A 71,331-nucleotide genomic window follows, 5' to 3' on the forward strand; every position below is an offset into this window, starting at 1 on the left:
GGATGTGTACGGGGGTATGCTTCTGACAGGCAGCATTTCAGAGTCCATGAGGAAAGGCATCATCACTGTCATCTACAAGCAGAAGAGGGAGAGGGGGAAATTTCCTTGCTAAATGTCAACTACAAGATTCTGTCGAAGGCCATCGCCAACAGGCTCGAGTCCGCTCTGGAGCAGGTGATCCACCCGGATCAGACCTGTACTGTACCCGGCAGGAAGGTCTCTGATAGCCTGGTACTGTCTTGGTATACGATCGTCTCCATGTCGGAAAGGGGGTGAACACCTGCCTCATCAGCCTAGACTTGGACAAGGCCTTTGACAGAATATCCCACACATACATGATGGACGTGCTGTCCAAAATGGGCTTTGGGGAGGAAATGTTCAATTGGACCTGACTGCGCAGTCCTAATCAATGAGCGGGAGTCGGAGAGTTTTCTGATCATATTTGGAGTCAGGCAGGGTTGTCTTCCCTCCATGGTCTTGTTCATATGTGGTATCGAGACGTTTGCCCCGTCCGTCAGGAAGGACACAAGTATCAGGGGGATGACGATCCCAGGCAGCGGAGGCTTTCAGATTACGGCCGCCCGTACATGGATGACGTCACTGTCTTTTGCTCCGATCAGCAGTCGGTCCACAGATTGATGGGCGTCTGCGATCGTTTCGAACTGGCCTCGGTGTCCAGAGTGAACTACAGTAAGGGTGAGGCCATGTTCTATGGCAGGTGGGAGACCCGATCCTTTGTCCCCTTCACCGTCAGGTCTGACGAACTGATGGTACTTGCGAGCTGGTTCAGGGGGGCCCAAGCCTCCATCAAGAAATGGGAGGAGCGGTTCGCCAAAGCGAAACAGAAGTTTGGTATGTTGGGGGGACGCTGTCTCTCTCAATAACGGGCAGAAACCTGGTGATAAAGTGTGAGGTACTCGCGGTGTTGCTCTACATGGCCCAGGGCTGGCCCATTCCCCACAACTCCGTCACCACAGTCACCCGAGCTATCTTCCACTTTGTCTGGAGGTCCAAGGTAGAACGTGCCCACAGGGACACCATGTACAAACCTCCAAACAAAGGGGACAGAAGCGTCACCAATGCTGCCCTGATCCTGATGGCCAGCTTTGTGTGTGGCTGCCTCAGGGTGTGTGTAGAGCCCCGGTACACAAACATCAAGTGTCTCTACGTGCTGAGCTGCTACCTGTCCAAAACATTGAGAAAACTGGGTCTGGCCATGCTAGCCGAGGAGACGGATGACGTCCCGTCCAGCTCGACCACCCCACCCTACCTGTCCCAGGTGCAGAAGATCCTGAGGAGAAACCACTTCGACCACAAGGCCGTCAGACAGTGGTCCACGAGGAACGTTCTGGGGGTCCTGCAGGAAAAGGAGAGGATGAATCCGATCGGGCAGTTCCCCGACCAGACGGTCGATGCCATTTGGCAGAACATCTCGTCGCCGGAACTGACCAACAGGCACCAGGATGTGGTCTGGAGGGTGGTGAGATCCGCGCTCCAAGTGTGGGCATTCCAACATGGACAAATTCTCAGCACCACCTCGAGCTGCCTTCAAGGCTGCAACGGGGATGAAACCATCGTCCGTCTCCTGATGGACTGGTCCTTCACGCAGAATATGTGGAGAGAAATGCGCAGGCCTCTTTCCCCATTCACCCCCAACAACTCGGTCACACAGGACGCTGTGCTCTATGGGCTGTTCCCCGGGACGGACACCGAGACAGATATCAACAGCTGCTGGAAGGCCATCAACTTGGTGAAGGAGGCCCTTTGGTCCTCCCGAAACCTTCTGGTCTCCCAGCTCAAGGAGCGGTCCACGAGCGAGTGTTGCCGACTGACACACTCCAAGGTCCAGGGGAATGTGCTGCGGGATGCACTGAGGCACGGTGCGGCCTATGCAAGGGCTCTATGGGGAAAGAGCACCGTGTAAAGCCATCCCACCTTTTATTATACAGAATGTATTTAAAGACATGTACTGTGTATTGTATTGAAATAATGGGATCATAGTGTGTGCGATCTGTTTTGTATTGTTTTGAATTGAAATTGTGACTTTTACCCTGAACTTTATGTATCCTTAAATTTTATGAAATAAAGTATATTTTGAAAATAAAAAAGCATTGCTGCTCAAAGGCACTCCTTTGATCAGCGAGAGACCTGTCCGAAAGACTGACAGAAGTCTTTTTTTGCCTGAAAGTGATGTCCGGTTTGACGTGTTGTTGCTCAAAGGCACTCCCTGCTGGTGAGCAGAGGCAAATGCTCGAGTAAAACAGCTTCAAGGTTTGAGAAAGGAAAAGCGCCAACATTTTAAGCAGCAAACAGTCTGTAAAGTTTAGAGAGCGGCCTTGAGCTCAATACCGCTTAATCCAAAAGCACGTTCGTTATTTTGAGCCAGAATTAAACCAACGATTTAAGAGTGATTTTGCTTTCAAGTTTTAATCTCTACAAGTTTTCCACACGACCAGCTGAGCTCTCGAAGGGAAACAGCAAAGGTCCCTCTTTTTGGTGATTGTTCACCGTGTGCCTTTTGACACTCCCGGACTCGTGGAGACGCGTGGGCATGACCGAGACTGACTCGGTACCTGCTCATACCGCAGCGCTGTGAGAGTGTGAGCTCCGACTTACTCGACACACCTTTGGCCAGTCGAGCAATGGGGAACGTGTCTGACCAAAATTCAGAAGATTGTTGGTTCGATTTCCACCTGGATGGAGAGTTTTTGCAAACTGCCGATTAGTTTATGATTTTACACCTTGCAAACTGTCCTACTTGATAGTGCTGCCTGGATCATTATACATCAAGTGCCTTCTTAGCGCAGTTGGCAGCGCGTCAGTCTCATAATCTGAAGGTCCTGAGTTCAATCCTCAGAGAAGGCATCATTAAGCTTTTTTTTTTCCCATCTTTGCTCAAGACCAAAATCAATATTTTTTTCTTCCTGCAGCACACCAAAAGATTTGCTGCCACTTGACCTCTCTGTACTGTAGCAAGCAGTGAAGCTTAAGAAGTACATGGACCATGGGCTCGCTGAAAACTGACGCCACTTTTGTTTCTGGACAATTGACCCAAGTCAAAAGGTGAGTGGAGAATGCAAGAATCTATCTTGCTATCTCTCACCTGCTCAGCGAGCATTCGACTTGAATCATGGAACGAACACAGCACGGAAGGAGGCCATTCGGCCCATCAAGACCACACCAGCTCTATGCAAGAGCAATCCAGCTGGTCCCACTCCCCCGCCCCATCGTTTTTCCTGATTTCATCTTTGGTGCTTTTGCCAATCACCTTAAATCTATGTCCTCTGGTCCTTCACCCTTCTGCAAATGGGAACGATTTCTCTCTATATACTCTTTCTAAACCCTTCATGGTTTTGAAAATCTCGATCAAATCTCCAGCTTCTCCAGTCTATCCACGTAACTAAAGTCCGTCATCCCTGGAATCATTCTAGTAAATCTCTTCTGCACCCTCTTTAATGCCTTCATATCTTTCCTAAAGTGCGGCGCCCAGAAGTGGACATAATACTCCAGTTGTGGCTGAACCAGTGTTTTCTAAAGGTTCATCATGACTTCCATACTTTAGTACTCTCTGCATCTATTTATGAAGCCCAGGATCCCGTATGCTTTTTTAACCGCTTTCTCAACCTTCCACGCCACTTTCAATGATATGTGCACATATACCCCCAGATCTCTCTGTTCCTGTATCACTGTTAGAATTGTGCCCTCTAGTTTATGTTGCCTCTTCTCGTTCTTCCTACCGAAATGCATCAATTCGCATTTTTCTTCGTTAAGTGTCATTTGCCATGTGTCCGCCCATGCAACCAGTCTGCATATATTCTCTTGAAGTCTATCACTATCCTCCTCACTGTTCATTACCCTTACAAGTTTGGTGTCATCTGCAAATTTGGAAATTGTGCCCTGTACACCCAAATTCAAGTCATTAATATATATAAAGGAAAGCAGTGGTAACAGCACCGACTCCTGGGGAGCACCACTGTCCACCTCCCTCCAGTCCGAAAAACAACCGTTCACCACAACTCTGTTTCTTGTCCCTTAGCCGATTCTGTATCCATGTTGCTACTGCCCCCTTTATTCAATGCCCTTCACAGTAGTTGTTTCGCACTCGCCTCCAAGCAGTTCCACGATCAGCAGAGAAATCTTGCCTTGGGATGGCCCCCTCCCTGACGACAATCAATACTTTGCTCCAATCGGTGGTATCGAGCATAAGCAAGTGAGCAACAGCAGAACGGGAAGCCACAGTAATCATGAATGATGCTGAGAAGAGCCCGAGCCTGCGGAAGGTAGACGAGATCTCAGGAAAGGAACAGTGGCCCCGAGCTTGAGGGAGCAGCGAGAGCCCTGTCTGACTGATCGAAGACATTTTTGCCTGAAATCGGTTTGCGGTGTTGTAGCTCAAAGGCACTCCCTGCTGGTGAGCAGAGGCAAATGCTCGAGCAAGACAGCCGTGTTCTGAAAGACACAGAAAGCTTTCAGGTTTGACAAAGGAAAAGTGGTCTCCTGTGCCTCAGCGCCAACATGTTAAGCCGTAGGCTGCCTGTAAAGTTAAGAGAATGGCCTAGAGCTACTTACTCCAAAAGCACGTTTATTACTTCGAACCAGCAAACTTTGATCTGTTAATTGTACTGGAGACCTCTGCTCTACAAGTTGAGCGATCGAAAGGAAGCAGCTGATGTCTCTCTCTTTGGTGATTGTTCACCGTGCACCTATTGACACGCCCGGACTCGTGGAATCGCGTGGGCATGACCGAGACTGACTCGGTAACTGCTCATTCTCCAGCGCTGTGAGAGTGTGAGTTATTGCATGCTTTTTGAAAACTGGGCCAGTGGAGCAATGGATAACGTGTGGAGGGTCGATACCCGTTTGATTCGAAAGTTTCTGCGAATTTTTTTTGTTACAAAACATATATTACTGCATAAAATTTAAGAATACACAGAGTTAAAACTAAATTTCACAATTTCGAAGCAATACAGTACAATACAGACCGTATCTCACGGTATGAACCGTCCAGTTAAAGGGACCTCATACTGTGATCTCACGGTGTGAACCGACCAGTTAAGGGGGCCTCATCCTGTGATCTCATGCTATGAACCGTCCAGTTAAAGGGGCCTCACCTTGTGATCTCACGGTGTGATGCATCCAGTGAAAGGGGCCTCAAAAATGATCTTTCGCTGCAGAGTCCGCTCCGTGGAGCAGGACGAGAAGTGCTCGCGCTTCTTCTTCCAGAAGCTGCTCAGGGAGACTTCTGTGATCAGCAGCCTGAAGAAGGAAGACCTCACAGACCAACATACTGAGTCCACCCCACCTTGCAATTTGCTCATTTACCTCATGCTCATGCTTTAATATTGCATTTTTTAAATAAAGATTAGAAAGTTATTTGATAAACTTGAGTAATGAAGGAGGAGAGACAGAAAGCGATAGAGAAACAACAACAGAGCAATAAACAGGTGGAACGAGGAACTGATATGGAGAGATAGGGAGATAAAGGTAGATAGATAGATAGCTATATAGATAGATAGATGGATAGATAGAGATAGATCGATCGGTAGATAGATATATGTTTAGATGGATAGAGATATATATAGATAGATAGATGGATAGATGGATGGATAGATAGATGGATAGAGAGATATATAGATAGATATATAGCTAGATATTTAAACAGATGGATGGATAGATAGATGGATAGAGAGATATAGAGATAGAAAGACAGATGGATGGATGGATAGATATATGGATAGAGAGATTTATAGATAGAGAGATAGATGGATAGTGAGATAGATGAATCGATTGATAGATAGATGGAGAGATAGATGGATAGAAAGATAGATAGATGGATAGATAAATATATAGATAGATAGATAGATACATTTAAAGCAGTGGAGAGACAACGATACATAGTTTGAGGTGCTGGATTAGTTTAAGACGCTGTACTAATTTGAGGTACTATATTAGTTTGAGGTACTGTATTCGCTTGAGGTGCTGTATCACTTTGAGGTGTTGTATTGGCTTGAGGTGCTCTATTAGTTTGAGGTGCTGTATTAGTTGAAGTACTTTATTAGTTTGAGATACTGTATTAGATTGCGATGCTGTATTAGTTTGAGGTATTATATTACTTTCAGGTTCTGTATCGGTTTGAAGTACTGCATTAGTTTAAGGTGTTGTATTTGTTTGAGGTACTGTATTAGTTTGAGGTACTTCATTAGTTTCAGATGATGAATTAGCTTGAGGTATTATAGTAGTTTCAGATTCTCTATCCGTTTGAGGTACTGTATCAGTTTGAGATACTGTTTTAGTTTGAGGAGCTCCATCAGTTTGAGGTGTTATATTAGTTTGGGGTATCTGTATTGTAAGGAAAGAGTCAGTCTTTATATTGAAGTAAGATTAACCTTTAGCTTTTGCCTCTTAAGTGAGGAAGTATAAATCTCCGTTGGGACAATGAAACTACAATCATAAGACGGATTTGCTTCATTTTATATGCATGCATATTTTTAATATAGAGACGAGTAGATTCTGAAGTCCAGAAACACTTGGATTGTTGCTGATATCATTATACTCGTAAGTTTAATTATCCTTTTGATATAAACAATTGCCTGACAATCATAACAAGACCTTTAAGTCATTCATAGCTGCTGTGTATGTGTGTCAGGCAGCATTGTGTGCTATTCGTCTTACCAGCTTCACAGGCAAGCAGGAGAGGTGTGACATCTGTATGATTGCTACGTATCATTCCAAGCTGATGCTGCGGGAAAGGACTGTACTGGTGAGAGATAAACACCATTCTGTTTTCTGGTCAATTGGCAAGGCCATATGTTTTAACTAACAAGTTCAAAAGTTATAGTTATGATTAATGCCTGAAGCAGAACACCTGACTGTGTGGAAGGAGCCTGTTTGCACCACAAGGCGACATCTAGTGGAGGAGTGTAGTTAGTTGATGAGGGAAGTGATACTCTGATAACATGGAAAATGCTGGAAACCCTCAGCAGGTCAGGCAGCATCTGTGGAGAGAGAAACAGAGTGAATGTTTCAGGTCAATGACCTTTCATCAGAACCAAGTTGGGCAGTTGTGTTCGGTACGAGTATGAAACATAGGAATTGTTTCACTCATGTGGGGTGATTTGGGTACTTTTCTGTCTTTGGAAGTTCAAGATCCAAAGTAAAATAAGGGCTTATCTGGGATTTGAACTCGGAACCTCTCACATATTCATAGTAACAAACCCGAAGCAAGAATCATACCCCTAGACCAACGAACCCACTACTAACGACCAATCCACTCTAGAGCCAGCCATCGTGAAACGCTTTTTGGTGGCTATCCTTGATAAGCAATTATGAGGACAGGTTGCATGGACGACACTTGCATTCCCTTGAGTTTAGAATATTAAGGGGTGATCTAATTGAGGTGTTTAAGATGATTAAACATTTGACAGGGCAGATAGAGACTATTTCCTCTGGTGGGGAGAGTCCAGAACAATGGGGCGTAACCTTAAAAAATTCGAGCTGGGCCATTCAGGGGTGATGTCAGGAAGAATTTCATTACACAAAGGGGAGTGGAAATCTGGAACTCTCTCCCCCAAAAAGCTGTTGAGGCTGGGGGTCAATTGAAAATTTCAAAACTGAGATTGATAGATTTTGGGGCTAATTCGGGAGTTTAATGACTTTGACATTTTTCCCTGTGACTTGTATCGTTTCGATCGATGAAATATTCGTGAAAAGAGTCAGTGCAAAGAGAGTCAACGGTTCATGTTTTCCCGAGACACTTCCTTCAGACCTGAGACCGAAAAGTTTGTCGTTTCCGTAGTGTAGCGGTTATCATGTTCACCAGTTACACGCAGAAAGTCCCCGATTTGATCTCGGAGGGAAGCATTTTGTTGGGACTTGCTCCCCATAAACCTCCAGGGTCGAGTTTGTTCAAGCGTGGAAGGGGCTACAAACTTTTTTAAATTTAACAACAGCTGCACCAGATTCTTGGTGTAATAAGCACTAAACATTTTTAAGCAGACTCCTAAAATACAGTATGTAAAATGGGAAGGGATAAAAGTTCATGACATGCAAAGCACAAAGATTTATTAACGTTTTAATTGTCACTTGGTAAACAAGTTAGCATTTCCTTCCGTGTGCAACAGAACGTATTAATGGTGATTTACAAAAAACATTAAGTGTCTCACAGACATGCATTATTTTTGTGCAATGAACTATTCCCAATCACTAGGGAACACTGCATCAAACATATATCGACCGTTCTTTCATCGTCGCTGGGTCAAAATCCTGCAACTCCCTACCGAGCAGCACTGTGGGAGAACTTTCACCACACGGACTGCAGCGGTTCAAGAAGGCGGCTCACCACCACCTTCTCAAGGGCAATTAGGGATGGGCAATAAATGCTGGCCTCGCCAGCGACGCCCACATCCCATGAACGAATAAAACAAATCTCTGTGCTCTTCCAATTCTGGCCTCTTGCGCATCCCCGATTTTAATTGCTCCACCATTGGAGGCTGTGCCTTCAGCTGCCTCGACCCGAAGCTCTGGAATTCCCTCCCTCAACGTCTCCGCCTCTCTCTCCTTTAACACATACCTTAAAACCTAACTCTTCGACCAAGCTTTTGGTTACCTGTCCCAATATCTCCTTATGTGGCTTCGTGTCAAGTTTTGTTTAATAACGTTCCTGTGAAGCACCTTGTGACGTTTTACTACGTTAAAGGCGCTATGTAAATACAAGTTGTGTCCTCTGGTTATCGACCCTCCTGCCAATGGAAAGAGCTTCTCCCCATCCATTCTATCAAAATAATTTGAACACCTCTATTAAATCTACCCTTAACCTTTTTTTGCTCCGAGGAGAACAATCCCAGCTTCTCCAGTCTCTCCACATAACCCATCCCTGGACACGATGCAAGGCGGAGGTTTGCAACCAGGTTTGAAAATTATTGCCAGTCGGGAGCTGGACAAATCGAAAGGAACCGAAATGACAAACAGCTTTGTGAATCTGCAGATACGCTTTGGGAAACGGAATTGGAGACGAATAAAGGACTGTCCAGACAGGCGGCCAAGACGCAGTTGAGTCGGCATGTCCCCCTGGAACAGTTACTCTGATGTTATGAGTGAAATTAAGAGGTCGGAGCCATTTCAACCGCTCCCAGTTACTGCAGATCAGGCATGAAATCCTGACATCAGCATCAGGACGCTCAGAATATTTTTTTTATTCGTTCATGGGATGTGGGCGTCGCTGGCGAGGCCGGCATTTATTGCCCATCCCAAAAAGCCCTTGAGAAGGTGGTGGTGAGCCGGCTTTTGAAACCGCTGCAGTCAGTGTGGTGATGGTTCTCCCACAGTGCAACTAACGAACAGACAAAGCACCGGTGGGCACGCCGGTTGCAGGAGAGCTGGTTGGCGGTGATATCGACGCTGTGAGCGAGACCAGACCGTTCCCATGTTTCCACAAACAATGTCCCATCCTTTATTTCTGGAAAAGTAACACTGATAGTGGACAATTGCATTTCTGTGGCTGCAACATGTAACTTTGGGTAGGTGACACGCTGCTTTAGTGTATCTTGCAAGAAAAAAAAACAGACGGTCTCTGTGGCGCAATCGGTTAGCGCGTTCTGCTGTTAACCGAAAGGTTGGTGGTTCGAGCCCACCCAGGGACGGAAATCGCACCTTTTTCTTCCCACTTTTGGATTCATTGCCTCATTCTGATGGCCCTGAAGCCGGTGCCAAGTTTCGATTCCTGATCTGCAGTAACTGTGAGCACTTTAAATGGCTGCGATCTCTTCATCTCATTTCAAGTTTTCTAATGTGTGATTTGGCTGCAAGAAAACACTCTGTGAACAATGTCATCTGAGCATGCCTGATTCGCCATAATTTACACTGCCATCGGATATCAGGCACATGCAAAAAAAACAGTGAAATGTTTGTGTGGGCGCGATGCTCTGGGATTCCCTGCCTGACCATCGCCACCGATCCTTCTCTGCAGCCTTCCGAAATACAGCGCAGTAAATGTATCCCTGTGAAATCAGCTCCTGTACAGTAATACGGAAATTAGTTTGGCTGAGGGGTTATATCCCTAACACGAGGTCGCAGATATCAGGTTTCCGTAGTGTAGTGGTTATCACGTTCGCCTAACACGCGAAAAGTCCCCGGTTCGAAACCGGGCGGAAATATTTTGAAACCTTGTCCCCATTAAAAATGATTAAATGTTTAACGATTCACATTGCTAATTAAATGTGAACAAAGTCCATATCTCCCAGCTCTGTTAATGCAGTCCGCTGAGAGCAGGCGATGAAAGCCAGCGTGATATTGGGGGTGAAGGCTGCTTCCAATACTGTCTCACACCCGGTGGGACCTGGCGGAGATTTGATAAGACTCATCCATTCAACCAAGATATGAAACGGTGTTTCAGAAACATTCAAAAATATAATAACATCCAGGATCCTGTCTTCAGAGTGCGTGGCGCAAAGGTCTGACTCCGGATTAAAAGGCTGGTTAACTTGCTTCTGATTTCTGAAATGTACTTGCCCATCCTTCAGAGGTCATGGGAAATATGTTTTTTGCCTTTCGAAAAAAGACGCGAAAGTTAGAGACATGTTCTGTTTTCAACACGGCTGGTGAAATGGCCAGACTATCATAAATTCGGATTCGCCTTTGAAACATTTAAAGGCGACGACCTAAAAATCACTTAGTGCAAATTTAAAATCACGGTTCCTATTTATTTCGGTCTGAAAGAAATAACGATAAACGTGTCAGTCAGTGCCCGCGGTGAGACGGTGATGAACTTGTTTGCTGCGAAGTTCACCGCTGGGCAAAAGTTGACGCCGTTTAAAGGACGCGAACCCACTCAATGTAAAGGATGAGCTCATAACCAACAGGTGCAGTCAACGTCAAACACCTCCTTTCTTGTGCAATGGAGGGAGCAGAGGCGTGTCCATCATCAGACGCCAGCAACTTTAAGAAATGGAACAGATAAAGGCACAGACGCAAGTTCCAAATCCTTTCAATGCAAAGTTATTTCACTTTATTTAAAGTGCCGTGAGGCTAAAAACGGGTCCGAGATGATTTGCGTTCACTCGTGATTTGTTTTCCAGTGTTGGTCCGTCAGGTTTGCAATTCAATTTGTATTGGATATTGAAGATATTTCAGGATGATAGCACAACATACCATGTGTAAAGCAACCATCTTGATAACTTCAATCATCACACACTCTACATCGACGCTGCAGAGGCCCCAGCACCCCTTTCAATATTGTTTTTCTTAACTCACAGTTTTCAAAAGGGAATTGGATAAACGCTTGGATGGAAACATTTTCAGGGCTATGGGGAAACAGCAGGCGAGTGAGACTAACTGGACAGCTCTTTCAGAGAGCTGACACAGGCACGATGGGCCGAATGGCGCTATCTTATTCTATGATTCTATTAATAGATCAATTTCCGCCTTTCACGTAGCCTCCCTAAATGGAGCGCAGTAATCGTGTCCCTGTGAAATAAGCTCCTGAACAGTAATACGGAAATTAGTGTGGCTGAGCGGTTTGAAACTCTGGTTAGGCTCCTAACTGGAAATTTCCTCTCCAAGATTGATTAGTTTATCAATTATCTCCCCCTTTCGATCTTAAATGTCTTTACATATCTTTTTGATCTCTTCTTCTACTGTCACGCCCACAATACTCGTCTCGCTGGTAAAGACTGATGCAAAGTGATTATTTAATATTTCTGCCATTTCGCTGTCATTTCCTGTGAGTTTGTCGTGTGTATCCCTTAGTGGCCCTATTCCTATCCGAAATTTTCTTTGGCTGTTGATGTGTCCAGAATACTTTTCTTTTTTTGATATTCCTTTTTGCCTTTCTAATAGTTCTTTCGACTTCTTTCCCAGTCTTTTCACATTCCCCTCTCTCCTTTATTGTCTAGTGTGTGCCTTTTTCTTCAGTTTCAATTTTGCCCTTGTTTCTTTATTCTTCCCTGGTGTGTCATTTCTGGCTGGTTTGTTCTTGCTTTTTAGTGGGATATATTTCTCCTGGACTCTATTGATCACCGTTTTAAATGTTTCCCACTGTTGTTCTATTTCTTTGTCCAGGTCATTAATATGTCAAACATTTCACCGTTTGAAACTTCTCAAGTCACAATTCCATCACAAAGCCAGTTGCTTTTGTGGGAGGAGTAAATCAACTTGGTCGAAAAATCAGCTGCAGCACAATCCACAAATAAAATATTTTCACGTCTTCGTAAAAATAAGGATTGTCAGAAGTGGGATTCGAACCCACGCCTCCAGAAGAGACTGCGACCTGAACGCAGCGCCTTTGACCGCTCGGCCATCCTGACTACAAATTTAATGTTTCATTCTGCATCAATTCTGCACCGTTGGCCAGTGAACGCAACATAAAAGTTTAAAATGATACTCGCCCAACGTGGGACTCGAACCCACGACCCTGAGATTAAGAGTCTCATGCTCTACCGACTGAGCTAGCCGGGCTTGCTTCCTTGAATCACCTTATCTGTTATTGCAGCAAGCAGGAGAAAGACTCCATTTCAAATTATTGGAATCAATTCTGAGGGACAGGATGAACTGTCACTTCGAAAGGCCCGGACGAATCAAGGACAGTCAGCATGGATTTATTAAGGGGAAGTTGTGTCTGACTAACCTGATTGAATTTTTCGAGGAGGTGATAAGAAGGATCGATGAGGGTAGCGCAATTGATGTCGTCGACATGGATTTTAGCAAAGCTTTTGAAAAATTCCCACATGGCAGATTGGTCCAAAAAGGAAAGGACCATGGGATCCAAGGGAATGTGGCTTGTTGGATCCAAAATTAGCTCAGTGGCAGGAAGGAAAGTGTAATGGTCGACGGGTGTTTTTGTGGCTGGAAGGCTGTTTCCAGTGGGGTGGCGCAGGGCTCGGCACTTGGTCCTTTGCTTTTTGTGCTCTACATTAACGATTTGGACCGAAACATAGGGGACATGATTAAGAAATTTGCGGGTGACACAAAAATAGGCCATGTGGTTGATAGCGAGGAGGAAAGCTGCAGACTGTGGGGGTTCAGGCAATTTTCTGATAACAAGGCACTCAATCCATCTCTGAACGAATTTTGAACGAATACGTGTGTTTGACCCAGCACAGGCACGATGGGCCGAATGATCTCCTCTTGTGGACTAACATAATACGATGATACTAAGTGTTATCAGTCGGAAAAGCAACACATTGCAAACAAGAGCAGAGAGAGGAAACTCGTCTAACAGCATAACAGCACGGTGAGATATTGTATTTGAGAAGGATGAGGAGGGATAGTTTATCATGGTGGTAGTCACATGGAGTATCATTTGTGACTTTGATAAGGACCATTTCATGCTGCGACTGGGGCGGAAACCGAATTGGAGATATTCAGCCCGGGCGCGGCCCCATCGTGCGCGGTGAGACGGAGGGGGGTGGGGGATGTGTCAGAGCTGGGGCTCACCGGTGGAAGCAGCATAACAGTTTAAAACGGTACTCGCCCAACGTGGGGCTCAAACCCACTACCCTGAGAGTTTTTAAAGAAAAGGTGGAGCAGCCACTGTCTGTATCTCTTGCTGTGCTTGAAAGAACACATTCTAAGTACGAGCAGAGAGAGGACACCATTCAGTTGCCCATTGCGTTAAACACGATGCCATCGGTTTCTGTAGTTTTGCGGTTATCACATTTGATAACATGCGAAAAATCCCCGGTTCGATCCCGGGCGGAAACATTGGGTTGGAACTTGGTCTCCATAAACATCCAGGTTGATTTTCTTCTCCTGCCAAAAAGGGAGACAGTGGCTGCTCCCTTATTCTTTGTAAGCTGCATCTTTTACTTCATTAAGCAGATAACTTTGAGTGATAGAAAACTGATCCTCAGTGACGCTCATTTAAAATTTTATTCCCTTTTACTCCAAAAGGGTATATTGGCCTTGGAAGGAGCGCAGCCCAGATTTACCAGAATGTTAGCAGGGCTCGAAGGGTTAAATTATGAGGAGCGGTTACATACTTGTATTCCCTGGAATATAGAAGGCTTTTTAGGATTTTGAAAGGGAGATAGACAAACCCTTTCCGCTGGTGAGGGAGTCTAAGACAATATCACAATATCACAAAAGCTGTTTTACGAGTGAAAACAGCCCAACGCATCACTGTGAGTGTCAGAGACGAGTCTCGAGGTGCCGCGTCCTGTACAGTGAATGTCAAAACTTTTAAAAGTTGCAGAAAGTGTTAGGGATTCAGATACACAAACCTTTAATGGGAATGAGATTCTGTCAGAAGTTGCAGCGTTCCCTACTTCTCTTGCCCTTTGGGAGACACCTGTTCCGATTTAAATTTACAAACTGGATGAGTTGGTGATCACGGTGCAGCAGACTCAGCGGTCCCGGGTGAGAGAGAGAGAAATCAGCCCGGGCGCGGCCACAATGTTCGCGGTGACACTGCACGGGATGTCGGGGGGAGTCAGAGCTTGGGTTCACCCCTGAAAGCAACATAAAAAGGTTAAATCAGAATCCGCCCAACATGAGGCTTGAGTTTACGCCCCTGAGATTTAGAGTTTCACACTCTATCGACTGAGCTAACCGGGCATGAAAAACTCAGCCGCTCTTGTCTATCATTGCAGTAAACTCGCCCCTGGTAATGCATGTGCAGCAATCCCAACATAACGACCATATCATTGGCTGTGTTTATCTCTGTGTGTGTGTCCACCTTCAGGTTGATTTTGAACGAATACGATTGTTTGTCTTCTGTTTGTAACATCAAATAAAAGAGGGCATCAGACACTTCCCTCCCTGACACTGGGGAACCAGTGAGACAGACCTGTTATTGTCAAAACGCAAATGAAACATTAATTGCGGAATTATATGGACTCTTATCAGCGCCAGAAGTAGATTTACAGTATATACACCCCAGTAAATAAATAAATAATACAGATTCATGTAAATACATTTGCAACTAACAGAGTCACTAAACCATAAATATTATTTGTACCTAATAGCAACTTTCCACGTTTTCCCTGGTGGTCCAGTGGTTCGGATTCGGCGCTCTCACCGCCACGGCCCGGGTTCGATTCCCGGTCAGGGAATTTGCTCTTGCAAAAAACACGAGCCACTTTTGCAGAATCATCGCAAATTGACGGCACAGAAGGAGGCCATTCGGCCCATCGCGTCCGGGCCGGCCGAAAATGAGCCACCCAGCCTCATCCCACTTTCCAGCAATCGGTCCGTCGTCTTGCAGGTTACACCACTTCAGGTGCAAATCCAAGTATTTTAAAAAAAAATGTAACGAGGGATTCTGCCTATACCACCCTTTCAGGCAGTGAGTTCCAGACCCCAAACACCCTCTGGGTGAAAAAATTCCCCTCAGCTCCCCTCTTATCCTTCTACCAATCACTTTAAATCTATGCCCCCTGGTTATTGACCTCCCTGCTATGGTAAATAGGTCCTTCCCATCCACTCTATCTAGGCCCTTCATAATTTTGTACACCTCAATTAAATCACTCCTCAGATTCCTCTGTTCCAAAGAAAACAACCCCATCCTCTCCAATCTTTCCTCACAGCCAAAAATCTCCAGCCCTGGCAACCTCCTCGTAAATCTCCTCTGTACCCTCTCTAGTGCAATCACATCTTTTTTGACCAGTCTGCCAATTGGGACCTTGTCAAAAGCCTTGCTAAAATCCAAGTAGACTACATCAAAGTACTCCAGGTGTGTTCTCACCAAAGCCCTATTTAATTGCAGCAAGACTTCCTTACTCTTATACTCCAACCTCCTTGCAAAAAGGCCAACATACCATTTTTCTTCCTAATTGCTTACTGTACCTGCATGTTAACTTTCTGTGATTTGTTTACAAGTACACCCAACTCCCTTTGAATATCAACATTTATTGGACTCTCACCTGATAAAAACTATTCTGCTTTTCTATTCTTCCTACCAAAGTGGACAATTTCACATTTTCCCACCTTATACTCCAACTGCCACCTTCTTACCCAATCAATTAACCTGTCCACCTCCCTTTGCGTCCTCCTCACGGCTTACTTTCCCACCTACCTTTGTATCATCAGCAAACTTGGATACATTACACTCGGTCCCCTCATCCATGTCATTAATATAGAATGTAAACAGCAATTACAACATAAATTGTCCGCCCAGGATCGAAAGCAGGGCCGTTCGCGTGTCAAACGAACTGGTAACCACTACAACACAAAAAACCGCTGGTGACTTATACTGGGCAGAGGGGAACCGACCAGTCACCTCTGTCTGCTCTGATTGGGACAGTTTTACCTCTCTTTAAACAACATCTCTACTGTCCCACACTTAAATCATGGAATTGAATCATAGAATATTACAGCACAGAAGGAGGCCATTCGGCCGTGTTGCCCTGCCTACTCTTTGAAAGAGCTGTCCAATTTAGTCCAAAAAACCCAACCTTTTCCCCATAACCTTGCAAATCAGTCCTCTTCAAGTACCTGTCCAATTGCCTTTTGAAAGTTCCTATGAAAGCTGCTTCCACCACCCTTTCAGGGAGTGGCCACCAGATCGGAACAACCCTCTGTATGAAAAAAATCTCCTCATTTCCCCTCTCGTCCTAAAAGCTCTCAATCCTTCTCCAAGGATGCCTTTTTACAAACATTTCATTCATCAAAAACCACACAAGTTACACCGGAGAAAGTCTTCATTTTCAAGTAATGAACGTTCCGAAGGAGCTCCCTAATTTCCCTCCCCTAACATTATGAATCAGATCATTCTCGACCGGATCCTTTTCCACATGAACCGGCCACGCCCACCCCCGTCAGGAAATAGCCATTCTGATTCTGTGACTGTGGCCAGCTTTGTTCGGGCAGTTGGTTTGACAGGGACCTCACACCGCACCCTCCTCCCGTGTTTTCTTCCACATCCGCAGATTGGGGCCGGGCCTGGACTGATTTTTTTTCTCTGTCTCACCCGGGGCCGCTGAGTTTCCTGCTCAGATCACAAACCAGCTCTCCTACACCCGATCACCAACTCACCCAGTTTGTAAATTGAAACCGGAGCAAGTCCCTCGTCAGAGGGCAAGAGATGTAGGGGAGGCAGCAACCTCTGACTAAATCTCAGGCTCATCAGAGAGGTTTGTGTCTCTGAACCCCGAATAACCTTCTGCTCCTTTTATAGTTTTGATCATTGCGCACGAGGCGGCACTGACAGAATCGTCTCTTGCACTGACAGTCAAGCAAGCAGAGGGTTCACTTGCAAAAGCAGCGTCAAAGTTTAAAACAGAATTTGCCCAACGTGGAGCTCGAACCGACGACCACAAGACGAAGAGTCTTATGCTCCACCGACTGAGCTAGCCGGGCCCACTAAAATCTCTCCATTTGGTCTGTTATTGCAGTGAGGCAGCTGCTGGCTCCCCCCGAGGGGCTGAGTTTCGAGTCGGAGAAGGAGACAGCTCAGAAGCAGGCCATTCGGGCCATCGCGCCCGTGCCTTGTCCTACAAACCATGTACCAGATTCTCCTGAATTCCAAGGTGTGGAACGAAAGCGAACAACAAGGGGAAGTCATGTCTGACAAATTTGCTTGAGTTCTTCGAGGATATAACGTATAGGGTGGATAAAGGGGAACCAGTGGACATAGTGTATTTAGACTTCCAGAAGGCATTCGACAAGGTGCCACATAAAAGATTATTACTTAAGATAAAAAATCACGGGATTGGGGGTAATATTCTGGCATGGGTGGAGGATTGGTTATCGAACAGGAAGCAGAGAGTTGGGATAAATGGTTCATTTTCGGACTGGCAACCAGTAACCAGTGGTGTTCCACAGGGGTCGGTGCTGGGTCCCCAACTCTTTACAATCTATATTAACGATTTGGAGGAGGGGACCGAGTGCAACATATCAAAATTTGCAGATGATACAAAGATGGGAGGGAAAGTAGAGAGTGAGGAGGACATAAAAAACCTGCAAGGGGATATAGACAGGCTGGGTGAGTGGGCGGAGATTTGGCAGATGCAATATAATATTGGAAAATGTGAGGTTATGCACTTTGGCAGGAAAAATCAGAGAGCAAGTTATTTTCTTAATGGCGAGAGACTGGAAAGTACTGCAGTACAAAGGGATCTGGGGGTCCTAGTGCAAGAAAATCAAAAAGTTGGTATGCAGGTGCAGCAGGTGATCAAGAAAGCCAACGGAATGTTGGCTTTTATTGCTAGGGGGATAGAATATAAAAACAAGGAGGTATTGCTGCAGTTATATAAGGTATTGGTGAGACCGCACCTGGAATACTGCATACAGTTTTGGTCTCCATACTTAAGAAAAGACATACTTGCTCTCGAGGCAGTACAAAGAAGGTTCACTCGGTTAATCCCGGGGATGAGGGGGCGGACATATGAGGAGAGGTTGAGTAGATTGGGACTCTACTCATTGGAGTTCAGAAGAATGAGAGGCGATCTTATTGAAACATATAAGATTGTGAAGGGTCTTGATCGGGTGGATGCAGTAAGGATGTTCCCAAAGATGGGTGAAACTAGAACTAGGGGGCATAATCTTAGAATAAGGGGCCACTCTTTCAAAACTGAGATGAGGAGAAACTTCTTCACTCAGAGGGTAGTGGGTCTGTGGAATTTGCTGCCCCAGGAAGCTGTGGAAGCTACATCATTAGATAAATTTAAAACAGAAATAGACAGTTTCCTAGAAGTAAAGGGAATTAGGGGTTATGGGGAGCGGGCAGGAAATTGGACATGAAGCTGAGTTCGGATCGGTCAATGCCCTGTGGGTGGCGGAGAGGGCCCAGGGGCTATGTGGCCGGGTCCTGCTCCGACTTCTTGTGTTCTTTAGATTTGTGGTTGGGATCAGATCAGCCATGATCTTATTGAATGGCGGAGCAGGCTCGAGGGGCCGATTGGCCTACTCCTGCTCCAATTTCTTATGTTCTTATGTTCGAACAAAAGCCCTTACATTCGACCGTGGAGGGACAGGCAATTCTCTGAGAAACCGGTTTGTCTATTTCCCGGTGTTTGCCTGTCTCTCTGGCTGTGTTTATCTCTGTGCGTGTGGAGCTGCAGGCTGATTTTGAATTAATAAGTGCGTTTGTGTATGTTTCTTGCAATAAATAAATGAGGGAATCAGACGCTTCTCTCCCTGACACTGGGGAACTAGTGAGGCAGAATTCAGAGCAGGGTTCTGTTTATTGTGAAAAAGGGATCTCAATATGTATTATTCAGTCTCTTACCAGCGCGAAGAACAAGTGCGACCCAGATGTGATTTAAACACTGAGCTATCTCATCTGGAGTCAGTACGCGCTACCATTGCGCCACGAAGTGAGATAGTAGAGAGTTGGGTTTTACCTTTATGAACGTTTCTCATTTACTGTTTCATTTATTTCAGATTCCCAAATCCCCGCCCACTCCCACCGGGTGTCAGGCAGCCTCAGAAGCAGCCTTCACCTGTCCGCGGCAGCTTGTCTGCAGCAAACACAATGGCACACACCCGGCACCCAGAATCATCACATCACAGGAAAGGAACTGCTCAAAATGCAGAAGAGGACGGGCAGCATCTGAAAAAACGCGGAGACTTTCGGTGTGTGGAATTTGTTCAAGACTGCTCAGAAGACGGTGTTAAAATGTAAACTATGGATTTGTATAAATGGATGTCATGCTTCTTTATAAAGTGAGTGTTTATGTTCTGTGTGCCATTGAAAAATTTATTTTGATTATTTTTAAAATATGATATATCTTGTCATAAATATGTATGATTGCATCTGTGACATTTATAAATACATTTGGGTGTAACTGTGTGGTGGTTATCATTATATCTCTGTGTATCTGTGTTATGTATTTGTGTGCAATGACAAATAAGACATAGAGGACTGAAGCCGATGGTTTCATTCTTCCCGTCGTTTAGCAGCAGGAAATTACTCGGCCATGCAGGCGACTTTTTTGTCTTCATTCATGGGATGTGGGTGTCAATGGCAAGGTCAGCATTTATTGCCCATCCCAAATAGCTCTTGAGAAGTTGCTGGGGAGCCTCCTTCGTGAACTGCAGCTTTCATTGACTGTGTTATTGACATTTTCTGGATTTGCAGAAACTATTTCCGCTGGTTGCGAATTCTAGGACGAGGGGGCACAGTCCAAAAATTAAATCTGAGATAGATAGCTTTTTGCCAACCGAAGGTATTAAGGGATATGGGCCAAAGGCAGGTATATGCAGTTGGATCACAGATCAGCCATGATCTTATCAAATGGCGGAGTGGGCTCGAGGGGCTGAATGACCTACTCCTGTTCCTATGTTACATTTCCCCATGTTACATTTCCCCAAGTGTCTGTTTTCTCCATAGTTTTCACAGAGGAAAAAAAACCTGCCCCAACATAATGCTCCCGCCCATGATCGAAACGGGGACTTTCTGCATATCAGGACAAGGTGATAACCGCTACACTACGGAAACCTCTGTTCTGATTAATAGCCAGAAGTTAGAGTGACTGCATTGATTCTCTTTCATAACTATTCAATTGATCGAAGTTGCACAAGTCACAAAAGAAAAATGTTCGTTTCAAAGTTATTCAACTCCCAAATGTGACCTGCCTTGTTTGGACAGGGGTTGACCCAGACGTCACAGCCTCAACAAAGCATATTCTCAACATTTCCATTGGGAACAAGAGGAGGCCATTGAGCCCCTTGAACCTGTTCCGCCCTTCAATTAGATCATTGATGATCTGCACCTCAAATCTATTTACCCTCCTTTGCTCCCGATCCCTCGATACCCTCAGCCAACAAAACTCTATCGATCTCAGTCTTGAAAGCTTCAATTGCCCCCCAGCATCCACAGCCTTTTGGGGGACAGAGCTCCAGATTTCTATTGCCCTTTGTGTAAAAAAGTGCTTCCTGATTTCGAACCTGAGTTGCATGGTTCTAATTTTAAGCTTATGTCCCCCTCGTTCTTGATTCCCCAGAGGAAATTGATTCTCTCTCTCTCTCTATTCTATCGAATCATTTAAACATGTTAAACATCTCGCTCAGACCGCCCCTCAATCTTCTATACTCGAGGGAATACGCAGCCTGTCGTCATAATTTAACCTTTTTAGCCCCGATAACATTCTGGTCAATCTGCTCTGCACCCCCTCAAAGGTCAATCTATCCTTCCTGAGGTGCAGTGTCCAAAACTGAACGCAGTTACTCCAGACGCAGGCTAACCAGAGCTTTATATAACTGCAACATACATTCCACTTCTTTATATTCCAGCCCCCTGAGATAAAGGTTAACACTCCGTTAGTCTTTTAAATTATTTTTGGACCCGTCCGTTAGCTTTTACTGATTTATGTAAATGAACCGTTAATTCTCTCTGCTTCTCCACAGTTCCGAGCTTCTTACCATTTGGAAAATACCCTGACCATAGGTCCAAAGTGGATTACCCCACATTGAACTCCATCTGCCATAGTTTTGCCCACTCACTTAATCTATCAATGTCCCTTTGTAACTTTCAACTCGCATTCCACACTACTTACTGTACCACCTAACTTAGTGTCATCAGCAAACTTGGATATACAACTCTCTGTTCCTTCATCTCAGTCATTGATAAATATAATGACAAGCTGAGACCCCAGTTACAGATCCCTGGGGGACACCACAAGTCGCATCCTGCCAATTGGAGTATGTACCCATTATCCCTACTCTCTGTCTCCTATCTGCGAACCAATTCTCTCCCCATGTCAATAATTTGACTCAAGTTTCATGCGCTTTCATTTTTGCGAACAGTCTCTTGTGTGGAATCTTATCAAATGCCTGTCGGAATTCTATATTAATAATATCATAGGAACATAGGAACATGGGAACATACCCTTTGTGTATAGAAGTGTTTTCTAATCTCACTCCTGAAAGGTCTGGCCCCTCGTCCGAGAATCCCCAACCAGCGGAAATAGTTTCTCTCCATCCAGAAAATGTCAATGACACAGTCAATGAAAGGCGCAGTTCACGAAGGCGACTCACCAGCACCTTCTCAAGAGCAATTAGGGATGGGCAATAAATGCTGATCTTGCCATTGACACCCACATCCCATGAATGAAGACAAAAAAAGTCGCCTGCATGGCCGAGTAATTTCCTGCTGCTAAACGACGGGAAGAATGAAACCATCGGCTTCAGTCCTTTGAACGAACTGTATACACTTGCCGTCGAGCTCAATCCCCACTTGGTCCTCTGCCCCGAATATCCACTGCATCAGAAAATCCTCCATAACATCGAATCTCAGCATGGAAACATCATAGAAGGAGGCCATTCGGCACATCGTGCATGTGCCAACTCTTTGAAAGAGCTATCCAATTAGACCCACTCCCCTTCCCTTTCTCCATAGCCCTGCAAAATTTTCCCCATCAAGTTTTTACCCAGTTCCTCTTTGAATGTTATTATTGAATCTGTTTCCACCACCCTTTCAGGCAGTGCATTCCAGATCATGACAACTCGCTGCGTAAAAACATTCTCCTCATCTCACCTCTGTTGCCAATGACCTTAAATCTATGTCCTCTGGTTACCATCCTTTCTGGCACTGGAAATAGTTTCTCCTGATTTATTCTATCAAAACCTTTCATGATTTTGAACACCTCTGTTAAATCTCCCCTTAACCTTCTCTGCTCAAAGGAGAACAACCCCAGCTTCTGCAGTCTCTACACCTCACTGAAGTCCCTCATCCCTGGCACCATTCTAGTAAAACACCTCTGCACCCTCTCCAAGGCCTTGACATCCTTCCTAAAGTGTGGTGGGCAGAATTGTGTGGTAGCCAGCTGGGGCCTAAACAGTGATTTATAAAGGTTTAGCATAAGTTCCTTGCTTTTGTACTCTAGGCCTCTATTAATAAAGTCACCGATTCTGAATACTTTTTTTTTTACAATCTATTCAACTTGTCCTGCCACCTTCAAAGATTTGTGCACGTATACCCCCAGGTCTCTCTGTTCCTGCACCCCCTTTAAAATTGCACCATTTAGTTTAAAGAGCTGGCACAGACACGATGGGCCGAATGGCCTCCTGTGATTCTATGATTCTATGTTTTTGATTACACCTCTTTGAAGCGCTTTGGGATATCCCCCAGAAGTGGGAGTCAGCAGTTCACTTTCTCTCTTAACACTTCCATCTGACCTGGGCTGAACTAAATAGATGTTTTCGTGGTGTAATGGTTATCATGTTGGCCTCACACGAAAAACTCCCGGTTTAATCCCGGGTCAGAAACAATTTGTTGGAACTTGCTCCTCACAAACTTCCAGCCGCGAGCTTTGTCTCGTGTAAATTGGGCTGCAATCCTTTCAAATTCAACAACGGCTGCATCAGATTCCTGGTCTCATAACCACTGAAAACTTCGAAGCAGTCTCCTAAAATAAAGTGAGTAAAATGAGAAGGGAAGAAAGTCAGAAAAGTTAGCGTAGTTTCGACAGTCATTCATCAAACTTGTTAGCATTTCGTTGAGTGCGAAACAGAAAGTTGTGTGTTTATTAATGGTAATTAAGAGAATCATCTCAGAGACTTGAAACAGTTTCTCCTTATTTGCTCTATCAAAACCTTTCATAATTTTGAACACCTCTATCAAATCTCCCCTTAACCTTCTCTGCTCTAAGGGGATAATCCCAGCTTCTCCAATCTCGCCACATAACTGAAGTCCCTCCTCCCTGTTACCATTCTAGTAAATCTCCTCTGCACCCTCTCCAAGGCCTTGACATCTTTCGTACAGTGTGGTGCCCAGAATTGAACACAATACTCCAGCTGTAGCCTAACCAGTGTTTTATAAACGTTTTGCATAACTTTGTTGCTTTTGTACTCTATGCCTCTATTAATAAAGCCCATTTCACAAGGCTGTCCATGTCCTCCTGAAGTCTGATACTATCCACCACATTGTTTACGACATTCTCGAGTTTCGTGTCATCTGCAAACTTTGAAATTATACCCTGTATACCCAAGCCCAGGTCATTAAAGTATGTATCAAAAATGAAAAGTTCTTGCAGTTTGACTTGTGTGATTTTAAGCCTAGTTTATATAACATCTTGTCATAATTTAACGCATTGCACCCTGGTAACAATCTGGTGAATCTGTGCAGCACTCCTTCCAAGGCCAATATATCCTTTCAGATTAAAAGGTATAAACTTGAAATCAGCGTCACTGTGGATCAGTTTTCGCTCACTCAAAGTTATCTGTTGAGTGAAATAAAAGAAAGCGCTTTTAAAAAATAAGGAAGCAGCCACTATCGCCCCTTTTGACAAGCCTATTTTGTGGCACTTTATCAAACGCCTTTTGAAAGGCCACAAACACAAAATCAACCACATTGCCCTCATCAGCCCTCTTGGTTAACTCATCACAAAACTCAATCACGATTTGCCTTTAACAAATCCACAGTGGCGTTTTATTATCAATCCACACTTGTCCAAATGACTATTAATTTTGTCCCAGATTATCGTTTCTAAAAGCTTCCCACCACCGTGGTTAAACTGACTGGCCTGTAATTGCTGGGTTTATCCTTACACCCTTTTTTGATCAAGGGTGTAACATCTGCAATTCTCCAGTTCTCTGGCACCAAACCCTGTATCTAAGGAGGATTGAAAGATTATGGTCGGGACCTCTGCAATTTACACCCTTACTTCCCTCAGTAACCTAGGATGCATCCCATTCGGACCAGGTAACTTGAAGTACAGCCAGCCTTTCTAGTATCTCCTCTTTAGCAATTTTCACCCCATTCAGTATCTCAACTACCTCCCCATTTACTGTGATTTCGGCAGCATTTTCTTCCTCGGTAAAGACAGATGCAAAATACTCATTTCGTACCTCGGCCATGTTCTATGCCTTCATGCGTCGATCTCCTTTTTGGTCCCTATTCGGTCTTACCCCTCCTCTTACTACCTGTTTACTATTTATATGCCTATGGACGACTTTTAATGACTTGATGAAGGGATCGAGTGTAATGTATCCAAGTTTGCTGATGATACAAAGTTAGGTGGGAAAGTAAGCTGTGAGGAGGACACAAAGATTCTGCAAAGGGATATGGACAGTTTAAGTGTGTGGGCAAGAAGGTGGCAGATGGAGTATAATGTGGGGAAATGTGAGGTTATTCACTTTGGTCGGAAGAAAAGAAAAACAGAATATTTCTTAAGTGGTGAGAAATTATGAAATGTTGATGTCCAGAGAATCTTGAGTGTCCTGGACACCTGAACTCCAGGTTGTGGTAACCTGGTATAAGCATCCAAAACCTGATGACGGAGAAAGGCTAAATAAACACGAAGACACGAAACAATCCTTGGTGGTTTCTGAGAGTCAGCAAAGTGGGATGGTTTACGACCATGAGTTAAGATCAGTGGTGCTTACGTACAGAACAATGCAGCCGAATCGTCTAAAGATAGGGCATGCTCCCTTCTCAAATGTTAGAGCTCTCAATAGGGGACAGTCAGAAGTCCATTGCCACAGGCAGTCCGCTAACGTCAGGTCCGATATACCTGGATTCGAAGACAGGTCAGGTTGTGTTGATTGCTTGTCATTAATGTAACCTGTAGACAGTTATATTAAAATAATAATACTGTTGAATGTAATGTTGAAGACTGCTGTCGTGCAACTCTGTTGTAAGTCAACCTATTAAACTTGCTATTTTGTAACCACTCGGGCTAAAATCAAGCAGAAGTTATTGTTGATGGATTAACAACCCATAGCTGCGAGAGAAACGGGAAAAATCCGCCAAGAAACATTCAATTTACATATAAACATCACACCCATAGTTTATATTTTCACACGTTCTTTTTTGTAGTTCTAACCAAAGTACAAACATTCGGAAGTCCACGTGTTTTTCAGAAGTTTCCCCTCCTGTTATGTATTTTGAGCAGTTTCCTACATATATAAACATCACACCCATAGTTTATATTTTCACACGTTCTTTTTTGCAGTTCGAATCGAAGTCGAAACACCGAAAGTCTCAGTGTTTTTCAGAAGTTTCCCCTCCTGTTAATTATCTTGAGCAGTTTCCCACATCCTTTTCCTGTGATGTGATAATTCTGGGTGCAGGATGAATGTAATTGGATTTGCTGCAGTCCGCTGACAGCAGGCGATGGAAGCGAGCGCCATGCTGCCGCTGACAGGTGAAGGAGACTTCTGATGCTGCCTGACATCCGGTGGGGGTGGGCGGGGATTTGAAAGCCAACCCATTCCACCAATCTCGGATCTCTAAAGCGGTGCTTGACAAACATTGATAGAAACAAACACGCAGTGTTACATCCAGGCCTCGTGGCGCAACGGTAGCGCGTCTGACTCCAGATCAGAAGGTTGCGTGTTCAAATCACGTCGGGGTCACAGTTTTTTCCCTTAAGGCTGGTTTGTATAATTCTGCAATTCATGTTTTCTTTGCGTCTTCACAATTAACAGAACCCAACTCTGAAGTCTGCCACTGGCTCCCCAATGTCAGGGAGGGAAGCACCTGAATCCCTCATTTATTTCATGCAACGAACAGAAGACAAACACACGTCTTCGTTCAAAAACCAACCTGCAGGTGGACACATCGTGAGATAAACACAGGGCAGAGATGCAGACAGGATCGGGAAACAGACAAGAGAAATAGATTGAGCGCTTCGTCATCAGAAATTTGTCTGAACCTCCACGGTCAATGAAAGGGCTTTTGTTGGTCGGTTTCCCATTGCACTGGAGAATTCAGGAGAACTTGGTCGATGATTGGTTCGGTTCCCTTGTCCACCACTGGCGGAAAAGGTTTGTCGATCCTACGCTACTAACTCCTTTCCAAAGCCAATATATCCTTCCAGATTAAAAGGGAATAAAACTTGAAGTGAGCGTCACTGTCGATCAGTTTTCTATCACTCAAAGTTATCTGTTTAATGAAGTAAAAGATACAGCTGAAAAAGAATGAGGGAGCAGCCACTGTCTCCCTTTTTGGCAAGAGAAGAAAATCGATCGGGATGTATTTGGAGACCAAATTCCAACATAACGTTTCTGCCCAAGATCGAGCCGGGAACTTCCCCGTTTTAAAACAAACCTGATAACCGCTACACTACGGAAACCGACAGCATTTTATTCAACACAACGGACAACTGAATGGTGTCCTCTCTCTGCTCGGACTTGGAATGTGTTGTTTCAAGTGCAGCGAGAGACAAAGACAGTGGCTGCTCCCCCTTTTCTTTAAAAACTCTCAGAGTAGTGGGTTTGAGCCCCACGTTGGGCGAGTACCGTTTTAAACTTTTATACGGCTTCCACCGGTGAGCCCCAGCTCTGACATTTACACGCACCCCTCCCCCCCGCCTCTTCCCTCTTTCCGCGCACGATGGGGCCGCACCCGGGCTGAATCTCTCCAATTAGGTTTCCGCCCCTGTCGCAGCATGAAATGGTCCTTATCAAAGTCACAAATGATACCCTATGTGACTACCACCATGATAAACAATCCCTCCTCTTCTTCACAAATACAATATCTCACCGTGTTGTTATGCTGTTAGACTGCTTTCCTCTCTCTGCTCTTATTTGGAATGTGTTGCTTTTCCGTCAGACAACACTTAGTATCATCGTATTATGTTAGTCCACAAAAGGAGATCATTCGGCCCATCGTGCCTGTGCCAGATCAAACCAACGTATTCGTTCGAAATTTTATCAGAGATAGATTGAGTGCTTTGTTATCAGAAAATTACGTGAACCCCCACAGTCTACAGCTTTCCTCCTCGCTATCAACCACACGGCCTATTTTTGGGTCACCCGCAAATTTCTTAATCATACACCCTATGTTTAAGTCCAAATCGTTAATGTATACCAGAAAAAGCAAAGGACCAAGTACCGTGGCCTGCGGCACCCCACTGGAAACAGCCTTCCAGCCACAAATACACCCGTCGACCATTACCCTTTGCTGCCTGCCACTGAGCCAATTTTGGATCCAACAAGCCACATTCCCTTGGATCCCACGGGCCTTTACTTTTTTGACCAATCTGCCATGTGGGAACTTTTCAAAAGCCTTGCTAAAATCCATGTAGACGACATCAATTGCGCTACCCTCATCGATCCTCCTTGTCACCTCCTCGAAAAATTCAATCAGGTTAGTCAGACACGACCTCCCCATAACAAATCCATGCTGACTGTCCTTGATTAGTCCGTGCCTTTCTAAGTGACAGTTTATCCTTTCCCTCAGAATTAATTCCAATAATTTGAAATGGAGTCTTTCTCCGGCTTGCTGCAATAACAGATAAGGCGGTTAGGAAAGCTTAGGCCCGGCTAGCTCAGTCGGTCGAGCATGAGACTCTTAATCTCAGGGTCTCTCCAAGGCGCTGATTTCTGCGACCGGCGGCCCTTGACGCGCATTCCCGCTGGGCCCCTTCGAATGGAGATAGACCGTATTCTACCTCGCGCGGCATTCTGGGTAATGTCATCCGCCATTGTAAGCCCCTCTTGCTGATTATTCTGTGATGGGTTTTAGAAGGGCGAGGTTTATCCAATCAAAAGCAAAATAATGCGAATGCTGGAAATGTGAATTATAAAGAGAAAATGCTGGAAATCATCAGCAAGTGAGGCAGCATCCGTGGAGAAAGTCATCCTTAGGTTTCTGGTTGGAACTAGCGAGCGTGCTTTTGGAGGAAGCAGCAATGAGCTCAAGGCCGTTCTCTTAACTTTACAGGCAGCCGACTGATTAACATGTTGGTGCTGAGGGAGAGAAGGCCTCTTTTCATTTCGCAAACCTAAAAGCTTTTTGTGTCTGCCCGAACACTGCTGATTTGCTCGAGCATTTGCCTCTGCTCACCAGCAGGGAGTGCCTTTGAGTAACAACACGTCAAACCGCACTCAAGGGCAATTAGGGATGGGCAATAAAGGCCGGCCTCGCCAGCGACGCCCACACCCCACGAACGAATAAATAAAAAAAAAATGCTTTCAGGACAAAAAGTCTTCTATCAGTCAAAGAGGGCTCTGGCTGCTCCCTCAAGCGGGGAGCGGCTGTTCCTTCCCGGTAACCTCGTCTGCCTTCCGCAGGCTCGGGCTCTTCTCAGCATCATTCACCATTACTGTGGCTTCCCGTTCTACTGTTGCTCACTTGCTGATGTACGATATCGCCGATTGGAGCAAAGTATTGATTGTATTCAGGGAGGGGCCAACCCAAGGCAAGATTTCTCTGCTGGTCATGGAGCTGCTTGGAGGCGAGTTCAAAGCAGCGACTGTGAAGGGCAGGGATCGAGTAAATCTCCGTCAGGCCCACGTGACTGCACGAGTCGGGGTGATTAAAACGGTGAACAATCAAGAAACAGAAGGATCTTTGCTGCTTCCCTTCGATCGCTCAGCTGGTAGAACAGAGGACTATAGTGGAAAACAATGGAGAGTCACCCTTAGGTTGCTGGTTGAATTCCGTCTCCAAGTAGCGAATGTGATTTTGGAATAAGCAGCATTTTGATCAAGGCCGCTTCCTGTGGCTTCACGTTCTGCTGTTGCTCAATACCGTGGATTGGAGCAAAGTATTGAATATATTCAGGGAGGGGGCAATTCGTGGCGCTGCCTGGAGGCGAGTATGAAGTGATTATTGTGAAGCGTAATTTAGCGCCCGGAGTTAGCTGAAATGGTAGAACGCTCACTGAGCATGTGAGAAGGAGTGGAATCGATCCTCGTATTTTCCACTCAATTATTTACCTCAGGTAATTGTCCCGAAACAAAAATGGTGCCAGTTTTCAGCAAATCCAGAACCCACATGAATCCTCAGCTTCGATAAAGAGAGGTCAACAGGCAGTAAACCTTTTGGTGTGCTGCAGTGAGCAAAAGTTTTTGATTTTGTTGTTTCGCAAAGATATATTCCCTGCTGTGTGAAAAGCGCACGAACGGTGGAGACTGCCAGGCAGCAATGCCAATTAGGTTAGTTTGCAAGCTATCTAAAGTCATAAAGTGATGGACAGTTGGCAAAAAACAATCCAGTCAGCTCGGAGTTGTCCAGACAATCTTCTGATTTGTCATTAGACACGATATCCACTGCTCCACGGTGTGCAGAGAAAGTAGCAGCTCACACTGCCACAGCGCTGCGGTCTGAGCAGGAAATGAGTCAGTCTCGGTCATGCACACGTGACTCCACGAGTCCGGGAGTGTCAAAAGGCGCACAGTGAATATTTACCAAAGAGAGCAATCCTGGCTGCTTCCCTTCGTACAGCGGAGGACTGCAATACAATTATCAGATAAAAGTCATCCTTAGGTTTTTGGTTGGAACTAGCGAACGTGCTTTTGGAGTAAGCAGAAATTAGCTCAAGGCCGTTTTCTTTACTTTACAGACAGCCTACAGCTTAACATGTTGGCGCTGAGGCACAGGAGACCTCCTTTCCTTTCTGAAACCTGAAAGCTTTTTGTGTCTGCCCGAAAACGGCTGTTTTGCTCTAGCATTTGCCTCTGCTCACCAGCAGGGAGTGCCTTTGAGTAACAACACGTCAAACCGCACTCACTTTCAGGCAAATCAGCCTTCGATCGGTCAGTCAGACAGACAGACAGACAGAGCTCTCGCTGTTTCCTCAAGCTCGGGCTGCTGTTCTTTTCCGATGACCTCGTCTGCGTTCCGCAGGCTCGGGCTCTTCTCGGCATCATTCACGATTACTGTGCCTTCCCGTTCTGCGGTTGCTCACTTGCGAATACTCGATACCGCGGATTCGAACAAAGTATTGAAAAAATTCAGGGAGGTGGCAATTCGTGGCGCTGTTTGGAGGCGAGTGTAAAGCGACTATTGTGAAGGGCAAGTGGACTCGCTAAGTAGGGGAATTAGCTCAAATGGTAGAGCGCTCGCTTTGCATGCGAGAAGTAGCGGGATCGATGCCCGCATTTTCCACTCACTTTTTTACCTTGGGGAATTGTCCCGAAACAAAAATGGTGTCAGTTTTCAGCAAATCCAGAACCCACGTCAATCCTCAGCTTCGATGAATTGAGGTCAAGGAGCAGTAAATCTTTTGGTGTGCTGCAGTAAGCAAAAGTTTTTGATTTTAGTGTTTAGCAAAGATGGAAAGATGAAGTGAGACATGGAAAAAAGCTTCACAGGCCCTGATATCTTTTCTGTGGATTGAACTCAGGATTTACAAAGTTAATAAAACTAATATACTCCCTGCTGTGTGAAAAGCGCACGAACGGTGGAGACTGCCAGGCAGCACTGCCAATTAGGTTAGTTTTCAAGCTATCTAAAGTCATAAAGTGATGGACAGTTGGCAAAAAACAATCCAGTCAGCTCGGAGTTGTCCAGACAATCTTCTGATTTGTCATTCGACACGATATCCACTGCTGCACGGTGTGCAGAGAAAGTAGCAGCTCACACTGCCACAGCGCTGCGGTCTGAGCAGGAAATGAGTCAGTCTCGGTCATGCACACGTGACTCCACGAGTCCGGGAGTGTCAAAAGGCGCACAGTGAATATTTACCAAAGAGAGCAATCCTGGCTGCTTCTTTCGTACAGCGGAGGACTGCAATACAATTATCAGATAAAAGTCATCCTTAGGTTTTTGGTTGGAACTAGCGAACCTGCTTTTGGAGTAAGCAGAAATTAGCTCAAGGCCGTTTTCTTTACTTTACAGCCAGCCTACAGCTTAACATGTTGGCGCTGAGGCACAGGAGACCTCCTTTCCTTTCTTAAACTTGAAAGCTTTTTGTGTCTGCCCGAAAACGGCTGTTTTGCTCTAGCATTTGCCTCTGCTCACCAGAAGGGAGTGCCTTTGAGTAACAACACGTCAACCCGCACTCACTTTCAGGCAAATCAGCCTTCCATCAGTGAGACAGACCGACAGACAGACAGAGCTCTCGCTGTTTCCTCAAGCTCGGGCTGCTGTTCTTTTCCGATGACCTCGTCTGCGTTCCGCAGGCTCGGGCTCTTCTCGGCATCATTCATGATTACTGTGCCTTCCCGTTCTGCGGTTGCTCACTTGCGAATACTCGATACCGCGGATTGGAACAAAGGATTGAAAAAATTCAGGGAGGTGGCAATTCGTGGCGCTGTTTGGAGGCGAGTGTTAAGCGACTACTGTGAAGGGCAAGTAGACTTGCTAAGTAGGGGAATTAGCTCAAATGGTAGAGCGCTCGCTTTGCATGCGAGAAGCAGCGGGATCGATGCCCGCATTTTCCACTCACTTTTTTACCTTGGGGAATTGTCCCGAAACAAAAATGGTGTCAGTTTTCAGCAAATCCAGAACCCACGTCAATCCTCAGCTTCGATAAATCGAGATCAATGAGCAGCAAATCTTTAGGTGTGCTGCAGTCAGCAAAAGTTTTTGATTTTGGTGTTTAGCAAAGATGGAAAGATGAAGTGAGACATGGAAAAAAGCTTCACAAGTCCTGATATTTTTTCTGTGGATTGAACTCAGGATTTACAAAGTTAACAAAACTAATGCACTCCCTGCTGTGTGAAAAGCGCACGAACGGTGGAGACTGCCAGGCAGCACTGCCAATTAGGTTAGTTTGCAAGCTATCTAAAGTCATAAAGTGATGGACAGTTGGCAAAAAACAATCCAGTCAGCTCGGAGTTGTCCAGACAATCTTCTGATTTGTCATTCGACACGATATCCACTGCTGCACGGTGTGCAGAGAAAGTAGCAGCTCACACTGCCACAGCGCTGCGGTCTGAGCAGGAAATGAGTCAGTCTCGGTCATGCACACGTGACTCCACGAGTCCGGGAGTGTCAAAAGGCGCACAGTGAATATTTACCAAAGAGAGCAATCCTGGCTGCTTCTTTCGTACAGCGGAGGACTGCAATACAATTATCAGATAAAAGTCATCCTTAGGTTTTTGGTTGGAACTAGCGAACGTGCTTTTGGAGGAAGCAGAAATTAGCTCAAGGCCGTTTTCTTTACTTTACAGACAGCCTACAGCTTAACATGTTGGCGCTGAGGCACAGGAGACCTCCTTTCCTTTCTGAAACCTGAAAGCTTTTTGTGTCTGCCCGAAAACGGCTGTTTTGCTCTAGCATTTGCCTCTGCTCACCAGCAGGGAGTGCCTTTGAGTAACAACACGTCAAACCGCACTCACTTTCAGGCAAATCAGCCTTCGATCGGTCAGTCAGACAGACAGACAGACAGACAGAGCTCTCGCTGTTTCCTCAAGCTCGGGCTGCTGTTCTTTTCCGATGACCTCGTCTGCGTTCCGCAGGCTCGGGCTCTTCTCGGCATCATTCACGATTACTGTGCCTTCCCGTTCTGCGGTTGCTCACTTGCGAATACTCGATACCGCGGATTCGAACAAAGTATTGAATTAATTCAGGGAGGTGGCAATTCGTGGCGCTGTTTGGAGGCGAGTGTAAAGCGACTATTGTGAAGGGCAAGTGGACTCGCTAAGTAGGGGAATTAGCTCAAATGGTAGAGCGCTCGCTTTGCATGCGAGAAGTAGCGGGATCGATGCCCGCATTTTCCACTCACTTTTTTACCTTGGGGAATTGTCCCGAAACAAAAATGGTGTCAGTTTTCAGCAAATCCAGAACCCACGTCAATCCTCAGCTTCGATGAATTGAGGTCAAGGAGCAGTAAATCTTTTGGTGTGCTGCAGTAAGCAAAAGTTTTTGACTTTAGTGTTTAGCAAAGATGGAAAGATGAAGTGAGACATGGAAAAAAGCTTCACAGGCCCTGATATCTTTTCTGTGGATTGAACTCAGGATTTACAAAGTTAATAAAACTAATATACTCCCTGCTGTGTGAAAAGCGCACGAACGGTGGAGACTGCCAGGCAGCACTGCCAATTAGGTTAGTTTGCAAGCTATCTAAAGTCATAAAGTAATGGACAGTTGGCAAAAACAATCCAGTCAGGTAGGAGTTGTCCAGACAATCTTCTGATTTGTCATTAGACACGACATCCACTGCTGCACGGTGTGCAGAGAAAGTAGCAGCTCACACTGCCACAGCGCTGCGGTCTGAGCAGGAAATGAGTCAGTCTCGGTCATGCACACGTGACTCCACGAGTCCGGGAGTGTCAAAAGGCGCACAGTGAATATTTACCAAAGAGAGCAATCCTGGCTGCTTCCCTTCGTACAGCGGAGGACTGCAATACAATTATCAGATAAAAGTCATCCTTAGGTTTTTGGTTGGAACTAGCGAACGTGCTTTTGGAGTAAGCAGAAATTAGCTCAAGGCCGTTTTCTTTACTTTACAGACAGCCGACAGCTTAACATGTTGGCGCTGAGGCACAGGAGACCTCCTTTCCTTTCTGAAACCTGAAAGCTTTTTGTGTCTGCCCGAAAACGGCTGTTTTGCTCGAGCATTTGCCTCTGCTCACCAGCAGGGAGTGCCTTTGAGTAACAACACGTCAAACCGCACTCACTTTCAGGCAAATCAGCCTTCGATCGGTCAGTCTGACAGACAGACAGACAGAGCTCTCGCTGTTCCCTCAAGCTCGGGCTGCTGTTCTTTTCCGATGACCTCGTCTTCCTTCCGCAGGCTCGGGCTCTTCTCGGCATCATTCACGATTACTGTGCCTTCCCGTTCTGCGGTTGCTCACTTGCGAATACTCGATACCGCGGATTGGAACAAAGGATTGAAAAAATTCAGGGAGGTGGCAATTCGTGGCGCTGTTTGGAGGCGAGTGTTAAGCGACTACTGTGAAGGGCAAGTGGACTTGCTAAGTAGGGGAATTAGCTCAAATGGTAGAGCGCTCGCTTTGCATGCGAGAAGTAGCGGGATCGATGCCCGCATTTTCCACTCACTTTTTTACCTTGGGGAATTGTCCCGAAACAAAAATGGTGTCAGTTTTCAGCAAATCCAGAACCCACGTCAATCCTCAGCTTCGATAAATCGAGATCAATGAGCAGCAAATCTTTAGGTGTGCTGCAGTCAGCAAAAGTTTTTGATTTTGGTGTTTAGCAAAGATGGAAAGATGAAGTGAGACATGGAAAAAAGCTTCACAAGTCCTGATATCTTTTCTGTGGATTGAACTCAGGATTTACAAAGTTAATAAAACTAATATACTCCCTGCTGTGTGAAAAGCGCACGAACGGTGGAGACTGCCAGGCAGCACTGCCAATTAGGTTAGTTTGCAAGCTATCTAAAGTCATAAAGTAATGGACAGTTGGCAAAAACAATCCAGTCAGGTAGGAGTTGTCCAGACAATCTTCTGATTTGTCATTAGACACGACATCCACTGCTGCACGGTGTGCAGAGAAAGTAGCAGCTCACACTGCCACAGCGCTGCGGTCTGAGCAGGAAATGAGTCAGTCTCGGTCATGCACACGTGACTCCACGAGTCCGGGAGTGTCAAAAGGCGCACAGTGAATATTTACCAAAGAGAGCAATCCTGGCTGCTTCCCTTCGTACAGCGGAGGACTGCAATACAATTATCAGATAAAAGTCATCCTTAGGTTTTTGGTTGGAACTAGCGAACGTGCTTTTGGAGTAAGCAGAAATTAGCTCAAGGCCGTTTTCTTTACTTTACAGACAGCCGACAGCTTAACATGTTGGCGCTGAGGCACAGGAGACCTCCTTTCCTTTCTGAAACCTGAAAGCTTTTTGTGTCTGCCCGAAAACGGCTGTTTTGCTCTAGCATTTGCCTCTGCTCACCAGCAGGGAGTGCCTTTGAGTAACAACACGTCAAACCGCACTCACTTTCAGGCAAATCAGCCTTCCATCAGTCAGACAGACCGACAGACAGACAGAGCTCTCGCTGTTTCCTCAAGCTCGGGCTGCTGTTCTTTTCCGATGACCTCGTCTGCGTTCCGCAGGCTCGGGCTCTTCTCGGCATCATTCACGATTACTGTGCCTTCCCGTTCTGCGGTTGCTCACTTGCGAATACTCGATACCGCGGATTGGAACAAAGTATTGAAAAAATTCAGGGAGGTGGCAATTCGTGGCGCTGTTTGGAGGCGAGTGTGAAGCGACTATTGTGAAGGGCAATTGGTCTCGCTAAGCAGGGGAATTAGCTCAAATGGTAGAGCGCTCGCTTAGCATGCGAGAAGTAGCGGGATCGATGCCCGCATTCTCCACTCACTTTTTTACCTTGGGGAATTGTCCCGAAACAAAAATGGTGTCAGTTTTCAGCAAATCCAGAACCCACGTCAATCCTCAGCTTCGATGAATAGAGGTCAAGGAGCAGTAAATCTTTTGGTGTGCTGCAGTAAGCAAAAGTTTTTGATTTTAGTGTTTAGCAAAGATGGAAAGATGAAGTGAGACATGGAAAAAAGCTTCACAGGTCCTGATATCTTTTCTGTGGATTGAACTCAGGATTTACAAAGTTAATAAAACTAATATATTCCCTGCTGTGTGAAAAGCGCACGAACGGTGGAGACTGCCAGGCAGCAATGCCAATTAGGTTAGTTTGCAAGCTATCTAAAGTCATAAAGTGATGGACAGTTGGCAAAAAACAATCCAGTCAGCTCGGAGTTGTCCAGACAATCTTCTGATTTGTCATTAGACACGATATCCACTGCTCCACGGTGTGCAGAGAAAGTAGCAGCTCACACTGCCACAGCGCTGCGGTCTGAGCAGGAAATGAGTCAGTCTCGGTCATGCACACGTGACTCCACGAGTCCGGGAGTGTCAAAAGGCGCACAGTGAATATTTACCAAAGAGAGCAATCCTGGCTGCTTCTTTCGTACAGCGGAGGACTGCAATACAATTATCAGATAAAAGTCATCCTTAGGTTTTTGGTTGGAACTAGCGAACCTGCTTTTGGAGTAAGCAGAAATTAGCTCAAGGCCGTTTTCTTTACTTTACAGACAGCCTACAGCTTAACATGTTGGCGCTGAGGCACAGGAGACCTCCTTTCCTTTCTTAAACTTGAAAGCTTTTTGTGTCTGCCCGAAAACGGCTGTTTTGCTCTAGCATTTGCCTCTGCTCACCAGCAGGGAGTGCCTTTGAGTAACAACACGTCAAACCGCACTCACTTTCAGGCAAATCAGCCTTCCATCAGTGAGACAGACCGACAGACAGACAGAGCTCTCGCTGTTTCCTCAAGCTCGGGCTGCTGTTCTTTTCCGATGACCTCGTCTGCGTTCCGCAGGCTCGGGCTCTTCTCGGCATCATTCACGATTACTGTGCCTTCCCGTTCTGCGGTTGCTCACTTGCGAATACTCGATACCGCGGATTGGAACAAAAGATTGAAAAAATTCAGGGAGGTGGCAATTCGTGGCGCTGTTTGGAGGCGAGTGTTAAGCGACTACTGTGAAGGGCAAGTGGACTTGCTAAGTAGGGGAATTAGCTCAAATGCTAGAGCGCTCGCTTTGCATGCGAGAAGCAGCGGGATCGATGCCCGCATTTTCCACTCACTTTTTTACCTTGGGGAATTGTCCCGAAACAAAAATGGTGTCAGTTTTCAGCAAATCCAGAACCCACGTCAATCCTCAGCTTCGATAAATCGAGATCAATGAGCAGCAAATCTTTAGGTGTGCTGCAGTCAGCAAAAGTTTTTGATTTTGGTGTTTAGCAAAGATGGAAAGATGAAGTGAGACATGGAAAAAAGCTTCACAAGTCCTGATATCTTTTCTGTGGATTGAACTCAGGATTTACAAAGTTAACAAAACTAATGCACTCCCTGCTGTGTGAAAAGCGCACGAACGGTGGAGACTGCCAGGCAGCATTACCAATAAGGTAAGTTTGCAAGCTATCTATAGTCATAAAGTAATGGACAGTTGGCAAAAACAATCCAGTCAGGTAGGAGTTGTCCAGACAATCTTCTGATTTGTCATTAGACACGACATCCACTGCTGCACGGTGTGCAGAGAAAGTAGCAGCTCACACTGCCACAGCGCTGCGGTCTGAGCAGGAAATGAGTCAGTCTCGGTCATGCACACGTGACTCCACGAGTCCGGGAGTGTCAAAAGGCGCACAGTAAATATTTACCAAAGAGAGCAATCCTGGCTGCTTCCCTTCGTACAGCGGAGGACTGCAATACAATTATCAGATAAAAGTCATCCTTAGGTTTTTGGTTGGAACGAGCGAACGTGCTTTTGGAGGAAGCAGAAATTAGCTCAAGGCCGTTTTCTTTACTTTACAGACAGCCTACAGCTTAACATGTTGGCGCTGAGGCACAGGAGACCTCCTTTCCTTTCTGAAACCTGAAAGCTTTTTGTGCCTGCCCGAAAACGGCTGTTTTGCTCTAGCATTTGCCTCTGCTCACCAGCAGGGAGTGCCTTTGAGTAACAACACGTCAAACCGCACTCACTTTCAGGCAAATCAGCCTTCGATCGTTCAGTCAGACAGACAGACAGACAGACAGAGCTCTCGCTGTTTCCTCAAGCTCGGGCTGCTGTTCTTTTCCGATGACCTCGTCTGCGTTCCGCAGGCTCGGGCTCTTCTCGGCATCATTCACGATTACTGTGCCTTCCCGTTCTGCGGTTGCTCACTTGCGAATACTCGATACCGCGGATTCGAACAAAGTATTGAATTAATTCAGGGAGGTGGCAATTCGTGGCGCTGTTTGGAGGCGAGTGTAAAGCGACTATTGTGAAGGGCAATTGGACTCGCTGAGTAGGGGAATTTGCTCAAATGGAAGAGCGCTCGCTTTGCATGCGAGAAGTAGCGGGATCGATGCCCGCATTTTCCACTCACTTTTTTACCTTGGGGAATTGTCCCGAAACAAAAATGGTGTCAGTTTTCAGCAAATCCAGAACCCACGTCAATCCTCAGCTTCGATGAATTGAGGTCAAGGAGCAGTAAATCTTTTGGTGTGCTGCAGTAAGCAAAAGTTTTTGACTTTAGTGTTTAGCAAAGATGGAAAGATGAAGTGAGACATGGAAAAAAGCTTCACAGGCCCTGATATCTTTTCTGTGGATTGAACTCAGCATTTACAAAGTTAATAAAACTAATATACTCCCTGCTGTGTGAAAAGCGCACGAACGGTGGAGACTGCCAGGCAGCACTGCCAATTAGGTTAGTTTGCAAGCTATCTAAAGTCATAAAGTAATGGACAGTTGGCAAAAACAATCCAGTCAGGTAGGAGTTGTCCAGACAATCTTCTGATTTGTCATTAGACACGACATCCACTGCTGCACGGTGTGCAGAGAAAGTAGCAGCTCACACTGCCACAGCGCTGCGGTCTGAGCAGGAAATGAGTCAGTCTCGGTCATGCACACGTGACTCCACGAGTCCGGGAGTGTCAAAAGGCGCACAGTGAATATTTACCAAAGAGAGCAATCCTGGCTGCTTCTTTCGTACAGCGGAGGACTGCAATACAATTATCAGATAAAAGTCATCCTTAGGTTTTTGGTTGGAACTAGCGAACCTGCTTTTGGAGTAAGCAGAAATTAGCTCAAGGCCGTTTTCTTTACTTTACAGCCAGCCTACAGCTTAACATGTTGGCGCTGAGGCACAGGAGACCTCCTTTCCTTTCTTAAACTTGAAAGCTTTTTGTGTCTGCCCGAAAACGGCTGTTTTGCTCTAGCATTTGCCTCTGCTCACCAGCAGGGAGTGCCTTTGAGTAACAACACGTCAAACCGCACTCACTTTCAGGCAAATCAGCCTTCCATCAGTCAGACAGACCGACAGACAGACAGAGCTCTCGCTGTTTCCTCAAGCTCGGGCTGCTGTTCTTTTCCGATGACCTCGTCTGCGTTCCGCAGGCTCGGGCTCTTCTCGGCATCATTCACGATTACTGTGCCTTCCCGTTCTGCGGTTGCTCACTTGCGAATACTCGATACCGCGGATTGGAACAAAGTATTGAAAAAATTCAGGGAGGTGGCAATTCGTGGCGCTGTTTGGAGGCGAGTGTGAAGCGACTATTGTGAAGGGCAATTGGTCTCGCTAAGCAGGGGAATTAGCTCAAATGGTAGAGCGCTCGCTTAGCATGCGAGAAGTAGCGGGATCGATGCCCGCATTCTCCACTCACTTTTTTACCTTGGGGAATTGTCCCGAAACAAAAATGGTGTCAGTTTTCAGCAAATCCAGAACCCACGTCAATCCTCAGCTTCGATGAATAGAGGTCAAGGAGCAGTAAATCTTTTGGTGTGCTGCAGTAAGCAAAAGTTTTTGATTTTAGTGTTTAGCAAAGATGGAAAGATGAAGTGAGACATGGAAAAAAGCTTCACAGGTCCTGATATCTTTTCTGTGGATTGAACTCAGGATTTACAAAGTTAATAAAACTAATATATTCCCTGCTGTGTGAAAAGCGCACGAACGGTGGAGACTGCCAGGCAGCAATGCCAATTAGGTTAGTTTGCAAGCTATCTAAAGTCATAAAGTGATGGACAGTTGGCAAAAAACAATCCAGTCAGCTCGGAGTTGTCCAGACAATCTTCTGATTTGTCATTAGACACGATATCCACTGCTCCACGGTGTGCAGAGAAAGTAGCAGCTCACACTGCCACAGCGCTGCGGTCTGAGCAGGAAATGAGTCAGTCTCGGTCATGCACACGTGACTCCACGAGTCCGGGAGTGTCAAAAGGCGCACAGTGAATATTTACCAAAGAGAGCAATCCTGGCTGCTTCTTTCGTACAGCGGAGGACTGCAATACAATTATCAGATAAAAGTCATCCTTAGGTTTTTGGTTGGAACTAGCGAACCTGCTTTTGGAGTAAGCAGAAATTAGCTCAAGGCCGTTTTCTTTACTTTACAGACAGCCTACAGCTTAACATGTTGGCGCTGAGGCACAGGAGACCTCCTTTCCTTTCTTAAACTTGAAAGCTTTTTGTGTCTGCCCGAAAACGGCTGTTTTGCTCTAGCATTTGCCTCTGCTCACCAGCAGGGAGTGCCTTTGAGTAACAACACGTCAAACCGCACTCACTTTCAGGCAAATCAGCCTTCCATCAGTGAGACAGACCGACAGACAGACAGAGCTCTCGCTGTTTCCTCAAGCTCGGGCTGCTGTTCTTTTCCGATGACCTCGTCTGCGTTCCGCAGGCTCGGGCTCTTCTCGGCATCATTCACGATTACTGTGCCTTCCCGTTCTGCGGTTGCTCACTTGCGAATACTCGATACCGCGGATTGGAACAAAAGATTGAAAAAATTCAGGGAGGTGGCAATTCGTGGCGCTGTTTGGAGGCGAGTGTTAAGCGACTACTGTGAAGGGCAAGTGGACTTGCTAAGTAGGGGAATTAGCTCAAATGCTAGAGCGCTCGCTTTGCATGCGAGAAGCAGCGGGATCGATGCCCGCATTTTCCACTCACTTTTTTACCTTGGGGAATTGTCCCGAAACAAAAATGGTGTCAGTTTTCAGCAAATCCAGAACCCACGTCAATCCTCAGCTTCGATAAATCGAGATCAATGAGCAGCAAATCTTTAGGTGTGCTGCAGTCAGCAAAAGTTTTTGATTTTGGTGTTTAGCAAAGATGGAAAGATGAAGTGAGACATGGAAAAAAGCTTCACAAGTCCTGATATCTTTTCTGTGGATTGAACTCAGGATTTACAAAGTTAACAAAACTAATGCACTCCCTGCTGTGTGAAAAGCGCACGAACGGTGGAGACTGCCAGGCAGCATTACCAATAAGGTAAGTTTGCAAGCTATCTATAGTCATAAAGTAATGGACAGTTGGCAAAAACAATCCAGTCAGGTAGGAGTTGTCCAGACAATCTTCTGATTTGTCATTAGACACGACATCCACTGCTGCACGGTGTGCAGAGAAAGTAGCAGCTCACACTGCCACAGCGCTGCGGTCTGAGCAGGAAATGAGTCAGTCTCGGTCATGCACACGTGACTCCACGAGTCCGGGAGTGTCAAAAGGCGCACAGTAAATATTTACCAAAGAGAGCAATCCTGGCTGCTTCCCTTCGTACAGCGGAGGACTGCAATACAATTATCAGATAAAAGTCATCCTTAGGTTTTTGGTTGGAACGAGCGAACGTGCTTTTGGAGGAAGCAGAAATTAGCTCAAGGCCGTTTTCTTTACTTTACAGACAGCCTACAGCTTAACATGTTGGCGCTGAGGCACAGGAGACCTCCTTTCCTTTCTGAAACCTGAAAGCTTTTTGTGCCTGCCCGAAAACGGCTGTTTTGCTCTAGCATTTGCCTCTGCTCACCAGCAGGGAGTGCCTTTGAGTAACAACACGTCAAACCGCACTCACTTTCAGGCAAATCAGCCTTCGATCGTTCAGTCAGACAGACAGACAGACAGACAGAGCTCTCGCTGTTTCCTCAAGCTCGGGCTGCTGTTCTTTTCCGATGACCTCGTCTGCGTTCCGCAGGCTCGGGCTCTTCTCGGCATCATTCACGATTACTGTGCCTTCCCGTTCTGCGGTTGCTCACTTGCGAATACTCGATACCGCGGATTCGAACAAAGTATTGAATTAATTCAGGGAGGTGGCAATTCGTGGCGCTGTTTGGAGGCGAGTGTAAAGCGACTATTGTGAAGGGCAATTGGACTCGCTGAGTAGGGGAATTTGCTCAAATGGAAGAGCGCTCGCTTTGCATGCGAGAAGTAGCGGGATCGATGCCCGCATTTTCCACTCACTTTTTTACCTTGGGGAATTGTCCCGAAACAAAAATGGTGTCAGTTTTCAGCAAATCCAGAACCCACGTCAATCCTCAGCTTCGATGAATTGAGGTCAAGGAGCAGTAAATCTTTTGGTGTGCTGCAGTAAGCAAAAGTTTTTGACTTTAGTGTTTAGCAAAGATGGAAAGATGAAGTGAGACATGGAAAAAAGCTTCACAGGCCCTGATATCTTTTCTGTGGATTGAACTCAGCATTTACAAAGTTAATAAAACTAATATACTCCCTGCTGTGTGAAAAGCGCACGAACGGTGGAGACTGCCAGGCAGCACTGCCAATTAGGTTAGTTTGCAAGCTATCTAAAGTCATAAAGTAATGGACAGTTGGCAAAAACAATCCAGTCAGGTAGGAGTTGTCCAGACAATCTTCTGATTTGTCATTAGACACGACATCCACTGCTGCACGGTGTGCAGAGAAAGTAGCAGCTCACACTGCCACAGCGCTGCGGTCTGAGCAGGAAATGAGTCAGTCTCGGTCATGCACACGTGACTCCACGAGTCCGGGAGTGTCAAAAGGCGCACAGTGAATATTTACCAAAGAGAGCAATCCTGGCTGCTTCTTTCGTACAGCGGAGGACTGCAATACAATTATCAGATAAAAGTCATCCTTAGGTTTTTGGTTGGAACTAGCGAACCTGCTTTTGGAGTAAGCAGAAATTAGCTCAAGGCCGTTTTCTTTACTTTACAGCCAGCCTACAGCTTAACATGTTGGCGCTGAGGCACAGGAGACCTCCTTTCCTTTCTTAAACTTGAAAGCTTTTTGTGTCTGCCCGAAAACGGCTGTTTTGCTCTAGCATTTGCCTCTGCTCACCAGCAGGGAGTGCCTTTGAGTAACAACACGTCAAACCGCACTCACTTTCAGGCAAATCAGCCTTCCATCAGTCAGACAGACCGACAGACAGACAGAGCTCTCGCTGTTTCCTCAAGCTCGGGCTGCTGTTCTTTTCCGATGACCTCGTCTGCGTTCCGCAGGCTCGGGCTCTTCTCGGCATCATTCACGATTACTGTGCCTTCCCGTTCTGCGGTTGCTCACTTGCGAATACTCGATACCGCGGATTGGAACAAAGTATTGAAAAAATTCAGGGAGGTGGCAATTCGTCGCGCTGTTTGGAGGCGAGTGTGAAGCGACTATTGTGAACGGCAATTGGTCTCGCTAAGCAGGGGAATTAGCTCAAATGGTAGAGCGCTCGCTTAGCATGCGAGAAGTAGCGGGATCGATGCCCGCATTCTCCACTCACTTTTTTACCTTGGGGAATTGTCCCGAAACAAAAATGGTGTCAGTTTTCAGCAAATCCAGAACCCACGTCAATCCTCAGCTTCGATGAATAGAGGTCAAGGAGCAGTAAATCTTTTGGTGTGCTGCAGTAAGCAAAAGTTTTTGATTTTAGTGTTTAGCAAAGATGGAAAGATGAAGTGAGACATGGAAAAAAGCTTCACAGGTCCTGATATCTTTTCTGTGGATTGAACTCAGGATTTACAAAGTTAATAAAACTAATATATTCCCTGCTGTGTGAAAAGCGCACGAACGGTGGAGACTGCCAGGCAGCAATGCCAATTAGGTTAGTTTGCAAGCTATCTAAAGTCATAAAGTGATGGACAGTTGGCAAAAAACAATCCAGTCAGCTCGGAGTTGTCCAGACAATCTTCTGATTTGTCATTAGACACGATATCCACTGCTCCACGGTGTGCAGAGAAAGTAGCAGCTCACACTGCCACAGCGCTGCGGTCTGAGCAGGAAATGAGTCAGTCTCGGTCATGCACACGTGACTCCACGAGTCCGGGAGTGTCAAAAGGCGCACAGTTAATATTTACCAAAGAGAGCAATCCTGGCTGCTTCCCTTCGTACAGCGGAGGACTGCAATACAATTATCAGATAAAAGTCATCCTTAGGTTTTTGGTTGGAACTAGCGAACGTGCTTTTGGAGGAAGCAGAAATTAGCTCAAGGCCGTTTTCTTTACTTTACAGACAGCCTACAGCTTAACATGTTGGCGCTGAGGCACAGGAGACCTCCTTTCCTTTCTGAAACCTGAAAGCTTTTTGTGTCTGCCCGAAAACGGCTGTTTTGCTCTAGCATTTGCCTCTGCTCACCAGCAGGGAGTGCCTTTGAGTAACAACACGTCAAACCGCACTCACTTTCAGGCAAATCAGCCTTCGATCGGTCAGTCAGACAGACAGACAGACAGACAGAGCTCTCGCTGTTTCCTCAAGCTCGGGCTGCTGTTCTTTTCCGATGACCTCGTCTGCGTTCCGCAGGCTCGGGCTCTTCTCGGCATCATTCACGATTACTGTGCCTTCCCGTTCTGCGGTTGCTCACTTGCGAATACTCGATACCGCGGATTCGAATAAGTATTGAATTAATTCAGGGAGGTGGCAATTCGTGGCGCTGTTTGGAGGCGAGTGTAAAGCGACTATTGTGAAGGGCAATTGGACTCGCTGAGTAGGGGAATTAGCTCAAATGGTAGAGCGCTCGCTTTGCATGCGAGAAGTAGCGGGATCGATGCCCGCATTTTCCATTCACTTTTTTACCTTGGGGAATTGTCCCGAAACAAAAATGGTGTCAGTTTTCAGCAAATCCAGAACCCACGTCAATCCTCAGCTTCGATGAATTGAGGTCAAGGAGCAGTAAATCTTTTGGTGTGCTGCAGTAAGCAAAAGTTTTTGACTTTAGTGTTTAGCAAAGATGGAAAGATGAAGTGAGACATGGAAAAAAGCTTCACAGGCCCTGATATCTTTTCTGTGGATTGAACTCAGGATTTACAAAGTTAATAAAACTAATATACTCCCTGCTGTGTGAAAAGCGCACGAACGGTGGAGACTGCCAGGCAGCACTGCCAATTAGGTTAGTTTGCAAGCTATCTAAAGTCATAAAGTGATGGACAGTTGGCAAAAACAATCCAGTCAGGTAGGAGTTGTCCAGACAATCTTCTGATTTGTCATTAGACACGACATCCACTGCTGCACGGTGTGCAGAGAAAGTAGCAGCTCACACTGCCACAGCGCTGCGGTCTGAGCAGGAAATGAGTCAGTCTCGGTCATGCACACGTGACTCCACGAGTCCGGGAGTGTCAAAAGGCGCACAGTGAATATTTACCAAAGAGAGCAATCCTGGCTGCTTCCCTTCGTACAGCGGAGGACTGCAATACAATTATCAGATAAAAGTCATCCTTAGGTTTTTGGTTGGAACTAGCGAACGTGCTTTTGGAGTAAGCAGAAATTAGCTCAAGGCCGTTTTCTTTACTTTACAGACAGCCGACAGCTTAACATGTTGGCGCTGAGGCACAGGAGACCTCCTTTCCTTTCTGAAACCTGAAAGCTTTTTGTGTCTGCCCGAAAACGGCTGTTTTGCTCGAGCATTTGCCTCTGCTCACCAGCAGGGAGTGCCTTTGAGTAACAACACGTCAAACCGCACTCACTTTCAGGCAAATCAGCCTTCGATCGGTCAGTCAGACAGACAGACAGACAGAGCTCTCGCTGTTTCCTCAAGCTCGGGCTGCTGTTCTTTTCCGATGACCTCGTCTTCCTTCCGCAGGCTCGGGCTCTTCTCGGCATCATTCACGATTACTGTGCCTTCCCGTTCTGCGGTTGCTCACTTGCGAATACTCGATACCGCGGATTGGAACAAAGGATTGAAAAAATTCAGGGAGGTGGCAATTCGTGGCGCTGTTTGGAGGCGAGTGTTAAGCGACTACTGTGAAGGGCAAGTGGACTTGCTAAGTAGGGGAATTAGCTCAAATGGTAGAGCGCTCGCTTTGCATGCGAGAAGTAGCGGGATCGATGCCCGCATTTTCCACTCACTTTTTTACCTTGGGGAATTGTCCCGAAACAAAAATGGTGTCAGTTTTCAGCAAATCCAGAACCCACGTCAATCCTCAGCTTCGATAAATCGAGATCAATGAGCAGCAAATCTTTAGGTGTGCTGCAGTCAGCAAAAGTTTTTGATTTTGGTGTTTAGCAAAGATGGAAAGATGAAGTGAGACATGGAAAAAAGCTTCACAACTCCTGATATCTTTTCTGTGGATTGAACTCAGGATTTACAAAGTTAACAAAACTAATGCACTCCCTGCTGTGTGAAAAGCGCACGAACGGTGGAGACTGCCAGGCAGCATTACCAATAACGTAAGTTTGCAAGCTATCTATAGTCATAAAGTAATGGACAGTTGGCAAAAACAATCCAGTCAGGTAGGAGTTGTCCAGACAATCTTCTGATTTGTCATTAGACACGACATCTACTGCTGCACGGTGTGCAGAGAAAGTAGCAGCTCACACTGCCACAGCGCTGCGGTCTGAGCAGGAAATGAGTCAGTCTCGGTCATGCACACGTGACTCCACGAGTCCGGGAGTGTCAAAAGGCGCACAGTGAATATTTACCAAAGAGAGCAATCCTGGCTGCTTCCCTTCGTACAGCGGAGGACTGCAATACAATTATCAGATAAAAGTCATCCTTAGATTTTTGGTTGGAACTAGCGAACGTGCTTTTGGAGTAAGCAGAAATTAGCTCAAGGCCGTTTTCTTTACTTTACAGACAGCCGACAGCTTAACATGTTGGCGCTGAGGCACAGGAGACCTCCTTTCCTTTCTGAAACCTGAAAGCTTTTTGTGTCTGCCCGAAAACGGCTGTTTTGCTCGAGCATTTGCCTCTGCTCACCAGCAGGGAGTGCCTTTGAGTAACAACACGTCAAACCGCACTCACTTTCAGGCAAATCAGCCTTCGATCGGTCAGTCAGACAGACAGACAGACAGAGCTCTCGCTGTTTCCTCAAGCTCGGGCTGCTGTTCTTTTCCGATGACCTCTTCTTCCTTCCGCAGGCTCGGGCTCTTCTCGGCATCATTCACGATTACTGTGCCTTCCCGTTCTGCGGTTGCTCACTTGCGAATACTCGATACCGCGGATTGGAACAAAGGATTGAAAAAATTCAGGGAGGTGGCAATTCGTGGCGCTGTTTGGAGGCGAGTGTTAAGCGACTACTGTGAAGGGCAAGTGGACTTGCTAAGTAGGGGAATTAGCTCAAATGGTAGAGCGCTCGCTTTGCATGCGAGAAATAGCGGGATCGATGCCCGCATTTTCCACTCACTTTTTTACCTTGGGGAATTGTCCCGAAACAAAAATGGTGTCAGTTTTCAGCAAATCCAGAACCCACGTCAATCCTCAGCTTCGATGAATTGATGTCAAGGAGCAGTAAATCTTTTGGTGTGCTGCAGTAAGCAAAAGTTTTTGATTTTAGTGTTTAGCAAAGATGGAAAGATGAAGTGAGACATGGAAAAAAGCTTCACAGGCCCTGATATCTTTTCTGTGGATTGAACTCAGGATTTACAAAGTTAATAAAACTAATATACTCCCTGCTGTGTGAAAAGCGCACGAACGGTGGAGACTGCCAGGCAGCACTGCCAATTAGGTTAGTTTGCAAGCTATCTAAAGTCATAAAGTGATGGACAGTTGGCAAAAAACAATCCAGTCAGCTAGGAGTTGTCCAGACAATCTTCTGATTTGTCATTAGACACGATATCCACTGCTGCACGGTGTGCAGAGAAAGTAGCAGCTCACACTGCCACAGCGCTGCGGTCTGAGCAGGAAATGAGTCAGTCTCGGTCATGCACACGTGACTCCACGAGTCCGGGAGTGTCAAAAGGCGCACAGTGAATATTTACCAAAGAGAGCAATCCTGGCTGCTTCTTTCGTACAGCGGAGGACTGCAATACAATTATCAGATAAAAGTCATCCTTAGGTTTTTGGTTGGAACTAGCGAACGTGCTTTTGGAGTAAGCAGAAATTAGCTCAAGGCCGTTTTCTTTACTTTACAGCCAGCCTACAGCTTAACATGTTGGCGCTGAGGCACAGGAGACCTCCTTTCCTTTCTTAAACTTGAAAGCTTTTTGTGTCTGCCCGAAAACGGCTGTTTTGCTCTAGCATTTGCCTCTGCTCACCAGCAGGGAGTGCCTTTGAGTAACAACACGTCAAACCGCACTCACTTTCAGGCAAATCAGCCTTCCATCAGTCAGACAGACCGACAGACAGACAGAGCTCTCGCTGTTTCCTCAAGCTCGGGCTGCTGTTCTTTTCCGATGACCTCGTCTGCGTTCCGCAGGCTCGGGCTCTTCTCGGCATCATTCACGATTACTGTGCCTTCCCGTTCTGCGGTTGCTCACTTGCGAATACTCGATACCGCGGATTGGAACAAAGTATTGAAAAAATTCAGGGAGGTGGCAATTCGTGGCGCTGTTTGGAGGCGAGTGTAAAGCGACTATTGTGAAGGGCAAGTGGACTCGCTAAGTAGGGGAATTAGCTCAAATGGTAGAGCGCTCGCTTTGCATGCGAGAAGTAGCGAGATCGATGCCCGCATTTTCCACTCACTTTTTTACCTTGGGGAATTGTCCCGAAACAAAAATGGTGTCAGTTTTCAGCAAATCCAGAACCCACGTCAATCCTCAGCTTCGATGAATTGAGATCAATGAGCAGCAAATCTTTAGGTGTGCTGCAGTCAGCAAAAGTTTTTGATTTTGGTGTTTAGCAAAGATGGAAAGATGAAGTGAGACATGGAAAAAAGCTTCACAAGTCCTGATATCTTTTCTGTGGATTGAACTCAGGATTTACAAAGTTAACAAAACTAATGCACTCCCTGCTGTGTGAAAAGCGCACGAACGGTGGAGACTGCCAGGCAGCATTACCAATAAGGTAAGTTTGCAAGCTATCTATAGTCATAAAGTAATGGACAGTTGGCAAAAACAATCCAGTCAGGGAGGAGTTGTCCAGACAATCTTCTGATTTGTCATTAAACACGACATCCACTGCTGCACGGTGTGCAGAGAAAGTAGCAGCTCACACTGCCACAGCGCTGCGGTCTGAGCAGGAAATGAGTCAGTCTCGGTCATGCACACGTGACTCCACGAGTCCGGGAGTGTCAAAAGGCGCACAGTGAATATTTACCAAAGAGAGCAATCCTGGCTGCTTCCCTTCGTACAGCGGAGGACTGCAATACAATTATCAGATAAAATTCATCCTTAGGTTTTTGGTTGGAACTAGCGAACCTGCTTTTGGAGTAAGCAGAAATTAGCTCAAGGCCGTTTTCTTTACTTTACAGCCAGCCTACAGCTTAACATGTTGGCGCTGAGGCACAGGAGACCTCCTTTCCTTTCTTCAACTTGAAAGCTTTTTGTGTCTGCCCGAAAACGGCTGTTTTGCTCTAGCATTTGCCTCTGCTCACCAGCAGGGAGTGCCTTTGAGTAACAACACGTCAAACCGCACTCACTTTCAGGCAAATCAGCCTTCCATCAGTCAGACAGACCGACAGACAGACAGAGCTCTCGCTGTTTCCTCAAGCTCGGGCTGCTGTTCTTTTCCGATGACCTCGTCTGCGTTCCGCAGGCTCGGGCTCTTCTCGGCATCATTCACGATTACTGTGCCTTCCCGTTCTGCGGTTGCTCACTTGCGAATACTCGATACCGCGGATTGGAACAAAGTATTGAAAAAATTCAGGGAGGTGGCAATTCGTGGCGCTGTTTGGAGGCGAGTGTGAAGCGACTATTGTGAAGGGCAATTGGTCTCACTAAGCAGGGGAATTAGCTCAAATGGTAGAGCGCTCGCTTAGCATGCGAGAAGTAGCGGGATCGATGCCCGCATTCTCCACTCACTTTTTTACCTTGGGGAATTGTCCCGAAACAAAAATGGTGTCAGTTTTCAGCAAATCCAGAACCCACGTCAATCCTCAGCTTCGATAAATCGAGATCAATGAGCAGCAAATCTTTAGGTGTGCTGCAGTCAGCAAAAGTTTTTGATTTTGGTGTTTAGCAAAGATGGAAAGATGAAGTGAGACATGGAAAAAAGCTTCACAAGTCCTGATATATTTTCTGTGGATTGAACTCAGGATTTACAAAGTTAACAAAACTAATATACTCCCTGCTGTGTGAAAAGCGCACGAACGGTGGAGACTGCCAGGCAGCACTGCCAATTAGGTTAGTTTGCAAGCTATCTAAAGTCATAAAGTGATGGACAGTTGGCAAAAAACAATCCAGTCAGCTAGGAGTTGTCCAGACAATCTTCTGATTTGTCATTCGACACGATATCCACTGCTCCACGGTGTGCAGAGAAAGTAGCAGCTCACACTGCCACAGCGCTGCGGTCTGAGCAGGAAATGAGTCAGTCTCGGTCATGCACACGTGACTCCACGAGTCCGGGAGTGTCAAAAGTCGCACAGTGAATATTTACCAAAGAGAGCAATCCTGGCTGCTTCTTTCGTACAGCGGAGGACTGCAATACAATTATCAGATAAAAGTCATCCTTAGGTTTTTGGTTGGAACTAGCGAACCTGCTTTTGGAGTAAGCAGAAATTAGCTCAAGGCCGTTTTCTTTACTTTACAGCCAGCCTACAGCTTAACATGTTGGCGCTGAGGCACAGGAGACCTCCTTTCCTTTCTTCAACTTGAAAGCTTTTTGTGTCTGCCCGAAAACGGCTGTTTTGCTCTAGCATTTGCCTCTGCTCACCAGCAGGGAGTGCCTTTGAGTAACAACACGTCAAACCGCACTCACTTTCAGGCAAATCAGCCTTCCATCAGTCAGACAGACCGACAGACAGACAGAGCTCTCGCTGTTTCCTCAAGCTCGGGCTGCTGTTCTTTTCCGATGACCTCGTCTGCGTTCCGCAGGCTCGGGCTCTTCTCGGCATCATTCACGATTACTGTGCCTTCCCGTTCTGCGGTTGCTCACTTGCGAATACTCGATACCGCGGATTGGAACAAAGTATTGAAAAAATTCAGGGAGGTGGCAATTCGTGGCGCTGTTTGGAGGCGAGTGTGAAGCGACTATTGTGAAGGGCAATTGGTCTCGCTAAGCAGGGGTATTAGCTCAAATGGTAGAGCGCTCGCTTAGCATGCGAGAAGTAGCGGGATCGATGCCCGCATTCTCCACTCACTTTTTTACCTTGGGGAATTGTCCCCAAACAAAAATGGTGTCAGTTTTCAGCAAATCCAGAACCCACGTCAATCCTCAGCTTCGATGAATAGAGGTCAAGGAGCAGTAAATCTTTTGGTGTGCTGCAGTAAGCAAAAGTTTTTGATTTTAGTGTTTAGCAAAGATGGAAAGATGAAGTGAGACATGGAAAAAAGCTTCACAGGTCCTGATATCTTTTCTGTGGATTGAACTCAGGATTTACAAAGTTAATAAAACTAATATATTCCCTGCTGTGTGAAAAGCGCACGAACGGTGGAGACTGCCAGGCAGCAATGCCAATTAGGTTAGTTTGCAAGCTATCTAAAGTCATAAAGTGATGGACAGTTGGCAAAAAACAATCCAGTCAGCTCAGAGTTGTCCAGACAATCTTCTGATTTGTCATTAGACACGATATCCACTGCTCCACGGTGTGCAGAGAAAGTAGCAGCTCACACTGCCACAGCGCTGCGGTCTGAGCAGGAAATGAGTCAGTCTCGGTCATGCACACGTGACTCCACGAGTCCGGGAGTGTCAAAAGGCGCACAGTGAATATTTACCAAAGAGAGCAATCCTGGCTGCTTCACTTCGTACAGCGGAGGACTGCAATACAATTATCAGATAAAAGTCATCCTTAGGTTTTTGGTTGGAACTAGCGAACCTGCTTTTGGAGTAAGCAGAAATTAGCTCAAGGCGGTTTTCTTTACTTTACAGCCAGCCTACAGCTTAACATGTTGGCGCTGAGGCACAGGAGACCTCCTTTCCTTTCTGAAACCTGAAAGCTTTTTGTGTCTGCCCGAAAACGGCTGTTTTGCTCGAGCATTTGCCTCTGCTCACCAGCAGGGAGTGCCTTTGAGTAACAACACGTCAAACCGCACTCACTTTCAGGCAAATCAGCCTTCGATCGGTCAGTCAGACAGACAGACAGACAGAGCTCTCGCTGTTTCCTCATGCTCGGGCTGATGTTCTTTTCCGATGACCTCGTCTTCCTTCCGCAGGCTCGGGCTCTTCTCGGCATCATTCACGATTACTGTGCCTTCCCGTTCTGCGGTTGCTCACTTGCGAATACTCGATACCGCGGATTGGAACAAAGGATTGAAAAAATTCAGGGAGGTGGCAATTCGTGGCGCTGTTTGGAGGCGAGTGTTAAGCGACTACTGTGAAGCGCAAGTGGACTTGCTAAGTAGGGGAATTAGCTCAAATGGTAGAGCGCTCGCTTTGCATGTGAGAAGTAGCGGGATCGATGCCCGCATTTTCCACTCACTTTTTTACCTTGGGGAATTGTCCCGAAACAAAAATGGTGTCAGTTTTCAGCAAATCCAGGACCCACGTCAATCCTCAGCTTCGATAAATCGAGATCAATGAGCAGCAAATCTTTAGGTGTGCTGCAGTCAGCAAAAGTTTTTGATTTTAGTGTTTAGCAAAGATGGAAAGATGAAGTGAGACATGGAAAAAAGCTTCACAAGTCCTGATATCTTTTCTGTGGATTGAACTCAGGATTTACAAAGTTAACAAAACTAATGCACTCCCTGCTGTGTGAAAAGCGCACGAACGGTGGAGACTGCCAGGCAGCATTACCAATAAGGTAAGTTTGCAAGCTATCTATAGTCATAAAGTAATGGACAGTTGGCAAAAACAATCCAGTCAGGTAGGAGTTGTCCAGACAATCTTCTGATTTGTCATTAGACACGACATCCACTGCTGCACGGTGTGCAGAGAAAGTAGCAGCTCACACTGCCACAGCGCTGCGGTCTGAGCAGGAAATGAGTCAGTCTCGGTCATGCACACGTGACTCCACGAGTCCGGGAGTGTCAAAAGGCGCACAGTGAATATTTACCAAAGAGAGCAATCCTGGCTGCTTCCCTTCGTACAGCGGAGGACTGCAATACAATTATCAGATAAAAGTCATCCTTAGGTTTTTGGTTGGAACTAGCGAACGTGCTTTTGGAGTAAGCAGAAATTAGCTCAAGGCCGTTTTCTTTACTTTACAGACAGCCTACAGCTTAACATGTTGGCGCTGAGGCACAGGAGACCTCCTTTCCTTTCTGAAACCTGAAAGCTTTTTGTGTCTGCCCGAAAACGGCTGTTTTGCTCTAGCATTTGCCTCTGCTCACCAGCAGGGAGTGCCTTTGAGTAACAACACGTCAAACCGCACTCACTTTCAGGCAAATCAGCCTTCGATCGGTCAGTCAGACAGACAGACAGACAGAGCTCTCGCTGTTTCCTCAAGCTCGGGCTGCTGTTCTTTTCCGATGACCTCGTCTGCGTTCCGCAGGCTCGGGCTCTTCTCGGCATCATTCACGATTACTGTGCCTTCCCGTTCTGCGGTTGCTCACTTGCGAATACTCGATACCGCGGATTGGAACAAAGGATTGAAAAAATTCAGGGAGGTGGCAATTCGTGGCGCTGTTTGGAGGCGAGTGTGAAGCGACTATTGTGAAGGGCAATTGGTCTCGCTAAGCAGGGGAATTAGCTCAAATGGTAGAGCGCTCGCTTAGCATGCGAGAAGTAGCGGGATCGATGCCCGCATTCTCCACTCACTTTTTTACCTTGGGGAATTGTCCCGAAACAAAAATGGTGTCAGTTTTCAGCAAATCCAGAACCCACGTCAATCCTCAGCTTCGATGAATTGAGGTCAAGGAGCAGTAAATCTTTTGGTGTGCTGCAGTAAGCAAAAGTTTTTGACTTTAGTGTTTAGCAAAGATGGAAAGATGAAGTGAGACATGGAAAAAAGCTTCACAAGTCCTGATATCTTTTCTGTGGATTGAACTCAGGATTTACAAAGTTAACAAAACAAATGCACTCCCTGCTGTGTGAAAAGCGCACGAACGGTGGAGACTGCCAGGCAGCATTACCAATAAGGTAAGGTTGCAAGCTATCTATCGTCATAAAGTAATGGACAGTTGGCAAAAACAATCCAGTCAGGTAGGAGTTGTCCAGAGAATCTTCTGATTTGTCATTAGACACGATATCCACTGCTCCACTGGTCTCGGGTGTGCAGAGAAAGTAGCAGCTCATGCTGCCACAGCGCTGCGGTATGAGCAGGAAATGAGTCAGTCTCGGTCATGCACACGTGACTCCACGAGTCCGGGAGTGTCAAAAGGCGCACAGTGAATATTGACCAAAGAGAGCAATCTTGGCTGCTTCCCTTCGATCGTTCAGCTAGTACAGCGGAGGACTGCAATACAATTCACAGAGAAAAGTCATCCTTAGGTTTCTGGTTGGAACTAGCGAACGTGCTTTTGGAGTAAGCAGAAATTAGCTCAAGGCCGTTTTCTTTACTTTACAGACAGCCAAAAGCTTAACATGTTGGCGCTGAGGCACAGGAGACCTCCTTTCCTTTCTTAAACCTGAAAGTTTTTTGTGTCTGCCCGAAAACGGCTGTTTTGCTCTAGCATTTGCCACTGCTCACCAGCAGGGAGTGCCTTTGAGTAACAACACGTCAAACCGCACTCACTTTCAGGCAAATCAGCTTTCCATCAGTCAGACAGACCGACAGAACTCTCGCTGTTTCCTCAAGCTCGGGCTGCTGTTCTTTTCCGATGACCTCGTCTGCGTTCCGCAGGCTCGGGCTCTTCTCGGCATCATTCACGATTACTGTGCCTTCCCGTTCTGCGGTTGCTCACTTGCGAATACTCGATACCGCGGATTGGAACAAAGTATTGAAAAAATTCAGGGAGGTGGCAATTCGTGGCGCTGTTTGGAGGCGAGTGTGAAGCGACTATTGTGAAGGGCAATTGGTCTCGCTAAGCAGGGGAATTAGCTCAAATGGTAGAGCGCTCGCTTAGCATGCGAGAAGTAGCGGGATCGATGCCCGCATTCTCCACTCACTTTTTTACCTTGGGGAATTGTCCCGAAACAAAAATGGTGTCAGTTTTCAGCAAATCCAGAACCCACGTCAATCCTCAGCTTCGATGAATAGAGGTCAAGGAGCAGTAAATCTTTTGGTGTGCTGCAGTAAGCAAAAGTTTTTGATTTTAGTGTTTAGCAAAGATGGAAAGATGAAGTGAGACATGGAAAAAAGCTTCACAGGTCCTGATATCTTTTCTGTGGATTGAACTCAGGATTTACAAAGTTAATAAAACTAATATATTCCCTGCTGTGTGAAAAGCGCACGAACGGTGGAGACTGCCAGGCAGCAATGCCAATTAGGTTAGTTTGCAAGCTATCTAAAGTCATAAAGTGATGGACAGTTGGCAAAAAACAATCCAGTCAGCTCGGAGTTGTCCAGACAATCTTCTGATTTGTCATTAGACACGATATCCACTGCTCCACGGTGTGCAGAGAAAGTAGCAGCTCACACTGCCACAGCGCTGCGGTCTGAGCAGGAAATGAGTCAGTCTCGGTCATGCACACGTGACTCCACGAGTCCGGGAGTGTCAAAAGGCGCACAGTGAATATTTACCAAAGAGAGCAATCCTGGCTGCTTCACTTCGTACAGCGGAGGACTGCAATACAATTATCAGATAAAAGTCATCCTTAGGTTTTTGGTTGGAACTAGCGAACCTGCTTTTGGAGTAAGCAGAAATTAGCTCAAGGCGGTTTTCTTTACTTTACAGCCAGCCTACAGCTTAACATGTTGGCGCTGAGGCACAGGAGACCTCCTTTCCTTTCTGAAACCTGAAAGCTTTTTGTGTCTGCCCGAAAACGGCTGTTTTGCTCGAGCATTTGCCTCTGCTCACCAGCAGGGAGTGCCTTTGAGTAACAACACGTCAAACCGCACTCACTTTCAGGCAAATCAGCCTTCGATCGGTCAGTCAGACAGACAGACAGACAGAGCTCTCGCTGTTTCCTCAAGCTCGGGCTGCTGTTCTTTTCCGATGACCTCGTCTTCCTTCCGCAGGCTCGGGCTCTTCTCGGCATCATTCACGATTACTGTGCCTTCCCGTTCTGCGGTTGCTCACTTGCGAATACTCGATACCGCGGATTGGAACAAAGGATTGAAAAAATTCAGGGAGGTGGCAATTCGTGGCGCTGTTTGGAGGCGAGTGTTAAGCGACTACTGTGAAGGGCAAGTGGACTTGCTAAGTAGGGGAATTAGCTCAAATGGTAGAGCGCTCGCTTTGCATGCGAGAAGTAGAGGGATCGATGCCCGCATTTTCCACTCACTTTTTTACCTTGGGGAATTGTCCCGAAACAAAAATGGTGTCAGTTTTCAGCAAATCCAGAACCACGTCAATCCTCAGCTTCGATAAATCGAGATCAATGAGCAGCAAATCTTTAGGTGTGCTGCAGTCAGCAAAAGTTTTTGATTTTGGTGTTTAGCAAAGATGGAAAGATGAAGTGAGACATGGAAAAAAGCTTCACAAGTCCTGATATCTTTTCTGTGGATTGAACTCAGGATTTACAAAGTTAACAAAACTAATGCACTCCCTGCTGTGTGAAAAGCGCACGAACGGTGGAGACTGCCAGGCAGCATTACCAATAAGGTAAGTTTACAAGCTGTCTATCGTCATAAAGTAATGGACAGTTGGCAAAAACAATCCAGTCAGGTAGGAGTTGTCCAGACAATCTTCTGATTTGTCATTAGACACGACATCCACTGCTGCACGGTGTGCAGAGAAAGTAGCAGCTCACACTGCCACAGCGCTGCGGTCTGAGCAGGAAATGAGTCAGTCTCGGTCATGCACACGTGACTCCACGAGTCCGGGAGTGTCAAAAGGCGCACAGTGAATATTTACCAAAGAGAGCAATCCTGGCTGCTTCCCTTCGTACAGCGGAGGACTGCAATACAATTATCAGATAAAAGTCATCCTTAGGTTTTTGGTTGGAACTAGCGAACGTGCTTTTGGAGTAAGCAGAAATTAGCTCAAGGCCGTTTTCTTTACTTTACAGACAGCCTACAGCTTAACATGTTGGCGCTGAGGCACAGGAGACCTCCTTTCCTTTCTGAAACCTGAAAGCTTTTTGTGTCTGCCCGAAAACGGCTGTTTTGCTCTAGCATTTGCCTCTGCTCACCAGCAGGGAGTGCCTTTGAGTAACAACACGTCAAACCGCACTCACTTTCAGGCAAATCAGCCTTCGATCGGTCAGTCAGACAGACAGACAGACAGACAGAGCTCTCGCTGTTTCCTCAAGCTCGGGCTGCTGTTCTTTTCCGATGACCTCGTCTTCCTTCCGCAGGCTCGGGCTCTTCTCGGCATCATTCACGATTACTGTGCCTTCCCGTTCTGCGGTTGCTCACTTGCGAATACTCGATACCGCGGATTGGAGCAAAGGATTGAAAAAATTCAGGGAGGTGGCAATTCGTGGCGCTGTTTGGAGGCGAGTGTTAAGCGACTACTGTGAAGGGCAAGTGGACTTGCTAAGTAGGGGAATTAGCTCAAATGGTAGAGCGCTCGCTTTGCATGCGAGAAGCAGCGGGATCGATGCCCGCATTTTCCACTCACTTTTTTACCTTGGGGAATTGTCCCGAAACAAAAATTGTGTCAGTTTTCAGCAAATCCAGAACCCACGTCAATCCTCAGCTTCGATAAATCGAGATCAATGAGCAGCAAATCTTTAGGTGTGCTGCAGTCAGCAAAAGTTTTTGATTTTGGTGTTTAGCAAAGATGGAAAGATGAAGTGAGACATGGAAAAAAGCTTCACAAGTCCTGATATCTTTTCTGTGGATTGAACTCAGGATTTACAAAGTTAACAAAACAAATGCACTCCCTGCTGTGTGAAAAGCGCACGAACGGTGGAGACTGCCAGGCAGCATTACCAATAAGGTAAGGTTGCAAGCTATCTATCGTCATAAAGTAATGGACAGTTGGCAAAAACAATCCAGTCAGGTAGGAGTTGTCCAGAGAATCTTCTGATTTGTCATTAGACACGATATCCACTGCTCCACTGGTCTCGGGTGTGCAGAGAAAGTAGCAGCTCATGCTGCCACAGCGCTGCGGTATGAGCAGGAAATGAGTCAGTCTCGGTCATGCACACGTGACTCCACGAGTCCGGGAGTGTCAAAAGGCGCACAGTGAATATTGACCAAAGAGAGCAATCTTGGCTGCTTCCCTTCGATCGTTCAGCTAGTACAGCGGAGGACTGCAATACAATTCACAGAGAAAAGTCATCCTTAGGTTTCTGGTTGGAACTAGCGAACGTGCTTTTGGAGTAAGCAGAAATTAGCTCAAGGCCGTTTTCTTTACTTTACAGACAGCCAAAAGCTTAACATGTTGGCGCTGAGGCACAGGAGACCTCCTTTCCTTTCTTAAACCTGAAAGTTTTTTGTGTCTGCCCGAAAACGGCTGTTTTGCTCTAGCATTTGCCACTGCTCACCAGCAGGGAGTGCCTTTGAGTAACAACACGTCAAACCGCACTCACTTTCAGGCAAATCAGCTTTCCATCAGTCAGACAGACCGACAGAACTCTCGCTGTTTCCTCAAGCTCGGGCTGCTGTTCTTTTCCGATGACCTCGTCTGCGTTCCGCAGGCTCGGGCTCTTCTCGGCATCATTCACGATTACTGTGCCTTCCCGTTCTGCGGTTGCTCACTTGCGAATACTCGATACCGCGGATTGGAACAAAGTATTGAAAAAATTCAGGGAGGTGGCAATTCGTGGCGCTGTTTGGAGGCGAGTGTGAAGCGACTATTGTGAAGGGCAATTGGTCTCGCTAAGCAGGGGAATTAGCTCAAATGGTAGAGCGCTCGCTTAGCATGCGAGAAGTAGCGGGATCGATGCCCGCATTCTCCACTCACTTTTTTACCTTGGGGAATTGTCCCGAAACAAAAATGGTGTCAGTTTTCAGCAAATCCAGAACCCACGTCAATCCTCAGCTTCGATGAATAGAGGTCAAGGAGCAGTAAATCTTTTGGTGTGCTGCAGTAAGCAAAAGTTTTTGATTTTAGTGTTTAGCAAAGATGGAAAGATGAAGTGAGACATGGAAAAAAGCTTCACAGGTCCTGATATCTTTTCTGTGGATTGAACTCAGGATTTACAAAGTTAATAAAACTAATATATTCCCTGCTGTGTGAAAAGCGCACGAACGGTGGAGACTGCCAGGCAGCAATGCCAATTAGGTTAGTTTGCAAGCTATCTAAAGTCATAAAGTGATGGACAGTTGGCAAAAAACAATCCAGTCAGCTCGGAGTTGTCCAGACAATCTTCTGATTTGTCATTAGACACGATATCCACTGCTCCACGGTGTGCAGAGAAAGTAGCAGCTCACACTGCCACAGCGCTGCGGTCTGAGCAGGAAATGAGTCAGTCTCGGTCATGCACACGTGACTCCACGAGTCCGGGAGTGTCAAAAGGCGCACAGTGAATATTTACCAAAGAGAGCAATCCTGGCTGCTTCACTTCGTACAGCGGAGGACTGCAATACAATTATCAGATAAAAGTCATCCTTAGGTTTTTGGTTGGAACTAGCGAACCTGCTTTTGGAGTAAGCAGAAATTAGCTCAAGGCGGTTTTCTTTACTTTACAGCCAGCCTACAGCTTAACATGTTGGCGCTGAGGCACAGGAGACCTCCTTTCCTTTCTGAAACCTGAAAGCTTTTTGTGTCTGCCCGAAAACGGCTGTTTTGCTCGAGCATTTGCCTCTGCTCACCAGCAGGGAGTGCCTTTGAGTAACAACACGTCAAACCGCACTCACTTTCAGGCAAATCAGCCTTCGATCGGTCAGTCAGACAGACAGACAGACAGAGCTCTCGCTGTTTCCTCAAGCTCGGGCTGCTGTTCTTTTCCGATGACCTCGTCTTCCTTCCGCAGGCTCGGGCTCTTCTCGGCATCATTCACGATTACTGTGCCTTCCCGTTCTGCGGTTGCTCACTTGCGAATACTCGATACCGCGGATTGGAACAAAGGATTGAAAAAATTCAGGGAGGTGGCAATTCGTGGCGCTGTTTGGAGGCGAGTGTTAAGCGACTACTGTGAAGGGCAAGTGGACTTGCTAAGTAGGGGAATTAGCTCAAATGGTAGAGCGCTCGCTTTGCATGCGAGAAGTAGAGGGATCGATGCCCGCATTTTCCACTCACTTTTTTACCTTGGGGAATTGTCCCGAAACAAAAATGGTGTCAGTTTTCAGCAAATCCAGAACCACGTCAATCCTCAGCTTCGATAAATCGAGATCAATGAGCAGCAAATCTTTAGGTGTGCTGCAGTCAGCAAAAGTTTTTGATTTTGGTGTTTAGCAAAGATGGAAAGATGAAGTGAGACATGGAAAAAAGCTTCACAAGTCCTGATATCTTTTCTGTGGATTGAACTCAGGATTTACAAAGTTAACAAAACTAATGCACTCCCTGCTGTGTGAAAAGCGCACGAACGGTGGAGACTGCCAGGCAGCATTACCAATAAGGTAAGTTTACAAGCTGTCTATCGTCATAAAGTAATGGACAGTTGGCAAAAACAATCCAGTCAGGTAGGAGTTGTCCAGACAATCTTCTGATTTGTCATTAGACACGACATCCACTGCTGCACGGTGTGCAGAGAAAGTAGCAGCTCACACTGCCACAGCGCTGCGGTCTGAGCAGGAAATGAGTCAGTCTCGGTCATGCACACGTGACTCCACGAGTCCGGGAGTGTCAAAAGGCGCACAGTGAATATTTACCAAAGAGAGCAATCCTGGCTGCTTCCCTTCGTACAGCGGAGGACTGCAATACAATTATCAGATAAAAGTCATCCTTAGGTTTTTGGTTGGAACTAGCGAACGTGCTTTTGGAGTAAGCAGAAATTAGCTCAAGGCCGTTTTCTTTACTTTACAGACAGCCTACAGCTTAACATGTTGGCGCTGAGGCACAGGAGACCTCCTTTCCTTTCTGAAACCTGAAAGCTTTTTGTGTCTGCCCGAAAACGGCTGTTTTGCTCTAGCATTTGCCTCTGCTCACCAGCAGGGAGTGCCTTTGAGTAACAACACGTCAAACCGCACTCACGTTCAGGCAAATCAGCCTTCGATCGGTCAGTCAGACAGACAGACAGACAGAGCTCTCGCTGTTTCCTCAAGCTCGGGCTGCTGTTCTTTTCCGATGACCTCGTCTGCGTTCCGCAGGCTCGGGCTCTTCTCGGCATCATTCACGATTACTGTGCCTTCCCGTTCTGCGGTTGCTCACTTGCGAATACTCGATACCGCGGATTGGAACAAAGGATTGAAAAAATTCAGGGAGGTGGCAATTCGTGGCGCTGTTTGGAGGCGAGTGTTAAGCGACTACTGTGAAGCGCAAGTGGACTTGCTAAGTAGGGGAATTAGCTCAAATGGTAGAGCGCTCGCTTTGCATGTGAGAAGTAGCGGGATCGATGCCCGCATTTTCCACTCACTTTTTTACCTTGGGGAATTGTCCCGAAACAAAAATGGTGTCAGTTTTCAGCAAATCCAGGACCCACGTCAATCCTCAGCTTCGATAAATCGAGATCAATGAGCAGCAAATCTTTAGGTGTGCTGCAGTCAGCAAAAGTTTTTGATTTTAGTGTTTAGCAAAGATGGAAAGATGAAGTGAGACATGGAAAAAAGCTTCACAAGTCCTGATATCTTTTCTGTGGATTGAACTCAGGATTTACAAAGTTAACAAAACTAATGCACTCCCTGCTGTGTGAAAAGCGCACGAACGGTGGAGACTGCCAGGCAGCATTACCAATAAGGTAAGTTTGCAAGCTATCTATAGTCATAAAGTAATGGACAGTTGGCAAAAACAATCCAGTCAGGTAGGAGTTGTCCAGACAATCTTCTGATTTGTCATTAGACACGACATCCACTGCTGCACGGTGTGCAGAGAAAGTAGCAGCTCACACTGCCACAGCGCTGCGGTCTGAGCAGGAAATGAGTCAGTCTCGGTCATGCACACGTGACTCCACGAGTCCGGGAGTGTCAAAAGGCGCACAGTGAATATTTACCAAAGAGAGCAATCCTGGCTGCTTCCCTTCGTACAGCGGAGGACTGCAATACAATTATCAGATAAAAGTCATCCTTAGGTTTTTGGTTGGAACTAGCGAACGTGCTTTTGGAGTAAGCAGAAATTAGCTCAAGGCCGTTTTCTTTACTTTACAGACAGCCTACAGCTTAACATGTTGGCGCTGAGGCACAGGAGACCTCCTTTCCTTTCTGAAACCTGAAAGCTTTTTGTGTCTGCCCGAAAACGGCTGTTTTGCTCTAGCATTTGCCTCTGCTCACCAGCAGGGAGTGCCTTTGAGTAACAACACGTCAAACCGCACTCACTTTCAGGCAAATCAGCCTTCGATCGGTCAGTCAGACAGACAGACAGACAGAGCTCTCGCTGTTTCCTCAAGCTCGGGCTGCTGTTCTTTTCCGATGACCTCGTCTGCGTTCCGCAGGCTCGGGCTCTTCTCGGCATCATTCACGATTACTGTGCCTTCCCGTTCTGCGGTTGCTCACTTGCGAATACTCGATACCGCGGATTGGAACAAAGGATTGAAAAAATTCAGGGAGGTGGCAATTCGTGGCGCTGTTTGGAGGCGAGTGTGAAGCGACTATTGTGAAGGGCAATTGGTCTCGCTAAGCAGGGGAATTAGCTCAAATGGTAGAGCGCTCGCTTAGCATGCGAGAAGTAGCGGGATCGATGCCCGCATTCTCCACTCACTTTTTTACCTTGGGGAATTGTCCCGAAACAAAAATGGTGTCAGTTTTCAGCAAATCCAGAACCCACGTCAATCCTCAGCTTCGATGAATTGAGGTCAAGGAGCAGTAAATCTTTTGGTGTGCTGCAGTAAGCAAAAGTTTTTGACTTTAGTGTTTAGCAAAGATGGAAAGATGAAGTGAGACATGGAAAAAAGCTTCACAAGTCCTGATATCTTTTCTGTGGATTGAACTCAGGATTTACAAAGTTAACAAAACAAATGCACTCCCTGCTGTGTGAAAAGCGCACGAACGGTGGAGACTGCCAGGCAGCATTACCAATAAGGTAAGGTTGCAAGCTATCTATCGTCATAAAGTAATGGACAGTTGGCAAAAACAATCCAGTCAGGTAGGAGTTGTCCAGAGAATCTTCTGATTTGTCATTAGACACGATATCCACTGCTCCACTGGTCTCGGGTGTGCAGAGAAAGTAGCAGCTCATGCTGCCACAGCGCTGCGGTATGAGCAGGAAATGAGTCAGTCTCGGTCATGCACACGTGACTCCACGAGTCCGGGAGTGTCAAAAGGCGCACAGTGAATATTGACCAAAGAGAGCAATCTTGGCTGCTTCCCTTCGATCGTTCAGCTAGTACAGCGGAGGACTGCAATACAATTCACAGAGAAAAGTCATCCTTAGGTTTCTGGTTGGAACTAGCGAACGTGCTTTTGGAGTAAGCAGAAATTAGCTCAAGGCCGTTTTCTTTACTTTACAGACAGCCAAAAGCTTAACATGTTGGCGCTGAGGCACAGGAGACCTCCTTTCCTTTCTTAAACCTGAAAGTTTTTTGTGTCTGCCCGAAAACGGCTGTTTTGCTCTAGCATTTGCCACTGCTCACCAGCAGGGAGTGCCTTTGAGTAACAACACGTCAAACCGCACTCACTTTCAGGCAAATCAGCTTTCCATCAGTCAGACAGACCGACAGAACTCTCGCTGTTTCCTCAAGCTCGGGCTGCTGTTCTTTTCCGATGACCTCGTCTGCGTTCCGCAGGCTCGGGCTCTTCTCGGCATCATTCACGATTACTGTGCCTTCCCGTTCTGCGGTTGCTCACTTGCGAATACTCGATACCGCGGATTGGAACAAAGTATTGAAAAAATTCAGGGAGGTGGCAATTCGTGGCGCTGTTTGGAGGCGAGTGTGAAGCGACTATTGTGAAGGGCAATTGGTCTCGCTAAGCAGGGGAATTAGCTCAAATGGTAGAGCGCTCGCTTAGCATGCGAGAAGTAGCGGGATCGATGCCCGCATTCTCCACTCACTTTTTTACCTTGGGGAATTGTCCCGAAACAAAAATGGTGTCAGTTTTCAGCAAATCCAGAACCCACGTCAATCCTCAGCTTCGATGAATAGAGGTCAAGGAGCAGTAAATCTTTTGGTGTGCTGCAGTAAGCAAAAGTTTTTGATTTTAGTGTTTAGCAAAGATGGAAAGATGAAGTGAGACATGGAAAAAAGCTTCACAGGTCCTGATATCTTTTCTGTGGATTGAACTCAGGATTTACAAAGTTAATAAAACTAATATATTCCCTGCTGTGTGAAAAGCGCACGAACGGTGGAGACTGCCAGGCAGCAATGCCAATTAGGTTAGTTTGCAAGCTATCTAAAGTCATAAAGTGATGGACAGTTGGCAAAAAACAATCCAGTCAGCTCGGAGTTGTCCAGACAATCTTCTGATTTGTCATTAGACACGATATCCACTGCTCCACGGTGTGCAGAGAAAGTAGCAGCTCACACTGCCACAGCGCTGCGGTCTGAGCAGGAAATGAGTCAGTCTCGGTCATGCACACGTGACTCCACGAGTCCGGGAGTGTCAAAAGGCGCACAGTGAATATTTACCAAAGAGAGCAATCCTGGCTGCTTCACTTCGTACAGCGGAGGACTGCAATACAATTATCAGATAAAAGTCATCCTTAGGTTTTTGGTTGGAACTAGCGAACCTGCTTTTGGAGTAAGCAGAAATTAGCTCAAGGCGGTTTTCTTTACTTTACAGCCAGCCTACAGCTTAACATGTTGGCGCTGAGGCACAGGAGACCTCCTTTCCTTTCTGAAACCTGAAAGCTTTTTGTGTCTGCCCGAAAACGGCTGTTTTGCTCGAGCATTTGCCTCTGCTCACCAGCAGGGAGTGCCTTTGAGTAACAACACGTCAAACCGCACTCACTTTCAGGCAAATCAGCCTTCGATCGGTCAGTCAGACAGACAGACAGACAGAGCTCTCGCTGTTTCCTCAAGCTCGGGCTGCTGTTCTTTTCCGATGACCTCGTCTTCCTTCCGCAGGCTCGGGCTCTTCTCGGCATCATTCACGATTACTGTGCCTTCCCGTTCTGCGGTTGCTCACTTGCGAATACTCGATACCGCGGATTGGAACAAAGGATTGAAAAAATTCAGGGAGGTGGCAATTCGTGGCGCTGTTTGGAGGCGAGTGTTAAGCGACTACTGTGAAGGGCAAGTGGACTTGCTAAGTAGGGGAATTAGCTCAAATGGTAGAGCGCTCGCTTTGCATGCGAGAAGTAGAGGGATCGATGCCCGCATTTTCCACTCACTTTTTTACCTTGGGGAATTGTCCCGAAACAAAAATGGTGTCAGTTTTCAGCAAATCCAGAACCACGTCAATCCTCAGCTTCGATAAATCGAGATCAATGAGCAGCAAATCTTTAGGTGTGCTGCAGTCAGCAAAAGTTTTTGATTTTGGTGTTTAGCAAAGATGGAAAGATGAAGTGAGACATGGAAAAAAGCTTCACAAGTCCTGATATCTTTTCTGTGGATTGAACTCAGGATTTACAAAGTTAACAAAACTAATGCACTCCCTGCTGTGTGAAAAGCGCACGAACGGTGGAGACTGCCAGGCAGCATTACCAATAAGGTAAGTTTACAAGCTGTCTATCGTCATAAAGTAATGGACAGTTGGCAAAAACAATCCAGTCAGGTAGGAGTTGTCCAGACAATCTTCTGATTTGTCATTAGACACGACATCCACTGCTGCACGGTGTGCAGAGAAAGTAGCAGCTCACACTGCCACAGCGCTGCGGTCTGAGCAGGAAATGAGTCAGTCTCGGTCATGCACACGTGACTCCACGAGTCCGGGAGTGTCAAAAGGCGCACAGTGAATATTTACCAAAGAGAGCAATCCTGGCTGCTTCCCTTCGTACAGCGGAGGACTGCAATACAATTATCAGATAAAAGTCATCCTTAGGTTTTTGGTTGGAACTAGCGAACGTGCTTTTGGAGTAAGCAGAAATTAGCTCAAGGCCGTTTTCTTTACTTTACAGACAGCCTACAGCTTAACATGTTGGCGCTGAGGCACAGGAGACCTCCTTTCCTTTCTGAAACCTGAAAGCTTTTTGTGTCTGCCCGAAAACGGCTGTTTTGCTCTAGCATTTGCCTCTGCTCACCAGCAGGGAGTGCCTTTGAGTAACAACACGTCAAACCGCACTCACTTTCAGGCAAATCAGCCTTCGATCGGTCAGTCAGACAGACAGACAGACAGACAGAGCTCTCGCTGTTTCCTCAAGCTCGGGCTGCTGTTCTTTTCCGATGACCTCGTCTTCCTTCCGCAGGCTCGGGCTCTTCTCGGCATCATTCACGATTACTGTGCCTTCCCGTTCTGCGGTTGCTCACTTGCGAATACTCGATACCGCGGATTGGAGCAAAGGATTGAAAAAATTCAGGGAGGTGGCAATTCGTGGCGCTGTTTGGAGGCGAGTGTTAAGCGACTACTGTGAAGGGCAAGTGGACTTGCTAAGTAGGGGAATTAGCTCAAATGGTAGAGCGCTCGCTTTGCATGCGAGAAGCAGCGGGATCGATGCCCGCATTTTCCACTCACTTTTTTACCTTGGGGAATTGTCCCGAAACAAAAATTGTGTCAGTTTTCAGCAAATCCAGAACCCACGTCAATCCTCAGCTTCGATAAATCGAGATCAATGAGCAGCAAATCTTTAGGTGTGCTGCAGTCAGCAAAAGTTTTTGATTTTGGTGTTTAGCAAAGATGGAAAGATGAAGTGAGACATGGAAAAAAGCTTCACAAGTCCTGATATCTTTTCTGTGGATTGAACTCAGGATTTACAAAGTTAACAAAACAAATGCACTCCCTGCTGTGTGAAAAGCGCACGAACGGTGGAGACTGCCAGGCAGCATTACCAATAAGGTAAGGTTGCAAGCTATCTATCGTCATAAAGTAATGGACAGTTGGCAAAAACAATCCAGTCAGGTAGGAGTTGTCCAGAGAATCTTCTGATTTGTCATTAGACACGATATCCACTGCTCCACTGGTCTCGGGTGTGCAGAGAAAGTAGCAGCTCATGCTGCCACAGCGCTGCGGTATGAGCAGGAAATGAGTCAGTCTCGGTCATGCACACGTGACTCCACGAGTCCGGGAGTGTCAAAAGGCGCACAGTGAATATTGACCAAAGAGAGCAATCTTGGCTGCTTCCCTTCGATCGTTCAGCTAGTACAGCGGAGGACTGCAATACAATTCACAGAGAAAAGTCATCCTTAGGTTTCTGGTTGGAACTAGCGAACGTGCTTTTGGAGTAAGCAGAAATTAGCTCAAGGCCGTTTTCTTTACTTTACAGACAGCCAAAAGCTTAACATGTTGGCGCTGAGGCACAGGAGACCTCCTTTCCTTTCTTAAACCTGAAAGTTTTTTGTGTCTGCCCGAAAACGGCTGTTTTGCTCTAGCATTTGCCACTGCTCACCAGCAGGGAGTGCCTTTGAGTAACAACACGTCAAACCGCACTCACTTTCAGGCAAATCAGCTTTCCATCAGTCAGACAGACCGACAGAACTCTCGCTGTTTCCTCAAGCTCGGGCTGCTGTTCTTTTCCGATGACCTCGTCTGCGTTCCGCAGGCTCGGGCTCTTCTCGGCATCATTCACGATTACTGTGCCTTCCCGTTCTGCGGTTGCTCACTTGCGAATACTCGATACCGCGGATTGGAACAAAGTATTGAAAAAATTCAGGGAGGTGGCAATTCGTGGCGCTGTTTGGAGGCGAGTGTGAAGCGACTATTGTGAAGGGCAATTGGTCTCGCTAAGCAGGGGAATTAGCTCAAATGGTAGAGCGCTCGCTTAGCATGCGAGAAGTAGCGGGATCGATGCCCGCATTCTCCACTCACTTTTTTACCTTGGGGAATTGTCCCGAAACAAAAATGGTGTCAGTTTTCAGCAAATCCAGAACCCACGTCAATCCTCAGCTTCGATGAATAGAGGTCAAGGAGCAGTAAATCTTTTGGTGTGCTGCAGTAAGCAAAAGTTTTTGATTTTAGTGTTTAGCAAAGATGGAAAGATGAAGTGAGACATGGAAAAAAGCTTCACAGGTCCTGATATCTTTTCTGTGGATTGAACTCAGGATTTACAAAGTTAATAAAACTAATATATTCCCTGCTGTGTGAAAAGCGCACGAACGGTGGAGACTGCCAGGCAGCAATGCCAATTAGGTTAGTTTGCAAGCTATCTAAAGTCATAAAGTGATGGACAGTTGGCAAAAAACAATCCAGTCAGCTCGGAGTTGTCCAGACAATCTTCTGATTTGTCATTAGACACGATATCCACTGCTCCACGGTGTGCAGAGAAAGTAGCAGCTCACACTGCCACAGCGCTGCGGTCTGAGCAGGAAATGAGTCAGTCTCGGTCATGCACACGTGACTCCACGAGTCCGGGAGTGTCAAAAGGCGCACAGTGAATATTTACCAAAGAGAGCAATCCTGGCTGCTTCACTTCGTACAGCGGAGGACTGCAATACAATTATCAGATAAAAGTCATCCTTAGGTTTTTGGTTGGAACTAGCGAACCTGCTTTTGGAGTAAGCAGAAATTAGCTCAAGGCGGTTTTCTTTACTTTACAGCCAGCCTACAGCTTAACATGTTGGCGCTGAGGCACAGGAGACCTCCTTTCCTTTCTGAAACCTGAAAGCTTTTTGTGTCTGCCCGAAAACGGCTGTTTTGCTCGAGCATTTGCCTCTGCTCACCAGCAGGGAGTGCCTTTGAGTAACAACACGTCAAACCGCACTCACTTTCAGGCAAATCAGCCTTCGATCGGTCAGTCAGACAGACAGACAGACAGAGCTCTCGCTGTTTCCTCAAGCTCGGGCTGCTGTTCTTTTCCGATGACCTCGTCTTCCTTCCGCAGGCTCGGGCTCTTCTCGGCATCATTCACGATTACTGTGCCTTCCCGTTCTGCGGTTGCTCACTTGCGAATACTCGATACCGCGGATTGGAACAAAGGATTGAAAAAATTCAGGGAGGTGGCAATTCGTGGCGCTGTTTGGAGGCGAGTGTTAAGCGACTACTGTGAAGGGCAAGTGGACTTGCTAAGTAGGGGAATTAGCTCAAATGGTAGAGCGCTCGCTTTGCATGCGAGAAGTAGAGGGATCGATGCCCGCATTTTCCACTCACTTTTTTACCTTGGGGAATTGTCCCGAAACAAAAATGGTGTCAGTTTTCAGCAAATCCAGAACCACGTCAATCCTCAGCTTCGATAAATCGAGATCAATGAGCAGCAAATCTTTAGGTGTGCTGCAGTCAGCAAAAGTTTTTGATTTTGGTGTTTAGCAAAGATGGAAAGATGAAGTGAGACATGGAAAAAAGCTTCACAAGTCCTGATATCTTTTCTGTGGATTGAACTCAGGATTTACAAAGTTAACAAAACTAATGCACTCCCTGCTGTGTGAAAAGCGCACGAACGGTGGAGACTGCCAGGCAGCATTACCAATAAGGTAAGTTTACAAGCTGTCTATCGTCATAAAGTAATGGACAGTTGGCAAAAACAATCCAGTCAGGTAGGAGTTGTCCAGACAATCTTCTGATTTGTCATTAGACACGACATCCACTGCTGCACGGTGTGCAGAGAAAGTAGCAGCTCACACTGCCACAGCGCTGCGGTCTGAGCAGGAAATGAGTCAGTCTCGGTCATGCACACGTGACTCCACGAGTCCGGGAGTGTCAAAAGGCGCACAGTGAATATTTACCAAAGAGAGCAATCCTGGCTGCTTCCCTTCGTACAGCGGAGGACTGCAATACAATTATCAGATAAAAGTCATCCTTAGGTTTTTGGTTGGAACTAGCGAACGTGCTTTTGGAGTAAGCAGAAATTAGCTCAAGGCCGTTTTCTTTACTTTACAGACAGCCTACAGCTTAACATGTTGGCGCTGAGGCACAGGAGACCTCCTTTCCTTTCTGAAACCTGAAAGCTTTTTGTGTCTGCCCGAAAACGGCTGTTTTGCTCTAGCATTTGCCTCTGCTCACCAGCAGGGAGTGCCTTTGAGTAACAACACGTCAAACCGCACTCACGTTCAGGCAAATCAGCCTTCGATCGGTCAGTCAGACAGACAGACAGACAGAGCTCTCGCTGTTTCCTCAAGCTCGGGCTGCTGTTCTTTTCCGATGACCTCGTCTGCGTTCCGCAGGCTCGGGCTCTTCTCGGCATCATTCACGATTACTGTGCCTTCCCGTTCTGCGGTTGCTCACTTGCGAATACTCGATACCGCGGATTGGAACAAAGGATTGAAAAAATTCAGGGAGGTGGCAATTCGTGGCGCTGTTTGGAGGCGAGTATGAAGCGACTATTGTGAAGGGCAATTGGTCTCGCTAAGCAGGGGAATTAGCTCAAATGGTAGAGCGCTCGCTTAGCATGCGAGAAGTAGCGGGATCGATGCCCGCATTCTCCACTCACTTTTTTACCTTGGGGAATTGTCCCGAAACAAAAATGGTGTCAGTTTTCAGCAAATCCAGAACCCACGTCAATCCTCAGCTTCGATGAATTGAGGTCAAGGAGCAGTAAATCTTTTGGTGTGCTGCAGTAAGCAAAAGTTTTTGATTTTAGTGTTTAGCAAAGATGGAAAGATGAAGTGAGACATGGAAAAAAGCTTCACAGGTCCTGATATCTTTTCTGTGGATTGAACTCAGGATTTACAAAGTTAATAAAACTAATATATTCCCTGCTGTGTGAAAAGCGCACGAACGGTGGAGACTGCCAGGCAGCAATGCCAATTAGGTTAGTTTGCAAGCTATCTAAACTCATAAAGTGATGGACAGTTGGCAAAAAACAATCCAGTCAGCTCGGAGTTGTCCAGACAATCTTCTGATTTGTCATTAGACACGATATCCACTGCTCCACGGTGTGCAGAGAAAGTAGCAGCTCACACTGCCACAGCGCTGCGGTCTGAGCAGGAAATGAGTCAGTCTCGGTCATGCACACGTGACTCCACGAGTCCGGGAGTGTCAAAAGGCGCACAGTGAATATTTACCAAAGAGAGCAATCCTGGCTGCTTCACTTCGTACAGCGGAGGACTGCAATACAATTATCAGATAAAAGTCATCCTTAGGTTTTTGGTTGGAACTATCGAACGTGCTTTTGGAGTAAGCAGAAATTAGCTCAAGGCGGTTTTCTTTACTTTACAGACAGCCTACAGCTTAACATGTTGGCGCTGAGGCACAGGAGACCTCCTTTCCTTTCTGAAACCTGAAAGCTTTTTGTGTCTGCCCGAAAACGGCTGTTTTGCTCGAGCATTTGCCTCTGCTCACCAGCAGGGAGTGCCTTTGAGTAACAACACGTCAAACCGCACTCACTTTCAGGCAAATCAGCCTTCGATCGGTCAGTCAGACAGACAGACAGACAGACAGAGCTC

General features: G+C 46.4%; 7 non-coding genes across 7 annotated transcripts; 5 read left to right on the top strand and 2 right to left on the bottom strand.

Moving 5' to 3' along the window:
* Positions 1-2,792: 2,792 nt before the first annotated feature.
* trnam-cau (transfer RNA methionine (anticodon CAU)) lies at positions 2,793-2,865 on the top strand. Its single transcript has one exon. It is a non-coding gene; the product is annotated as a tRNA-Met (tRNA).
* A 6,699-nt stretch (positions 2,866-9,564) lies between these two features.
* On the top strand, positions 9,565-9,638 carry trnan-guu (transfer RNA asparagine (anticodon GUU)). Its single transcript has one exon. It is a non-coding gene; the product is annotated as a tRNA-Asn (tRNA).
* Positions 9,639-10,078: 440 nt separating this feature from the next.
* trnav-aac (transfer RNA valine (anticodon AAC)) lies at positions 10,079-10,151 on the top strand. The gene has a single exon. It is a non-coding gene; the product is annotated as a tRNA-Val (tRNA).
* Positions 10,152-12,216: 2,065 nt separating this feature from the next.
* Positions 12,217-12,299, bottom strand: trnal-cag (transfer RNA leucine (anticodon CAG)). Its single transcript has one exon. It is a non-coding gene; the product is annotated as a tRNA-Leu (tRNA).
* A 78-nt stretch (positions 12,300-12,377) lies between these two features.
* Positions 12,378-12,450, bottom strand: trnak-cuu (transfer RNA lysine (anticodon CUU)). Its single transcript has one exon. It is a non-coding gene; the product is annotated as a tRNA-Lys (tRNA).
* Positions 12,451-14,972: 2,522 nt separating this feature from the next.
* trnae-cuc (transfer RNA glutamic acid (anticodon CUC)) lies at positions 14,973-15,044 on the top strand. Its single transcript has one exon. It is a non-coding gene; the product is annotated as a tRNA-Glu (tRNA).
* An 11,113-nt stretch (positions 15,045-26,157) lies between these two features.
* Positions 26,158-26,229, top strand: trnaw-cca (transfer RNA tryptophan (anticodon CCA)). Its single transcript has one exon. It is a non-coding gene; the product is annotated as a tRNA-Trp (tRNA).
* Positions 26,230-71,331: the final 45,102 nt, after the last annotated feature.

This window comes from Heptranchias perlo, unplaced genomic scaffold (assembly GCF_035084215.1).
Source record: "Heptranchias perlo isolate sHepPer1 unplaced genomic scaffold, sHepPer1.hap1 HAP1_SCAFFOLD_147, whole genome shotgun sequence".
NCBI lineage: Eukaryota > Metazoa > Chordata > Chondrichthyes > Hexanchiformes > Hexanchidae > Heptranchias > Heptranchias perlo.